Below are 60,636 nucleotides of genomic sequence, written 5' to 3'. Positions count from 1 at the left end.
GAGCACGAGATGTACATGCGAGAGAGGCAGGACCTGGCGAGCGACCAGGCTCAGTCCCGCGAGATGCATGATGCGTGGTGTGCGAGGCCCGAGAACGACGGCACCGACTTTTGCGAGGGATGGAGAGAGTGGAAGGTGGGCCAGGGCCGAGGTGACAGAGATGAGCTTTGATCGCGAGACGTGTGTGTCCGCCGCGCCCGAACCCGCGTCTGTTCGTCTCGCTGTTACTCTAGCCAGCCGCGTTCGCGCCCAGGTGGGGGGGGTCGTCGTTTCGTGCGCGCGGGCCGCGGCCCGGTTTGTCTCGCGGTACACAGCCAAAAATACCTCACGCCTCACATTCACTCCATTCGGTCAGCGACGACGCGCACGAGCGAATCGTCTGCACTAGTGCCGGCTCAGGGCAGTCCGTGGCCGCCGCGGCGGCGGCCGCCGCCAACCGTTCCCGAAGCACATCGCACGTGCTTTCGGACCCTTGCCGCTCGCCGGGGCGGCAAGCAAGGAGGATCACGTTCTGCTCGTGCCCCGCGACTCGCAACACGTAGACGCGGCCGACTGCGGCGCGCAGCTTGGCTGCGAAGCGCGCGCACTCGGCTCGCGCTCTGTCCGATCCGTTCCACAAGTTGGCGAGAGCGAAGCCGCCGGGCCGTAGGACGCGGGAGAGGCCCTCGAGGAACGGCTCGCGCTGCAGGTGGGCCGGGACGTCGCCGCGCCCATCGTAAGCGTCGAGCAACGCAAGGTCAAAGGCAGCACGCCCCCAAGCGTCCGCCTCTGCGGCGTCCGCCTCGCAGACGCAGAGAGGGCGAGGACCTGTGCTCGGTACGAGTATGAACACTCACTCCTCAGCATCGACGAGCATCGCGGAGGGGGGGGGGGGGGGGTCGCCGTTGCGGTGGCGAGGCGGCGGGTCGAACCCTGCACCTCCGGCGCGGCGCGAGAGCCGCTCGAAGCGGACGCCGTGTGCACTGGCCGCGGCGGCGAGGACAGCGGCGTCGTACTCGAACGCCGTCACGGCGCAGCCGAGTGCGTGCAGCGCCGCGGCACAGCTGCCCGCGCCGAGGCCGACGACGAGGGCGTGAGGCGGCGGCGGCGGCGAGGCGCCGAAGCGAGCGGTGAGCGCGGCGGCGGCGGCCACCTGGCCAGGGTGGCGGAGGGAGTTGGCAGTCGCGTGGGCGGTGGCGGGGGAGAGGCAAGGAGGAGAGGGAGAAGGCGCGCCATGGTGCGCTGGTAGTCGAAGCCGACGGCGAGAGGGACGAGGGCGGGAGGGCTCTCCCCCCGCCCCTCCTCCGTCCCCTCTTGCCGCTCGTGGAACGTCATGCCCTGCTCGACACGCCCCACCCAAAGGACGCGCCACGGCCCGTGCTCGACGACGCGGACCTGCGCCCGGCCGAGGGGGAGGGGGGGGGAGGGGAAGAGGGGGAGGGGAGGGGCGGGTCCTCAAGACGCGACGCGGACATGCTCTGCGGCGGCGGCACGCCCCGCGCGCACCGTGGCTTTCGGCTCGGCTGCGCTCGGCGCCTCAAAGACGACTCGGGGGGGCGCCCGCCGCAACTGTCCGCGTACACGCCGCGAGGCGGTGAGGGCTTGGAGAAGGGCCGGAGGCACGCTGAGGCGGTGGAGAGGGGTGGATGGGCGCCCCTTGCCATTAAACCCGCCCCACGGAAGGGGAGAGGCGGACTTTGGTAAAGGGGCGGTGTGCTCTGCCCCTCCGAACTATGGGGGCCAGCCGGCGAGTCGAGGCTGCCCGCAATGGGCGGAGGGAGCTTGGGCGGCGCGACTCGGGCCCCTCCCCTCTCCCCCTCTCCCCCTCTGCAGACGCCTGCGCATAGTACCCGTCCTCGGCGCGGAGGTTCAGCTGGGCGGCGTACCACGGCGGCAGGCGAGCCTGCGACGCGGAGAGGCGGGCGGAGAGGTGGGCGGAGCGGTGGGCGGAGCGGTGGGCGGAGCGGTGAGGTGGGCGGAGAGGCGGGGCGGGCAGGGCAGTGCAGGCGCGGAGGGGGCAGCGCACGCCTCTGGCAGCTCCGGCAGGTGGCGGTACGAGACGAGCAGCTCGTCTGCTCACGGCGGGGTGGGCGGGGTGGGCGGAGGCGGCGGCGGGAGGGCGCGGGTGCCGGCGACGACCTCACCGCCCACCGCCACGCAGCGTCCCGGCAGCACCCGCACGCACGCCACCGCCCCCGCGACCGGGTGTGAGTACGGCTCGAGGGCGCAGTTTGCCCTCCAGCCAGCGTGGTTGGCGAGCCAGCCGAGGCCCGAGCGCGGGACGGCGCCCGGAGAGGCGGGCGAGGAGGCGGCGCCCCCCTCCCCAACCCACTCCGGGTGCAGCCACCCCTCCCCGTCCTCGAGCCAGACGGCCCAGTCCGCAGCCTCCTCTCCCGCAGGCTCGCAGCCGCACCCCTCGCGCCGCACGCCGGCGAGGAAGGCGGCAACTTCACCCCCGCGCAGGCACGCCCTCGCGAAGAGGCCCAGGCCGCCGCCCACCACGCCCGACGGCCCGCCCTCCACGCGCGACGCTTCGAAGGCATCGGTCGCCGCGACTTGAACCTCGCTCCCGCCGCTCCCGCCGCCGCCGCCGCCGCCGCCGCCGCCGCCGCCGCCGCCGCCGCCGCTCCCACCGCCGCCGGCGGCGGCGCCGGCGGCGCGCGGGTACGGCCTGGGCAGCAGGCGCATGCACACGTCGGCTCCGGGCGGCGGCGGCGCGCCACCCGTCCGAGCGGTGGCCGCCGCGGCGAGCAGCGACGGGAGGGCGGGGTGCACGGCTGCGGCTGGGAGCTCGCCGAGGTCCGGAGGCGGCTGAGGCGGAGGCGAGGCGGCACCTCGCCCGCGTCCTGGCTCGAGGTGCGCCCAGGAGAGCCGGCGCGGCTCGCCCTCGGCCCACTCGCCCACCAGCGCCCCGCCCGAGCGGCACGGGTACAGGTGCGCGCACCGCCGGCCTTGCAGCCGCTCGCCGCGCCAGCAGCCGACGAGGGCGCCGCCGTCGCTGCCAATCTGCACGCCAAAGCCGGCACGCTCGCCGTCGACGCACGAGCCGACAAAGCGCACCTTGGAGGCGTGAACACCGACCGCCTCAGTCGTGCTTCACCGCGGATCCTGGCACCGCCGCGGCGCGGCACACAGTCCCATCAGCGTGTCGCTCGGTGACGGAACCCTGGAGCAGCCCGCCGCTCCACGTGCCGTGCACGGTGCCGCCGCCCGGCTCGGAGAAGACGCCGCGCCCACACGGCTCGTCGTCGCGCCAGCGCACGCGCAGGGAGCTCTCGCAGCCCTCGGCCGCCCCGTCCTCCTCGTCCGAGCTCGCCTCGTCCACGAAGAGCGTGCCCAGCCCGCTCCGCTCGCCGCGCACCATCCGCCCCTCGAAGCGAGCCCGCTTCGAGAGGCGGAGCGTGCCGCGGCCGTGTGGACGGCCTCTGGCGTCGCGGCAGCCGGTCCAGTCGCCCATCCGCGTGGCCTTGCCGTTTCGAGAAGAAAGTCGTTCGAAATGTTCTTGTCTTACCGGCTCGTGCAGCTGTGGAACAGGCCACGCCCATAGGGCGCCGAGCGCGCCAGAAACGACCCCGTATTTCTCGATACTGAGCCCTCCTCTCGACCCGCTCTTGATGTCCATCCGGTCCGCGCCGTCCAGCTGGGCGACGCCGTCGCGTACGAGCCGGCCTCGACGCGCTCGCGGCTGCCGCGGCGGCCTCGGAGGCGCGCTCGGCGAGCGGCCGCGCTCGGCGGTGCTCCTGCTGCTGCCGTGCCGCCGAGCGGCGTCGAGGCTCCAGAGAGGCGATGCCAGTGACCGGCCGCGTCGGAGGCCTCGCTCCGGTCAAGTTCCTCGCGCTCTCTCCACCTCTCTCGCCGCAGTTGCGTAGGCGACAAAATGAGCTCGCTCGCGAAAATCACAAACAGTTGGAGTGGGAAGGGGTGCTGGGCCCGAGCCTGCTTGACACTGCGGACACGGTCCGTCTGCGTCATTCCCCCCAGGCTGATTCGCCGTCTCGTACTTCCTCGCGCTTTTTCTCACCCTTGCCCAGAAGCTTCCCACGCCAAAATGCGGCGCGATGCAGTCCTGCTCGTGGAGGTTTGTGCGTTGCCGAACAGAATCCAGTGCGGTGCAGTGTGGCAGCTTGCGAGGAGCGGTGACGGGTCGTTTGCCCGTGGAGCCAGTTTGCCAAACCGGGAGGGGCAGAGCGCGGGGCCGCTCGCACTGTCACACCTCGCACGTCCCGCCCTGGACACATCACTCGTGGATAGTGCGCAGCCGCCGCCGTGTGCGCCAATTCGTCGAGAGTGCGCAATGACCGGACGCTCGGGAAAGGTTTATGTAAGTACATTTGAAAATGGCCGAGTTCGTCTCAGTTATCGCCTCTCAGTTATATCGTGAGTCTTTGTCTCTGACGTCCGACGACATGTCACATGAAAGTCATGAACATGACAGGCGGCCGGTCTCGGGGTCTGAGACTCGCTGCTGACCGCCGACATTCCGCTCTCTGAGTCGTGAGTGTGCGCCCTGGAGGCCGGCCTCCCGAGTCGCCGGCGCCCAGTACGTCAAGCTCCCAGCTCATAGACTCAGAGAGGGACGTGGTGGGCGCAGAAGCGGGCGAGTGATGTCCGTTGCGAAAGCCCGAGGGCGGCTCGGCAGCCCCGGGTCGGCTGGCGAATAGCCTGCCGTGCCGTCAAAGAGCAGAACGCGTAAGCAGCGGCCGAGATGCGCTGTCCTCGGCCAGCGCGGGTCCTTCGTCGCGGCGTCGCGGTCTCCTGGTCGAGGAGACCGGCGCAAAGGGCGTGGCTCACTCGCGCGGCAGATTAGCGCGAGCTTCGGCCGAGCACAATGCGATTCGCCCCACCACCCATCCGAACGAGATTGAGTTCGGTCCGCGGGCACGTCGAGGGCGAATCACGCCACGCGGCGGTGGCGGCTCGGGCAACATACACACGTCCTCGAAATAGTAGCGCGCCGGAAGACCGAGGCAAAACTCCGCGCGCCCGAGACGACCTGCGCGGCGGGGACGGCTCTCTCGACTCCGCGTGCACGAGTGGGGGCCTCGGAAGCGGCGAGATGCGGCGCCGAGAGAGGAGACATGTGCCGCTCTCGCGCCTGAGCGCCAAGCGCAGGCGTCGCGAGCCGGTGGCGGAGCCGCCGAGCGTCGCGAACGGTCCACCGCTCGCGCACGCGTGCAGCCGGTCCAGGGCGGCTAGGCAGAAAGAAGAATGGCGCGAATTGAGGCCGTACGCGCCCAGCGCGAGCCTTGTTCCAGAGCGGCTGGCTGTCGCACGAGCCGGTGCCAGCCACGCCGAGTTTGTGTTTTCCCGGAAACTTTCGCCGGCGGTGAGTCGACGGTGCGGCTTGAGCTGGTGTGCCGCCGCGCGAGCGACGCTTCCCGGTTCCCAAGAACAGGTACTACGCTGATCTTAGCCAGAGCTCCAACAAAACCAATGGTTGCGCTGCTCGTCGCCACGCTCGGTGTCGCGCCTGCTGGCGTCGCCCGCCGCGCCCTCGGTGGCAAGCCCAGCGCAGCGGTGTGGAACGAGGAGATCAAGGCTGCGTGGACGCAGGCCTACGCGTCGGCCCAGGGCGTGCCCGCCAACTACGACATCGACGAGATCGAGGGTCGAATCCCCTCGGCGCTTCGCGGCACCGTATTTCGCAACGGCCCCGGCAACTTTGAGCGCGGCGGCCAGCGTTACGAGCACGTGCTGGACGGCGACGGGCTGCTCTGCAGGTGGAGCCTAGATGGCGCCACGGGCCGCGCCCGCTTCGCGTCCCGCTTCGTCCGCACGCCCGAGTACGCAGCCGAGGAGGCGGCGGACACGGTGCTGCACCGCAACACCTTTGGCACACAGCCGGCGAGCGGGCCGCTCGGCGAGCTGGAGAACGCCTTTGACCTGGTCCTCAAGAACCCGGCAAACACAAACGTGCAGAGCTGGGGCGGGAAGCTCCTCGCGCTGTGGGAGGCGGCGCTGCCCTGCCGCATCGACCCGGACACGCTCGAGTACGTCGGGCGCGAGACCTTCGACGGCCTGCCTCGCGACTGCGCCCCATCACGAGCGGGAGCGTGCCCTGAGCCTTCTCGGAGCGTGCCCTCTAGGCCTGCTCCCCTCTAGGCCTGCTCCCTTCTCGGAATCTTCTCGGAGCCTTCTTGGAGCCTTCTTGGAGCGTGCCCTCTAGGCCTGCTCCCCGACGGCGCCCTCACCGTGGCGAGCGGCATCGGGCCGGAGGTGCGTGGACGCGAGCAAGAACCTTCTTGGAGCCTTCTTGGAGCCTTCTTGGGGCCTCCCGTCAGGTGGACGCGAGCCTCGGCCTCGGCGTCGCCTTCACGGCCCATCCGCGCGAAGACAGGAAGCGAGGCCGCGTGGTCGGCTGGTCGTGGGCGGCGCCACTCGTCGGCTCGTCCCTCTCCGTCACCGTCCACGAGTGGGATGCGGCCAGCGGCGCTCTGCTCGCCTCGACGCCCACGGCGCTGCCCTCCGCCATCGCGCCGCACGACTTCGCGCTCACCGACTCGTGGCACGCAGACTCTGCAGCCTCCCGCCAGGAGAGCGAGGGAGGGCGCCTCTCCCTCTCCACGCCGCCCCCGCGGGAGGTAGGTACATCTTCGCGCTCAACGCGATGCAGCTCAACCTCTTCCCGTACGTGCTCGGCCTCACCGGCCCGGTCGGCGCGCTGCGAACCACCGGAGAGGGTGGGCCGCCCCGTGCGCAGCCCTCGCCTCCTCCCAGACGCGTCGTAGCGACGGGGCGTCGATGTGCCGGCAGGCGCAGTCCTCGTGCTCGTCCCTCGGCCGGGCGGCGCTGCGGCGGGGCGCGAGCCGCTCACGGTGCCGGCCGGGGCTAACTCTAACCCAAACCTACTTGCCGTACTTTGCCAACCCTCACCCTCACCCTCACCCTAACCCTCCCTCACCCTCACCCTCACCCTCACCCTCACCCTCACCCTCACCCTCACCCTAAACATGAACCCTCAGGTGCGGACCGAGGACCCGTACTTTGCCATTCACCACGCGGTGGCGTGCGAGGAGCCGCGGGGCGGCGGCGGCGGCAGCGACGGCGAGACGATCCGCCTCTACACGGCGGCCTGGCCGGTGGTTGGCGCGGGCCCTTTCCTCGGTGACTGGGGCGGCGACGTGCCTCTGTACGACGACGGCAAGATCAACCCGACGCTGCTGCTCGAGACGACGCTGCGCCTGCGCGAGGGCGGCGCTTCGCTCGAGCGCAGCTACGTCGCTGGCGGCGCTGGCAGTCCGCCACCACGCCGACTCTCGTTCGACGACGCTCTTCACAGCTGTGCGTGTGAGCAGGCGCGTGCATCGACCACCCGCACGTCGACCCTCGCTTCGAGGGGGACGGGCGCGTGAGGTACATCTTCATGTCGTGGTGCAACGCCGAGGGGGAGAGCGGCTCGCCGCCGGTCGGCTACTGCCGCTTCGACCGCCTCACCGGCAAGACGCAGGTCTGGAGGGCGCCGCCGCGCACGTTCTGCGAGGAGGTCGTCGTCATCCCGAGGCCGGCGGAGGCTGGAAGGGCGTCGGCCGGCGGCGAGGAGGCGGACGTGGCGGACGTGTGGCTTGCGGGCATGATGTATAGCGCCGACGTGGGCCGCTCCTGCCTCGCCATCCTCGACGGCGACGACCTCGAGAGTGGCCCGGTCTGCAGGCTCTGGCTCAGGCAGGCGGTGCCGCACGGGCTCCACGGCTGCTTCGTCGAGGAGCTCTACGGGATGGCAACATGACTCGCAGCCTGTTCGCTGTTCCCTTTCTCTCTCTGTGTAGTTCTCGTCGACAAAGTTGTGTTTAACCACGATGCGAGGATGACGCAAGTCCACACACACCAAACGACTTGGGAGAGATAGCTGCACGGATACTTTTTTCAAAATGGGAAGGAGATTCCCCCACGCCGTGGCCCACGCCGCGCATAGCCACGACCGGAGCTTGTGAGTTGTGATGTTGTGTGCAGCTTCGCCACGCCTGGAGCTGGGTTGCTCCGCTCCCTCCCAAACTGAAAAACATGAAACTTTCGCACGCCGAAATTCATTCGCGGCGGCGCTGCGATTGCACTAGATTCGAGGGACGGACGCATCTCTGCGAGACATCATGGCCATGTCCTCCGCTTGGACCAATTCGACAGCGCCGGGCCCGGACGCGGATGAGTCGTCCATGGCAAACATGTTTGTGCTCGTTGCTGCGATGTCCGGGCTCGTGTACACGGCCGCCGTCGACAAATCGGAGGGGGACGTCCCCGCCTTCCTCACCGGGATAATCTACTGCGCAGAGAGTTTGAGGTGGCGTCGATGTGGCTCAGTGGCAAGGCCGTGCCAGCCACACTTGCGATGAAGCAGGGCCACACCGTGGCCACGCCGATCTGGAATGGTGAGCCTATTATGTTCGGCACCAGCGTCACTCCGCTCACTTGTCCACTCGTACTTGTCCCTGCCCCTCACACGAGGCCACTGCCCCGCCCAGGAATGCGGCTGTACTTTTACGTCGCTGCAATCATCCTGGTCGCGCCCTCTCTCTACCTCATCTCGTATCTTTCTGGGTTCGCGCTCGCGGTCGCTGCCATCACGGGAGCCCTGGCGGTCAAGTCGGGTCTTAGCATCATCAGGGCGGACTTCGAGCTCGCAAAGGCGCGCCCCTCTCGGGAGGTCGACGTGTTTGCGCGGACTCTCAATACGGGCCAAAAGTTCTTTCTGGTGGTGATCATCCCCGCCTGGTTTGCGAGCTCCGCGGGCGGATTGGCGAGCGCGACCACCTGCCCGAATCTGCTGCTGACGATGGCCGCCTGGCTCCTCGTCGCATTCTTCAAAGTGGGCATCTGCATGAGCACGCTCCTCCACCGCTACGCCGCACATGCCGCCTTCAAGGTCGGGCCGGTGACCAACTTGGTCCTCGGAGTCCTCTCTTGCCTCGCCTATCAAGGCGGGCCTCTCTGGTGGGCTTCCAAGCATCGGGCCCATCACAAGTTTTGTGACACAACCAGCCGCGACCCGCACTCGCCAAAACTGGTAGGAATCGCCAACGCGTTTCTCTTTTTTCTCGCTGGTGACAGTCCGGACAGCACCCGCTCCATGCTCGGAGTCGACGAGGAGTTTGTGCCGAGGCACATGGACACCCCCGCGATGCGCGTCATCGACTCGCTCAACTTTGTGTTCCCGCTGATCGAGTTCTACGTGGCCACCCGCCTCTTCGGCCCGCCCGGCCTCTTGGTGGCATGGACCTCTTCGTGGATATGCTGCATCAGCACGCTGTGGTTCAACATCCGAAACCACCCGGACGGAGAGGCCGAGGCCAAGAAGCTCCGCCCAGAGCCAGAGCATCTGAAGTTCCGACGGATGTCAGACCGGAGCAAGGATTGCGACTCGACAGATGAGGCGGTCGACATTGGAGGCGCGCTTCTCTTTGTCTTTCTTGATGTGTGCGGGAGCATCTTCGTACCCCTCATCGGCGAGGGCACTCACGACCACCACCACTCGCATCCGGAGCTCGCGCAGCGGCCCGGCCTCGACTTCCCGCAGTACTTTGTCTATGGCCTGGAGATGCTTGGCCTCGCAAGGAGTGTGCGCACGTTGGACAAGCTAAGCGCCTCTTCCGACTCATTCCGTTCCTCTTCCTCCTCACAGCGATCCTCTAGCTCCGAGCGACCCTCCATGTCCGATACCAAGGCCTCCTCGAAGTCGGACTAAAGACTCTCGTTCAAGAGCACTTCGCCCGCACTGCGAAAGAGATGAATCAACGGCAATTTTGCCTGTACTGCGAAAGCGATTGGGCCTCGCCTGCACTGCGAAAGGAGAGAAAAGTGACATGCCGCCCACGCGTGTAAACAACGTACACTCGTGTCTCGTGCCGCAGAGGTGCCCGTGTGACTAGTCGTGTGAGGAGACAGTGTGCGCCCCCCCCCCCTTTCCCGTCTCAATTGCTCAAACAAAGTGTAAGTCACAGAGTTTGTGAAAAAGTGTATAGTCGTGAATATTTTAGTGCTCAGTGGCCAGTGGCCGCACAATACTGGCATGTGCGCATAATAAACAACGCAAAAGAAGCGATGCAGGGGGGAGTATATCACAATCGACCGCACACACCTCTCTCGTCTCACCAACCCTCCTCCTTCTCTGCTCGGCCGCGCCGGCGACTCGGCCTCTCTACGCCCCTCTGCTCGGCCTCGCCCCTCAGGTCCCGCACCTCCTGCGTGCTCCCGCGTGCGTCGCGAGCGAGGAGCGCCTTCGCAAAGGGAAGCTGGGCGCCGATGGCGAGGGCGGTCACGTTCGCTGCGCGCTGCGTCGCGCCGCTGCCGCGCAGTGCGAAGCCGACCCGCGAGAGGTACGCCTTCGCGTCGGGCGCGAAGTCGAAGAGGACGACGGCGTCGAGCGCGCGGTCGGCGCCACTCGCCTCGGCAAGCCCTCCTCTGCTCAGGTCGAGGCCGCGCGCAGACCGGCCCGTGGCGAGGAGGACGCGCGCCGGCGCCGCGCCGGTCCGCTCCGCAGCGGCAGTCTCCCACCAGTTGGGCGCCGGCTTGCGGAACGCCTTGAGCGCCGCGGCGCGCGCCTTTGGTGTCTGCGAGCCGTGGAAGAGGAGCACGGTCGGGTGCGCCTCCTCTCCCCTCCCCTCGGGTCCCCTCCCCTCGGGCGGGGACCGCAGGGCGCGCTCGAGGCGCTCGCACGAGGCGGCGGTGCTGCACAAGACGAGGGCGTGCCTCGAGCGGGCGAGCGCGCCGCGCAGCTCCGACAGCTTCGCGTCGAAGATGGAGGTGTCGCTCGCCACGGCGGACGAGCAGTCGACCAGCGTCACCGTGACGCCGGCGCGAGTCCGGTGGAGCCCCTTGCTGATCGAGGCGACCTGGACTCGTCACGAACTCACGGTTAGTCATGGGCGATTGGGTGTGAGCCGCCCCCTGCCGGTCGAGGCGACCAGGCTTGCGCCGAGGTCGCTGCGGATCTGCTCCTCGACGCCGTCGGGCAGCGCCGAAGTAAGCATCACCTTTGAGCAGCCGCCCTCGAGCTCGGCGAGGAGGCTGCCCCACAAGGCCAGCGGGAGCTCCTGCAGCAGCTCGTTGCGCGAGTCGTGCCACCGGGCCTGCGTCTCGTGCACCAGCCAGGAGGGAGCGCGCCCCTGGTAGAGGGAGCACGCCTCGTCGACGGCGACCGCGCGCAGCGAACGCACGTCGAAGGAGGGCGCCATAGGCTCGCGCGGGTGCAGGTGCGCGTACACCCGGCCCATCGTGCCGACGAGCAGGTCGAGGCCGCCCGCCAGCCTCTCGCACTGCGTGCGCCACGAGTGGCCTCCCGTCGCGACCGAGGCGCGGATGGAGCGGCGGGCGACCTCGCGAGCGAGGTCGAGGATCTGCTGGGCGAGGTCGTTGGTCGGCACGATGATCAGGGCGCGCACCTCCCCCGGGCCCGTCCTCCCGAACTCCTCCTCCCAATCCCACAGCTTTTGCACCAGCGGGGCGACTAGAGCGAGCGTCTTGCCCGCGCCGTGGTCGTCGGCCAGCAGGACGTTCTCGCCCGCGGCAATCGGAGCAAAGGAGTTTGACTGCGCGACAGAGGGCCGATCGTAGCCAAGCCGCGCCAGGTTGTCGACGAGACGTTCCGACGCGCCGAGCGCGGCCCACTCGCGCATCCGCATGTTGTGCGGGTGGAAGTGCTCGTGGATGTGGCCGGCCGCCGTGGCCGTCCATCGCGCGCGGCGCTGGCGCGGCTCCGGCTGCGACTCGTGCTGGCCCTCGAGCCACGCGTCCAGCTCAGACCAGCCCTCCTTCTCCTGCTCACCCTCGAGCCACGCGTCCAGCTCAGACCAGCTCAGCTCCTGCTCCTGCTCCTCGACTGTATCCCGAGGTGTGAGCGAGCTGTGTACTGAGGAGGGATTCGCGGTGCTCTTTGTCACAGCGCGCAGAGGCGTGGTGTGCGGCCTCCTCAGAGAATGGAGTCCGCCGGCGTGTAGGCAGAGCGCGCCCACCCACACGCTGCCGAAGGCCATTAACTCGGCCCGCTTGCTGAGAATTCTCACGCCGCTATGAAGACACGCATAAAGTTTTCTTTTGAGCGAGCCTTCGATGTAGGAAACGGAAACAAACAAAGCAAGGCGGACATGGCATATCGCTCTCGGTCCCACAGACATCCCGCACACCCGCCGCCCCCGCGCGCGCCCCGCCGCGGCCGGGAGAAAGGGGAGTGACACTTTGGGATTGAAAGCCGAGTATCTCGCACTCCATGTGCTGAGGGAGGGTGTAGAGGATGTAGAGTGTAGAGCGCTGTAGAGCTGTAGAGATGTAGAGCGCTCTGGAGCGCTGTAGAGCTGTAGAGCTCTACATCAGGCGCGTGACGATGCGCCTGCGTTGTATAGAGCGATGTAGAGGCTCTCTACAACGTGAAATCTCTACAACAAACTCTACAGCAACGAGGAGACGCCCCAAAGTCACGCAAGCCGAGGGCCGATAAGGGGGTGCCGAGAGGCCCGCGAAGCCCTCAAAGCACAAAGCTCAAAGGCACAAAGGCCTACCAGATCGGGCACCTCAGCCTACTGCGGTTTCGGCACGGGCGCGAGAGCACTTGGAGCACTTAAAGTGCAGTCGGCAGCCTCACATCCAGGGCCGGGGAGCTAAGAAGCGCACCCAGCGGGCCGGATGATCGGGATCGGGTTACGGGCAAGAGAGCCCTAGCCCTGGGGGGTGCGCGTTCGCAGGGAAAGGGCCATAAAGTAAACACGGTTCTCCGAGGGTTGGTTCCGTGTACCGGGTCTCCCCTTAACTGCAGAACGCCCCCTCTACTCGGAGCTAACGATCACACAACACTGTACTCCACGCACGTACCCAGATACGCCTCATGTGCGCCCGCCCGACTCCGGTCCCCGAGTCCCTTCTTCCTCCCGCCGGGGCGGGCCCTCGGCTCGTCCCGGTCCCTTGCTCGCCTTCCGGGCGTTACCAGACTGCCTCTGCGGTCGTTTCTGATGTCTCTTCCTCGGCTGTGGCCTCGACTCCGCTTCACCCTCGACTGGTACCGCCGCCTCCGAAAGCGTAGACGGCCCGGCGAGAGGCAAGTGTCACAACGGACCCTCGACGCGGTGCGCGAGGCGCAGGGATCGGGGTCGAGCCGTGGAACACGGCCGAGCACGACAAGGCCGTTCACAATCCAGCGCCCGAAGACGGGACGACGAACTCGATGGAGAGCGAGCCGCCGGAGAGCGAGACGTGCGACGACGAGGGGGACGACGAGAGAGACAAGAGCGCCTCGGCGGACGACGAGATGGCATTTATCGACGATGCGTTCTTCGAGCTTCCCGACGTGGCAACGGAGGAAGAGGCGGAGGGCGGGGGGAGCCAGAGTCAGTACAGCCAGCAGAGCCTGGAGGCCGAGAGCGAGGGGAGCCAGAACAGCCAGGGCAGCCGTAACACTGCGAGAAGCGACGAGGACGTCACAACCGCCGCGCGGCACAACAGTTCATGGACCGACTGAGGTTCGAGCTGCTTCTCGGACACCGCGGGGGTCTAACCAGGGACCCCCCCACCGGCCAAGCCGGCGGCGACGACGGCACGGGGAGCGACGACGAAGAGATGCCCGACCGCAAAACAGAGCCAGGACCGAGCGAGCGGCTATCCGAAGAGGGGCCTCCAGAATGACGATAGCCAAACAAATGACGACTTTACAGTGATGGACGTAGAGGAAGAGCAGCCAGAGGAAGAGGCACCCCGGCCGCCGAGGAGAGAGCGGTTCGAGCATGAACGTAGCGATTCGATGAGCCAGGGAGAGGGGACGAGCCAGCAGCATGATGAGGACGAGAGGTCGGTGCCGAAAGCCCAGCGACAGCACCAACGCAAGCGGAGGCAGGAATCGCCCCGGAAGCCACCCGTCAAGTTCAGACGCTAACCGAGAGAATGGTGACATGAAAAGGGGGGACTCCGAACGGCCGAGCATGCCCTCGCATGCCGGACAACTAGGTAGGTCACAGACCTCCCCCCTCCCGACGAACGTGTGTCGTGGATGATAACGTGTTCATTCATAACGCTGCTTGTAACCACGAACGGTGCGAGGACGCAAGTCCACACCAAACTCGGCCATTCCAACGGCCAGGCCGCTCGCTTAAGGCTGATTGGCTAGACGAGCGGCCTACCTCCAATGGGGCAGTCCGGGAACGCGTGGAACCTGCCCGCCTCGGTGGGAGGTGGTTTGGCGCCGACGGACCGGCCTCTCCACCACCCTCGCCCAGGGATCTACAATGCTGTCTTAACCCCTAAACGGCTGTACCGAAACGGGGTGCCCGCGGAAGGGCGATATCACGGCGGCCTAACTGTGCCTCCGTGCGCTCGCCACATACCCCCTGCTGCCCGAGGGTCGTGTTAGCACTTTATTGGGCACATACAGAGGCGGTGGGAAGCCACCACGTTCCCTTTAAATTTTCCGCCACAGAGCTCCGGAGCGCGCTCTGCACGAGCTCCTGGAGGACGCGGTTTCGTCTTTCGATCCCAGACGGTCGTCGCACGTCGGCGCCCCATTGAGGTCCGCCGTCATAGGTGTAGCACGCTACTAGACACACTGCCTCCAAGTTGAGCGGTGGAAAATTGTGACGAAGCCACGCACCGAAGCGCCGTCCCCGTCCCTCTGGCAATCTGCCACCGACAGCAACACACGCCTTTGATCACCGGCTGCTTGCGCTCCGCATACTCTCCAGAAGCTGTTGGTTGTGTGGCTGGTGCTACTTCTATCAGCCTTCCTCATGCACAATGTTACCGTTGAGCTACGAGGCTGCAACCCGTCGTCATTTGAGTTTGCTGCCAGCCACACACAGCGCGTTCCTGATGCACGAATGGGGTTGGACAGGTGTGAACAACACCTCGTGGGGGCGGCACCGCAGGCGTCCATTGAGGGGTCCAGGTGATAGCCCTGGGCGGGCAATCCATACGCCTAGTTGGACTTCAGATCGCCCGATCGCGTCCCGGTGAACTGACGTCGGATTTGTGACGCCGCCGCACCGCGCCGCGGCCGGGGGCCCTCCGGAGGCTGAGGATGGCCGTGGCGGACCGAGACGAGCTCTGGGAGGTAAAGTGTCAGCGTATATATTGTAGAGGCTGACCATGTGCACAATATCTCTCACTCTAGCTAAGCCAGGGGAGGCTATTCTGGGCGTCCACACGGCTTGCACAGGTGACCCTCGCGACAAAGCGAGCGCGTCCAGCAGAGCGACTGAAGAATGGAGGACAGAGTCACAAATCCCGCTTGTTGTGCATGTTTTGAGGTCGGACAGTGCTGCTGTCTTCTCCACGCAGCAGCCGACGCCACCAGGCCTCGGTAGCTGAGCAGCAGGAGCCTCCTCGCTGCTGGCAGAGTTGCGCCTCTGTTTGCCGCCGCTAAGAGATCGTTGTTGCGGGAATCCAGGGAATCTAAAGGAATCTAGAATCTGTGGGTCCGAGATTCGATCTGGGACCTGAGCCGCTCGGGACCAGCTGCACATGACCCGGGGCCACTGCCATGTCGCAGACGACTGCTGGATCGGTCGTCGGGCAGACACGGCCGAGCGGGCCGCAGCAGAACGATCAACGATGCCGCCGTGGCCAAGGCGGCGCGTGCTGCGATCGCCGATGACGAGAACCTCGACGACGCCGGCAAGCAGGCGCGCTGCGGCGCGCCGCCGGCAGAGTCCCGCTCCAGCGGCTCCCGCTCTCTGGGCTCGCCGCGAACCACACGGTGCACCGATGCGCATATCGAGGAGGGCTCGGTCGTCTCACTGCCTGCTCACTGCAGCAGCGGATCGACCACGGGCGCGTCCCGACCGCGGCGCAATATGGGCCCTCGGCGAGGCAGGTGCGGATCCCGGAGAAGTGGCATCTCCGCATCAACGACACCCGCTTCTTCCTCCTCGACGCAAACTCGGATCTGGCCAGGCTGAGGCACACAACGTACAACGTGCTCGACGTCCAGAGTGGCACCTCGATCGCCGACCTCAAGGGAGGGATGGGAGGACGCTTGCGGCGGTCCTATCCCCAGCTCGCAGTGCCAACTCTTATTCACTGTGTGCCGGTGTGTGTGCCAGTCCGCGCCAGTCTGCGCCCTGTTTTTGTGTGAAGAAGTCACGTCAAACAATTAATCGTGGAGACCAAAGGCAACAAAGAATGAAAGGTGCGACCTGATTTCTTCTTTGATGTGTCGCCCCGGGCGCAGGCGCGCGGTGAACCTATGTGGTGAGTGCACCGATATAGTCCTCCTGCGATGCTCCCGCTGACTCTCCTAGCCTTGGCCTACTCGCTGGCGGGCCCTCGTCGGTACGACGGGCGCGGGCGGCGAGGTCTCAGTCGGCAGGCCCTCGTCTTGTGCGCACCTCGGCCTCTGACGCCACGGCAGCTCAATGGCCGCATCGCAAACGCATCGACGGTGGACGGCATTCTGCAGCTGCACGCTGCGCACGGTGACGCGCTCGATGACATCAACCTCTCCACGTGCTGGTCGAGGCTTGGCCGGATCGCCAAGAACGCCGACCGGCGGCGGCTGCTGCAGGACCCCGCGCTCCTCGCGCCGCTGGCCAGGCAGACGGCGGCGGCGCTCGACGACTGGGGTCCCTGGGGCGTCTCTGCGACGGCGCACGCTGCCGCCAAGCTCAGACTCGAGGGCGGACCCTACGAGGCGCTCTGGTCCAAACTCGGCACCGCCGCGGCCGCCAGTGCCCGCGACTTCAACTGCCAGGGCCTTGCCAACACGGCGTGGGCGTTCGCGACGGCGGGGCGGCCGGAGCCGGCGCTCTTTGACCGCCTCGCCGCCGCCTCCGAGCCGAGGCTGTCCGACTTCCCCTCCTTTGCGCTCGGGCAGCTGCTCTGGGCCTTTGCTGCGGCGGGCGCCGAGGCGGCCTCGCTCTTTGACGCGAGTGCGGCGGAGCTGTCTGCCGGGCGGCTGAAGGAGCTCTCCCCGCAGGGCGTCTCGATGGTGGCGTGGGCGTTTGCGACGGCCGGGCGGCCTGCGCCGGCCCTCTTCGAGGCGATCGCCGACGAGGCGGCGCCGCGGCTCGCCGAGTTTGCGCCGCAGGGCCTCGCCAACCTGGCGTGGGCCTTTGCAACTTCGGGAGCGAGAGGGAGCGCGCAGCGGCGCCTGTTTGCCGCTCTCGCCGCCGAGTCGCCGTCGCGCCTCGCGACCTTCAAGACGCGCGAGCTCGCCAACCTCGCTTGGGCGTGCGCAAAGATAGGCCTCGCGCCGCGCGCGCTCTTCGAGGCGCTCGGCGAGGAGGTCGCGCGGCGCGCGTCCGCGTTCAGCGTGCCCGACATGTCGATGACGGCGTGGGCCTTCGCCTCCGCCGGCCACGCGGCGCCCGCGATGTTTGACGCGCTGGCCGAGGCGGCGACGCCCCGCGCGCGCGAGTGCTCGGGTCAGGCCATCGCCAACCTCGCTTGGGCGTACGCGACCGCGCGGCACGCGTCGCCCTCGCTCTACTCTGCCCTCGCGTCCATGGCCGCCTCCCGCGCGCGCGACCTGTCTCCGCAGGCCGTCTCCAACATCGCGTGGTCCTTCGCCACCGCGAGCCACCCCCTGGCAGAGACGCACCTCCTCCTCGACGCGCTCGGCGCCGCGGCGCAGAGGCGGCTGGGCCGCTTCAAGCCGCAGGAACTCGCCAACCTATGCTGGGCGTTTGCGCGTGTGCGGCTGCCGTCGCCGTCCCTCCTGGACGCGCTCGCCGAGGAGGCGGCGCGGCGGCTGGATGCCTTTAGTGGACAGGGCGTCGCCACCCTCGCGTGGTCGTACGCGACGCTGCAGCACGCGCAGCCCGACCTCTTCGACGCGATCGCGGCCGAGGCGGCGCCGCGGCTGCGCCGCTTTTCGCCACAAGCCATCTCGACCATCGCGTGGGCGTTTGCGACGGCCGGGCGGCCTGCGCCGGCCCTCTTCGAGGCGATCGCCGACGAGGCGGCGCCGCGGCTCGCCGAGTTTGCGCCGCAGGGCCTCGCCAACCTCGCGTGGGCCTTTGCGACGGTCGGCGAGCCCTCGCGCTCCACCAGCGGAGGGGAGGCGGAGCTGTTTGGTCTCGAGTTTGGGCGTCGGTGTGATGCCGCCGCGGACCTCTTCCGGCGCGAGGAGCTGACGCAGCTCCACGTGTGGTGCTTGTGGCATTCGCTCGAGTGCGGCCAAACAGAGGGCATGCCGAGCGAGGGCTTGCGCAGGCGGTGCCACGCCGAGTTCACGGCGCAGCAGGGCCGCCCCTCGCGCCTGCAGAGGCACGTCGGCGCCGCGCTCTTCCGCCTCGTCGGCTCTCGCCCGCGCGAGGAGGTGACCATCCCCGAGGGGTACAGCCTCGACTACCTCGTCGAGTGGCGCCGCGCCGCACCGCCGCACACGACCCTGACGGCGCACCACGTCGCAGTGACGCGTCCACGGCACGCACGCTGTAGGCGGGGCGCTCGCGTGGCGGTCGAGGTGGACGGGCCATCGCACTACGCGGCCGCGAGCGCGACGGCGAGTGCGGCGCAGCACCGTGCGCTGCTCTGTGTGCGCGGTGTTTGCGCGCCCCCAGTCTCTCGCCCTCACGCTCCGCCTCCACGAGTAGGCGCGCCCTCGAGCGCGACGCTGCTCAAGCGGCGGCAGCTGCGCAGCTTTGGGTGGAGGCTGGTGTCGATCCCGTACTTTGAGTGGGACCAGCTGCACGCCGCGAAGGGCTCAACGGCGGAGCTGCAGAGGCGGTACCTCGCAGCCGCGCTCGACGAGGCGGTCGCAGAGACAGTTGTGGCCGGTGTTTCTTGATATGTACGAATGTACGCGCGCGTGAAGTCGAGTCGTGTGTGAGATGGGCTATTAGCCTGTGGTAGTACGTTTGATGGCAAGGCATACGTGGTATTGTTCGACGCGACCAACGCTAGTACCTACGCGCACGGCTCTAGTTGAGTCTCTTGTGAAAGAATGTACGGCACTATCTCGCCACAGAGATACGACACACACGACCGAGAGGCGAGAGAAAGCCCGGCGGCCGGCGGTGCGCCGTCGCCGGCGGTGCCGGTGCGCCCCACAGCTGCACAATAAATACATAAAAAGGACACCTCTACCAGGAGATGCAAACATGCATGTACCGACTCAAGTATCTCGTGTCGTCACTCTCCGCCACTCGTGCGTTGCTCTCTATACGGCGTGCGTTGCTCTCTATCGGTCTATCGACATGTGCCACGGCGAGTGCCCTCCCCCATCTCTTCCACTCCTCCTCTCGTCAATTAATCTCTAACTCTCTCTCGAATGTTGACGTGCGGGCCTTGCCTGCGCCGCCCCAGACTGCGCTGGCCTAGGCGAGGCTCAGGCGTGGAATGGTCGGCGGGGCGGGGCGGGGCGTGTCCTGGCTCGGGACGCAGCGGAGGCCGGGCGAGAGCCAGCTCGTGAAGCGACGGATCAAGGAGGGCTCTCCCTCGTTGACAGCTCCCCCTTCGGGCAGCACTTCTGCGCCCTGAGCCACGGCTCCCTCCTCCTCCGCCACCGCCTCCACGCCGCTTGGGATCTTGCTCAGGGGCTGCGGGAGGGGCTCCACGCTCGCCTCATCCTCGGATGCCTCGCTCGTCTCGTCGGTGTAGCAGGCGGAGTGGCGGGCGGAGTGGCGGGCGGAGTGGCGGGCCGAGTGGCGGGCGGAGGAGCGGCGAGACGAGCGCATAGAGGCGCGCTGCCAGGCGGCGTCCGCGTACACCTTTGCGTCGGCGGCGAGCGTGGCGAGCTCGCGGTCCAGCGACGATTTGCGCTTCGCCGCCTCGACCTCCTCCGCCTCAAACACCGATGCCCGCGTCTCCTCTTCCGCCTCCTTGGGAGCCTCGTCTGCCGCAGCCCCCGGCGGCGCCATCGACTCGCTCGAGGAGAAGGCCGGCGGTTGTGGCAGGCGAGGCGCCGCCGTCTCCTCGGTGCCCTTGGGCTCAATGACGTACGCCACCGACGCCACCGCCTCCATAGCGCCCTCCGCCGCGTCCTCCACAACCGCAGCTCCCATCGACTCCACCGCCTCCGCCTCCGCGGGGACCTCTGCATCATCCGCCTCGTCGACAGTCTCCTCCCCCTCCTCCGCCTGTCCCGGCACCGTCTCGGCCTCCTCTGCCACCGTCTCGGCCTCCTCTGCCACCGGCTCGGCCGTCTCTGCCACCGTCTCCGCCTTCTCTGCCACCGTCTCGGCCGTCTCTGCCACTGGCTCGGCCTCCTCTGCCACCGTCTCGACCTCCGCTGCCACCGGCTCGGCCGTCTCTGCCACCGGCTCCGCCTCCGCCTCCGCCGGCTCGGCCGCGTCGTCGTAGGCCACAGGCGCGTCGGCGAATGAAGCGGAGGCCGCCTTCTTGCGCGGCGAGAGGATGGCCGCCACCCTGCCCAGGTATGACGTCTTCTTCTCCGGCACCGCCGGCGCCTCCTCCTCCGTCATCGCCGACTCCGCCGCCGTCTCCTCCTCTTCCTCCGCCGCCGCCGCCTCGCCAGCGCCCTCCGCCGACCACTCCTCCGCCGCCGGCGGGCCCTCGCCGTCGCAGTCGACATCCTCGCCGGCCTTCTCCTCGAGCGAGTCGATGGCGGTGTCGGCCGCGCCCCCCGGCACCTCCTCCATCTCCGCCTTCGCCGTCTCCTCGGTCACCGCCTTCTCGGCCGCCGCATCCGCCGCAACAGTCTCCTCGGCAACCACCTCCTGGCGAGGGGAGACCATCGCCGTCGCCTCCTGCTCGGCTTGAGCGATGATGGCAGCGAGATCCTCATCGCGGGGGGACTCGACCTCGACGGCCTCATCCCAGGTGTTTGGGCCAGCCGACGCCGTCGCCGCCACCTCCCCGGCAGCGCATCGTTCGCGCGGGCAGTCCTGCTCGGTCTCAATCATGTCAGCGGCGGGCGCCTCCTCCTCGACGCTCGTCTCGTTCGACTCCTGTTGCGCCTCGACTTGCTGCGCCACCTCCGCCTCCTCGCCTGCCGCCTTGCGCGGCGAAGCGTAGCCGCCCTCGGCAAGTGCCTCCTCTGGCGCCTCCGCCGCCGCCACGCCGTCGCCGTCGCCGCCTGTCTTGTGCTCGACTGCGGTGTCGACGGCGCCCTCTGGCGACTCAGCGGGCTCTTCCATCGGTGCCACAGGCTCCTCTTCCGCCGCATACTCTTCCTCTGCCACAGGCTCTCTCTCTGCGGCCGGCTCCTCCGCCTCCGCCGCGGTAATCTCCGCCTCCACCTCCTCCTCCACCAGAGGCGCCTCCGCTGCAGGCTCGGCATCGGTGGCGTCGTGGCCGTGAACGTTCTCCGCGGCGATGTCGTCCGTGCGGCGAGGCGTGATGGTCTTGACCCACTCTGAGAAGGCCTCGACGGCCTCCGTCTTGGCGACCTCGTCGCCCGCAGCCTCGTCGGTGGCAGGCGTGGTCTCGTCGACCTTCTTGAGCGAGGGAGCGTCCTTCTCATACGTAGCAGCGACGGTCGGGTTCACGGTGGCGCCGCTGGCACCAGGCTCTCGTGAACAGGCCGCACCCATGAGTGCTCTGGTTGCGCCAGCGCCTCGCACGGTGCTCGCCTTGAAGACGCCTGCGCTCGAAACCCTCAATCATCAATAGGAATCGATTTATGGCTCCTCCTATCCTCCCCCCTGGGATAAACGGCCTTTATCCGCCGCTCTACGTCGTTGAGCCCATCCTGCTCGCGCTGAGCTGGTACGACAGCAGGAACGCGTGCCAGGCAGGCAGGCAGGCAGGTGCGGCGCGGGGGTCGTAGTGAACACACAATTTTAGTGAACACGACGGGTCCACGCAAAAGCAACACAAACAACACAAATCTCTCTCTCGCAAAAGAGTCCCCCTCCCCTCCCTCGCTCGGCGCAGTACGGGCGCTCGAACCTCGGTTTTCAATGTATGTGGCTCTTACGTACATTCCCGGAGGAGGACTGCTGACAGGGTTTGCGATGAGGAGTGACCCGAAGGGTTTCTCGGGGTTAGTGCACCACTAACCGCCTCTGCAAGAGCACTACGCCTCAGCGGGCTCATACTAGCACCCACCTCGCGAGCCGACGTTCTGGCTCAACGAGGCTGCTGCTGGCACTCGGGGCCGACTTTCTGGCCCAGCGAGGCCGCTGCGGGGCACACGGCGGCACGGGTCACTCCTCAACACTAACCCCCGTCGAAGCAGGAAGTATGGGTGTGTGTGTAAAGGCGGCGCGGCACGGCAAGGGTCGGCGGCAAGGCGGCGCGGCGGCAACAGACGGCAGGCAGGGCATCGGACGGCGGGACAAACGGCACGGGGCGTGGCACTGTAGGAGCGGCGGTACGGCGGCACGGCGGTAACGGACGGCAGGGGGGGCGGCGGGCTAAACGGCAAGGGCGGCGCGGCACGGAGGAAGGAGCGGCACGGCAGGGAGGAGCAAGGACGGCGCGGTAACGGCAGGATCACGGATAGGCGTGGCACGGATAGGAGCGAGCGAGAGGCTAGGTGGCGGGAGGGCGAGGCGAGGGTGGCGGCGGGCGGATCACGAGGAGGTAGAAGGTCTGGCGCGAGCGGGCGAGCGGACGGCGAGCGAGCGGCTTGGCGGCGGGAGGGTGAGGCGAGGGTGGCGGCGGGCGGATCACGAGGAGGTAGAAGGTCTGGCGCGGGCGTGCGAGCGAGCGGCGAGCGAGCGGCTAGGCGGCGGGAGGGTGAGGCGAGGGTGGGGGCGGGCGGATCACGAGGAGGTAGAAGGTCTGGCGCGAGCGGGCGAGCGAACGGCAAGCGAGCGGCTAGGCGGCGGGAGGGCGAGGCGAGGGTGGCGGCGGGCGGATCACGAGGAGGTAGAAGATCTGGCGCGAGCGGGCGAGCGAACGGCGAGCGAGCGGCTAGGCGGCGGGAGGGCGAGGCGAGGGTGGCGGCGGGCGGATCACGAGGAGGTAGGAGGTCTGGCACGGGCGTGCGAGCGAGCGGCGAGCGAGCGGCTAGGCGGTGGGAGGGTGGGGCGAGGTCGAGCGCGAGCGGGCGAGCGAGCGGCGAGCGGGCGGCTAGGTGGCGGGAGGGTGAGGCGAGGGTGGCGGCGGGTGGATCACGAGGAAGTAGAAGGTCGAGCGCGAGCGGGCGAGCGAGCGGCGAGAAGGTGGCGGTGGCGAGGGTGGCGGCGGTGGATCACGAGGAAGTAGGAGGTCGAGCGCGAGCGAGCGAGCGGGCGGCGAGATGGATCACGAGGAAGTAGAAAGTCGGGAGCGGGCGAGCGAACGGCGGGCGAGAGCGGCGAGGCGGCGGGAGGGTGAGGCGAGGGTGGTGGCGGTTCGGATCACGAGGAAGTAGAAAGTCGGGCGGGCGAGCAAGCGGCGAGCGAGCAGCGAGGCGGCGGGAGGGTGAGGCGAGGGTGGATCACGAGGAAGGATAGATTCGGGCGATCACGAGGAAGTAGAAAGCCAGGCGCGAGCGGGCGCGCGAGCGAGCAAGCGAGCGGCGAGGCGGCGGGAGGGTGAGGCGAGGGTGGTGGCGGGAGGAGGGGGCGAGGGCGAGGGCGGGCGGGCGATAGGCGAGACGACAGGGCGGCGGCCAAGCTGGCGTGGTGGTCGGCGAGAGGCGGCGAGGGCGGGCAGGCGACAGGCGAGACGACAGGGCGGCAGGCAAGCTGGCGTGGCGGTCGGCGGGGGGCGGCGGGAGGTGAAAGGCGAGGGCGATGGCGGGCGGGCGAGAGGCGACAGAGACGACGGGTTGGCGGACGAGCTGGCGGCGGGTCGGCGGGCGGAGGCGGGAGGCGGTAGGCGAGGGCGAGGGCGGGCAGTATTTTCACTAGTAGAGGCATGTCTTGAAGGTCCGATACGGGAAGCCCGTACGTACATGCATCTACAACGATTATTAAAGCCCTGCTTCGACTCGCAGCGGCCCCATCCATTCAGGGAGCCCGAACCCTCTATCGAAGAGCGTATACGTCGGCGGCTGGTCCTCCCCTCCAAGCCCGCCAGCGTGTCGCGGCCATGACCAAGAAAGACGACGCCGCGAAGGCCGCCGCGAACAAGGCCGACATGGAGCGGCGCATCCGCGCCAAGGTCTCGTGCGACAAGGCGGCGTACTCGATCCAGTGGCGGCTGCTCGAGGGCGCCGTCGACGAGGGCACGCTCAGCGTGGCGGCGCAGATTTTGCAGCCGCACCACTACGACGACGTCGAGACGGAGCGAGCGCTGGACGGGCAGTGCGGCAACCCGCGCTGCGCCGGCAAGCTCCCCAAGCCTGACGGCCGCTCCCGTGGCCGCTACCACTTCTCGGTCGCCGATAAGAGGGTGTACGACAGCGAGGGGCTGCGTCGATTCTGCGGCATCGAGTGCGCGCGCACCTCGCGCGAGTACGCGGCGGGGCTCTCCGTCACCGCGCTCCACCTCCGCGAGGGCGAGGCGGCTGTCCAGCGGCTACTGGACTCGCTCGACGCCCTCGGGGGAGGCGGCGGCGGCGACGGCGGGTGCGGCGGCGGCGGGGACGCCGGCGGCGCCTCCGCGGCGGGCGGGGGCGGCGCGTTGGCTCCGATCCGGATCGTGGAGCGCGACGCTGCGCCACTCGCGCCGTCAATACCTCCCTCCTCGGTTGTGGGTGCGGCGGATGCCGCCGCGAGTGCCGACGCCATCGACGGCCATGTCTCGGCGGCGGCGGGCGCGCGCCGCGGAGAGGGACGGGACCACGAGAGGAGCCATGCTAGGTAGTCGTCACTGTGACAGAGAACGCCCCCCCCCCCCCCCCAGTAGAGGACTAGAGAGGTGGAGGTGGTCCTGTGACGACTACCTGTACACGAGTATACACGAGTATCTGCCAGTCGGCCTGCCGCTCGAGCTCGCCTTTTTGTTGCGCGCGAGTTTCTTCTTCGACGTGGAAAGAAGAAAAGTTCATTCCAGATGCCGCAGCCGGCTGCTCGCCCGCGCGCGTTGTGCAACGAGTTCCATAAACCAGCCGCTACACCCTGCTCTACACCACCAGCGTCAGAATGAAGTCGTGCCTCATCCACCCCACCGTTGCGTACCTGCGCGAGGAGCTGATTGCCGGCCGCACCACCTCGCGGGCGCTCGTCGAGCAGGCGCGCTGCGGGCCTCGTACCCTCTTCGCCCTCGCTCTCGTGCACAGCCCTTGCCTCGCCGCAGGCGCTCGCTCGAATTGCCGACCCGCTCGGCGAGGGGCCGCGCGCCTACATGAAGGTGTACGCCGACCTGGCTCGCGCCGAGGCAGATGCCTCCGACGCACTGCGTGCGGCGGGCGTGGTCCGCTCGCCGGTGGAGGGCCTGCCTGTCTCGGTCAAGGACCTGTTTGACGTCGGCGGCGATGTGACGCTCGCCGGCTCAAAGGCGCTCGCGTCGGAGCCGCCCGCGACGAGAGACGCGCCCGCGGTCGCCCGCCTGCGCGCCGCCGGCGCAGTCATCCTCGGCCGCACGTCGATGGTCGAGTTTGCCTTTGGCGGCATCGGGACGAACCCGCACTTTGGCACGCCCGCCAACCCGCACGACCGCGGCACCGGGCGCATCCCGGGAGGCTCGAGCTCGGGCGCCGCCGTCGCGGTCGCGGACGGGCTCTGCGTGATGGGGCTAGGCTCCGACACGCGCGGCTCCGTCCGCATCCCCGCGGCGCTGTGCGGCGTGACCGGCTTCAAGCCGACGCAGTCGCGTGTGCCGCGAGAGGGCGCCTTCCCTCTCTCGTACACGCTCGACTCGGTCGGCCCGCTCGCCCGCTCCGTCTCCTGCTGCGCCGTCTTCGACGCCATCCTCGCGGCGGACGGCCAGCCGGCGGACGCACGCGCGCCAGAGCCGGCGGCGCTGCCCTCGCTCCGCCTCCTCGCGCCGCGCTGCTTCGCGCTGGACGACCTCGACCCGCCCGTCGCCGCGGCCTTCGAGCGCGCCCTCGCCGCGCTCTCCGCCGCGGGCGCCCGCATCTCCACCGCCGACGCCCCGTGCCTCGACGCGGCGCACGCGCTCTTTGCGGGCGGCGGCTTCGCGGGCGCAGAGGCGGCGCAGATCCACCGGGCGCTGCTCAAGACGAAGCGGGAGCTGTACGACCCGAACGTCGCCAAGCGCATCGAGGCGGGCGAGGGCTTCTTCAGCGGTGCGCCCGCCCGCTGCGCCGAGATGGCTGGAGACGGCGGACCCGCCCCTGACCCCTGCCCCGCCCCCTGCCCCATCCTCAGGCGCCGACTACGTGCAGCTCGGGCTCGACAGGCGGGCGGTGATCGGCGAGGCGGCGGAGCTGCTCTCGCAGTACGACGCGGTGCTGCTGCCCACCACGCCGAGCGTCGCGCCGACCATCGAGGAGGTGTCGGTGTCGGGCGACGAGTACGCGAGGTGGAACCTGCGCATGCTGCGCAACCCCGGACTCATCAACATGATCGACGGCTGCGCGGTGCGCCGTCCCGCGCCGAGCCCGCGACACTCCCCGCACCCCCTCCTCCTCCTGACGGGGAACCCCGGCGCCCCAGGTCTCGCTCCCCTGCCACTCGCCGGGCGAGGAGGCGCCGATTGGGCTGATGGTTGCCGGCGTGGGCGGCTCGGACCGGAGGGTGCTCGCCGTCGCGCGCGCCATCGAGGAGTCGCTCGCGGCGCGGGCCGAGTGAGGCGCGAGGGAAGGGGCGCGAAGGGCGCGCTCTCTGGCTTTTTAAATGAATAGAGCAGGCATTGCGAAGAAAAAAAACGCGCACAGGCACCCCCACGCCGCTAACCGGCCCCGGGCAGACAGCCGCAGCTCCATCGGCCCCGAAAGACTCACCCTGAATCGCTCTACCGCGCGCCCGGGGCCGACCGCCAGCATGCTCAGCAGCGCCCCTCATTCCCCACAGAGGCTGCTTATCCTCGCTGCCCGCGAGGCGGGTCTCTGGCGCGTGCCTGGCGGGCTCAGCCTGCTGCTCCGGCTCGCGCCGACGTGCCGAGCGCTTTCGAGGCTCGGCGAGCGGTTTTGGCGTCGAGCGGTGCTGGGCCATCTCTGCTGGGACGAGCGCACGCGAGTGAGGTTTGGTCGAACATGGCACGAGACCGCGTGCATCCTCGTGTGCGGCTCGCGTCGGCCCGGAGCCGCGGCATGCCGAGCCGTGGTTGACGGCGGCACCCTCGAGAGAGCGGCGCTCGGCCTGCTCGAGAGAGGCCAGCTCTCTCGCCTGTCTGCCGTCTCGTGCCGCGATCTGTCTCCGGCCGACTTTGACGCGCGCTTTGGCGCGGCGCGCAAGCCGGTGCTGCTGCGCGGTGCATGTGCCACCCGCTGGACCTTCGCAGAGCTGCGCACACGCTTTGCAGAGCGCAAGTGGCACATCAACGACTGGGAGCGCGGCGGCTGCGACGTACGACTCTCCCTCGGCTCGTTCGAGGAGTACGTGCGGCGGCTCGCGGACAAGGACGCCGAGCCCCTCTACCTCTTCGACTCGTCGCCGCCGGCCGCGCTGCTCGACTGCCTGAGCCGCCCTTCGGTGCTCGGAGACAACTTTCTCGAGGAGGGCCCGGCGGAGCCGCGCGGGGAGGGCGGGGAGGGTGAGGAGGGCGAGGAGGGCGGGGAGGACGAGGTGGACGAGGTGGACGACATCCTCGGCGAGGCTCGCTGGCTGCTGGTGGGCCCTCCTCGCAGCGGCACGCGGTGGCACTTCGATCCTCATTCCGTTAGCGGCTGGAACTGCTGCCTCGAGGGGCGCAAGCTGTGGTTCTTTTGGCCTCCGACGGCCTCCGACGGCTGGGGGACGGGCTGGGGCGGCGGGCGAGCCGCGCCCGCGGAGCTCCCGCCCGGCCTCGCCGCCTCCCTCGGCGCGCACGCGTGGCTGGACCGGTTCCTGCTGCCTCGCCTCGCCGGGGGGGGAGGGTCGGGGCTGGAGCGGCTGCGGTGGTGCGTGCAGGAACCGGGGCAGGTGGTCTACGTGCCTCACGGCTGGTGGCATCTCGTGGTCAACCTGACAGAGAGCGTGGCGTTCCAAGGCGTGCGGCGCTCTAGCCACTCTCTCGCCCAGCCACCTCCTCGCCCCTCGCCCCAGCCTCGCCTCCACTGCGCAGGGTGGATCGTCAGCCGACACAACGCCCAGGCGTCCGCCGCGGCTTGCGCCGACTATGCCCCTCGCTTCGCGGCGTGGATCCGCGCGAAACTCCGCGCGCAGGCGCAGATGGAGGGCGAGGGCGGGTAGGGAGCTGGCAGTAGACTTACGCGCGGCGGCCAGTGTGCAATCTTTACCGGTATGAGACTGGTATTTGGCGATATTTTGATTAGTTTTGGAGTGGTATGGTATAGTGGTATGCGAAAGTGGTATGCGGGGTTTTCAGCAGTTGTAGCGGCTGTCGGTGTGGTCCCGGGGGCGAAACCATGCAAAAGTGCGGGTATTTACCCGGGTATACCCGGGTTTTTCCAGGTATACCCGCAAAATACCCGGTATTTTGCCGATTTTGCCGATTTTGCCACCAAGAAGGCACTCCGACTCGCTTTGATTTCCGTGAGGCAACTGGTATCCCGTACCACTTTTTGATTAGTGCAGGCCTTGGGTTTGATTAGCCAAAAACTCCCATACCGGTAAAGATTGCACACTGGCGGCGGCAGACGAGACCCTGCGCGAATTACTACTGTGATCAATAGTAGAGAGCGAAAGCGCGGTGTTTTAAAACGACGACGCGTCTGTTGAACCATGTCATATAAACCAGGGCGGTCATCGCTTGTGTGCCGTGAACAACACACATATACGGCTTTATCTCAGTTCTCACGAGACACGACTGATATCTCTGGAGAGAGATTTTAGATCTTCTTGTATCTCTGTGTGTTTTGAGCGCTTATATGCTTTTTCGGTCGGGGCGGGGGGGGGCCGCGCGCGAGAGATGGCAGTTCATGCCATGATGCTTGATTATTTTCACTATTTGAGAGCCATCTTGTACCATTAGACACAAGCACACGACGGGACCGTGGTGCGAGCCCAGCCTCTCCGAGGCTCATTCTGCTTCTCTACATACTCAACACGGCCGTGTCTGTCTCTGACTGGCCAGGGTGCTGCGGCGCACCTCTCACTTGGCGAGGCACTCCTCCGGGCACGCAGCTGGGGCCGACTCGCCAACCAGGACCTGCGCCTCACCGACCCCGACCTCTCCGAGCTGGCGGTGGGCGCAGCCACTGCACTTTGCCCGCTCGCAGAGGCACTCCGAGCACATCGATTCGTCGAGCGCGCCCGGCAGGCATTTGCACCCACAGACGAGGCCCGAGTCGCACTCGTCGGCGAAAGAACACGTAGCGCCCTCCGCCTTGGCCATCGGCCCATCGGGAGACGCCTTCGTCGGGAAGAGCTTGTCGTCGCCGACGTGTGTGGAGCAGATGGCGCGCGAGGCCGAAACCTCCTTGAGCGGATCAAAGCCCTTGCTGTGAGGCCACGAGGAGGGGAGCGGTGGGCAGCTCCGCTTGAGCTGGGGGCGCAGCGTGATCGAGAACTGGAGGATCAGGCGGTCGTGAGGCGCATCGGCCGGGGTCGCGCCAACACTGTGCTTCGCCATTGGGTTCTCCTCACCCGTCGCCTCGTCCACGTTCATCCACGCAAGGAGAGAGCCCGCCTTGGGCGCCACCGAGAGCGGCGCGGCACCCGCGAAAGGGAAGTTGGTGTGGCCCGCCTCTTCCGGCGCGGCGTCCGTGAGATAGAGGACGATGGTCATGTCGGCGGGAGTTCCGTCGGAGTAGTGGTCGACGTGGGCCGCGGAGGGAGAGGAGCCCGGAGAGTAACGGACGGCAGCCAGTGACTCGACGTGCGAGGTATCGACGTGCCAGAGCTTTTCGAGCCGGTCGAGGACCGGGGTTGAGGAGCTGATTTTGAGCTGGGCGCACGCCTTGCCGTTGTTGAGGACGCGCTGGTTCTCGCACGCGCCAAACTGGGTGGCGTCCGCGAGCCCCCTGAGGTAGGAGACCTAAACAAGCGAGTGTGAGTGGCGTTATCGTGGGCAGTGGAGCGGACCAGTGATTGCGGGCGAGTTGCACCTCGGCTTTGTCGAGGAAGTCGTTGACGAGCCAGATGCGTGGCGCTTGGCTGAGCTGTGCAACACCGTTGGAGAGGTGGGGAGAGGCCACAGAAGGTTGAGCACCGAGGGCGGCGAGGAGAAGAGCCATGCTGTTCTGGACTGGTCCTTGGCTCTTGAAGCAGGACGGTCGGGGCGGCCGTTACCCGGCTAAGTCACGCTTGGCTAGCACGCTATTTGGCATGCCGACGACTAAGGCCGAAATCGTCATTGTTCACACCTCTTACCGGTGTGAACACAAAGGATTACCTACCCGAAGGTGGAACTGCCGAAGGTGGAACTGGCAACTGCTGACGGGGTTTGATTTGCGGTGAGGAGCGACTCCACTCTCCAGGCTTCGTGATCATTTAGGAGTAGGTTCGATCTGTTGTGAGAGAGATTTTTAGCAATACCAGAGAGAGAGAGAGAGAGAGAGAGAGAGAGAGAGAGAGAGAGAGAGAGAGAGAGAGAGAGAGAGAGAGAGAGAGAGAGAGAGAGAGAGAGAGAGAGAGAGAGAGAGAGATTTTGTGTTTGTGTGTTCGATCGATACTGATTCGACAAACAAATCTCGAGACTGATTCGTGCTTGAGACACGACGTATTTCAAGAGACACTTGAGCCCACTTTATAAGACTGAATTGCCACAAATAAATGACAAAAACACACGATACAGAGGTCACAGCCACCACAGCGACTCAACTGAATCTTGGCTCTGTTTGCCTTTTTTTCATGTCGTCAATTGTCAATGCTCCAAGCCGCGGCTAATAAGAAAAACAACGAAGCGCGCTCAGGTCACCAACCAGCAACCACACACAGGTGCTCAACGCGGGTAGCCGCCGTTGGGCAACGGGGCGGGCGAGTCGGCCTGCTGTCCCCACCTGTAGTTCCTGTTGTTGTCCCGCCCCACCTTGAAGGGGAGGTCCACCTCGATGACGGGCAGCCGCGCGCCGTGCTCATTCTCGTCTCGCAGCCAGCCGTGCTGCGCGACCGCGTACCTCACCTTTTGGCTCGGGTACTCCGCCGCGGTCGCGCCGGTGCCCGAGCCGTGCCGGCCGTCGCCGGGAGACTGGCCTCTCAGGCAGTCCGCCCGCGTCGCCGACTCGACGCCGCGCCAGACGCACGTGCGCTCCTCGTGCGCCTGCTGCGCGTCGAGGTCGAGCACGCGCCGCCGCTTGCCCGGCGGCGCGCCCTCCGCGCCGCCGCCCCGCACCCACACGCTGCCGCCCGCCTCGGTCGCCGACAGCCTCCCGCCCGGCTGCGCCGCGAGCAGCCCGTCGAGGAGCGCGTCGGCGCCGTCGCCCCAGTCGAGGGCGCCGCCTTTCCCCGACGCCAGCCAGCCTCGCAGCACGCCGCACGCGGACTCGCCCGAGGCCTGCGCGGCCGCCACGCGAGCGTAGCGCGGGTCGGCGGCCTCGTCGGCGATGGCGAAGGGCATCTTGCCGCAGAGCAGCGCGAAGAGGCAGATGCCGGCCGACCACAAATCGACGGGCGGCCCGGCGTAGCCCTCGGTGCCGCAGGAGAGGATCTCGGGGGCGCACCACGGCTTGGTGCCGCACTTGTCGTAGAGCCGCTGCTCGCCTGGGAGGGGAGAAGGAGGGGGGCAGCGGTCTTCGAACAGGAGCTTTATCATCAGTTTATGGGGGCCTCAACGGCGGTGCGTGCGGGACGGGAGGTGCGGGGCGGGAGCGGAGGTGTGCGGGTAGGTGCTGGTGCGTGGTGGAGAGCGTCTGCCTCGTGGCGCGACGAGTGCCGAGTGCCCAAAGTCGGAGAGGAGCAGCTCGCCTGCGGGGAGAGCTCCGGGAAGGCTCGAGGAGGGCGCAGGGAGGGGGGGGGGGGGCAGCTCTCCGGAGCCGGAGAGGGGCAGCTCGCCGGAGGGACCGAGCAGCAGGTTCTCGAGCTTGACGTCGCGGTGGATGACGCCTCTCGCGTGGATGTGCTCCTGCGGAGGGAGAAGGAGGAGGAGGTCTCAGCCCCCGCCGCAGGCTCCACCCGCCCTTCATCGGCCGCAGGGCGCGCCAGCGCCGCGAGCAAGCCGCGCAGCAGGTGCCGGACCGTGTCGGCGGGCATGCCGCTCGGGCAGTCGAGCGCGACCTTGGCGAGGTCTCCGCCCGGCGCGAGCGACATGAGCAGCACCTCCCGCTCGGGCTCGGAGCGGAGGCCGCGCAGCTCGACGACGTGCGCGTGCTCGCCCACCCGCCGCAGCGCCCTCGCCTCGCGCCGCAGCGACTCGACCGCGACGTCGCCAGGCACGGAGCGGCCGCCGATCCACACCCACCTCCCGCGCACAACCACCTTGGCCGCGAGGGGCGCCGCGCTGCCCTGCACGCAGCAGGCGTAGCACGTGGCGAACGCGCCTTGTCCGAGCTTGGAGCCGAGCGCGTACGGCGCGTCCGCCGCCGCCTCCGCACCCGCTGCCGCCTGTGCCGCCTCGGCCGCCTCCACCCCCGTCTCCGCCGCCTTCCCCGCCGCCGTCTCCGCCGCCGTCTCCGCGCCTTTCTGGCGGTCGCGCGAGGCTGCGGAGGGGATGCCCTCCCTCACCGCGAGCGTCGCGAGCTGCCTGCGACGCGGCGCCGGGCTCGGGCGGGTCAGGCTGCCCACTCCTCTCCACCGCGGCGCCGCTCTCTCCTCTCCGCTCGCCGTCGGAAGGTCTTGTTCTTGAGGATGAAGGGCCGCAGCGCAAAGCACCGCGCGACGAGCGGCTCGAGCGGCTCCCGCGTCGTCACCAAAAGAGCCGCGATGGCAAAGCTGGCAGAGCGGTTGGAGCCGGCGAAGCAGTGCACGAGCACGCGGCCGGAGCGGCGCGCGCCGCTCGTCTCGGCCTCGACAAAGGCGAGGACCGCGTCGAGGTGCTGCCACAGGTCGTAGCCGGCGATATCCTCGCAGCCGTCCAGAGCGAGGTAGGCGATGCCGCGAGCTGCGTACATGGCGCGGCAGTCGTGCGCGCCGGCGGGCGCGCAGTTGACCACGGCCGTCACGCCTCTCTCGACCAGCCGGTCCACGGCAAACGCATGCTGCGCCGCGCCACACAGGACGTGCTCGGCAAAGGCCGCAGGCTCGTCGTCCTCGATCCGGTGGCGAGGCGGCGTCACGATGCGCTCGAGCGCAGCCTCGAGCTCGTCGACGGCGGGATCGCTCACGAGAGCGGCCATGGGCTCGCTCCGACAGCTCCCCTGCGCCGACACCTCGCAATTCTTTTTCTTACGGAGAGGAAAGAGGAGAAGGGGAAAAATCCCGCCATCTTGACACGCCCTGGGTGCTCGAGCAAAAGGCGCGCTGCGCTCCTCGCGACTGCCTTTTCCCCATGAACGGCACACGCAGCAGCGAGGGCGGCGATCGTCTCTACCCGCGACTTGTGGGGTGGAGATTCGAGTGGGCACGCTCGCTTCGCGTCGCTCCGGAGGCTCTCGTGAGCGAGGACCTGCTGCGAGCCATTGCAGACGCCGAGGCGGCACCGTCGGCCGACGTCTGGAAGATTGCCGAGACCAATCCCGTCTCCAACGGTCTTCGAGAAGCGGGCGGCTTTGCAGCGCCAGGCGTCACCGAGGCGCAGGCTGCAGATGCGGCGCGCTCGCTCTCGCTGCTGCTCGCACTTTGGAAGGCTGAGCGGACCATCTACGCAGACGCCGAGGCGCTGGTCAAGCTGCGTCCCGACCTCACTCTGAATGAGATTCGCCGCTTCCTGGAGCACAAGCGCGGCTTCGAGCCCGGCGCTCTTCTGCCGTGCGGCGACGCCATCCTCGCCGCAATCCTCGCCACCCCGATCCCCGCGGCTGCTCCAGCTCGGGCAGGCAGCGGGAGGCGGAGCAACACCTCCGTCCAGCTCGGCCAGGAGTGGCCGCGCAGTAGCACCGGTCACGGTACCGGTCCTGGGGGCATTTACCACCGCCCAGGGGTTGCGCGGGTCTCTCCCACGCGAGTTGCGCGAGTGTCTCCCACGCCCATGCCGGCATCTGCACGGCCATCTGCGAGCCCCGCTACTGTACCGGCACCCCGCCGCGCGCAGTCGGCCTCCGCTCGGCCGGCCTCGACGCCGGCAACGGCAGCGCGCAGGCGGCGCATGAGGGATGGGCGCCGGCCGGAGGGGCGAAACAGGGGCACCTCTGCGATGGGCAACGCTCCCGTCCGATCCGAGGAGGAGGCACGTGAGGCGATGGCGGGGCGAGCCCTGCGCGACATCATGGCGTCAGAACGGGCTGCCATCCGAACGATGAGCACGATGCGCACGACCCCCCCGCGGCACAGGTCTTGATCCCACGCGACGCGAGGGGCGGCGCTCGGCAGTCCGCTCGGCGGGCAAGTGGCGAGTGCACCCAAGCGCAGGGGGACGAGCCGGCACGCCAGCGGGGCACAGCACAGAGAGACGTGCATGTTGATATAGTTACCTCCAGACCCATGTGATATTGTCTTGTGTCGAATAGAGACGAGAGGGTCCGATAGTGGTTTCAAAAAACTTCGGGCTTCGGGAAAAACTTCCCTTCACCCTTCCCCCGTGCTCGCGGCTGCGGAAAAGGAAGCGCTCAAGCCTCAACCACGTAGGCCTCTCAGAGTTAGAGCCGTAGCGCTCTACGGCTCTACCGTCTAGCAGCATGCGTGACTTCACAAGCCAGTCAGTAACCCTGTGGCTGCATCTCTCACGATGGCGGTCCTCGTCGCAGTCGCTCCCCGCTTGCTTCCGCCCATTATTGCCGATTTCCCCGCCGCGGGCAAGGCTGTCGCGTCGGAGAAGCCAGCTGCGGCAACGTTGGCCCAGCCCGCGGGCGGAAGCAGGTCGCCGTTCACGAGGACCTCCTCGCCCTGCTGGACGGAGAGCTCTCCCGGCTCCTTGGCCTCAAAGGCCGCGGCGCACACCGCACGGTACCAGCCGTTCCGCAGCAGCTGGCCCGCGTCGGCGGGGCTCGCCCACTCTGGCACCCGCGCGACGGTCGCGAGGTAGGTGTAGTGATCGAGGGCCGCCTCGGCCGCGTGCGCCTTGTCGGCGAGCCAGAGCAGGTCCCTGTCCGCCTCGCCGTCGATCCCCAGCCCCTCGGCGATGCTGGCGGGGGTGGCCATCGCCTTGGGGTGGGTTGGCGGAGAATGAAACGATTGCGAAGGGACGCGCGCAAGTCGGTGTTGGGAAAGAATTCCAGCGGGAGGCGCGTGCGCTGGCACTCACACAGGCAAACCACAAAAGAACGAGAACCCGCAGAGAGAGAGAGAGAGAGAGTTGTCATCAGAGTGAGACGAGAGCGGACGAGACACGTTAACCCCCCATCCGTAGAGTAAGAAAGGCCTGCTCTGGGACGTTCGATCCACTCTGATTTCCCCGGCGAGAGTTGTTCATCGCGGGGTTGCCGCCGCCGCAAGCAAGGGGGAGATCGTTTTAAGAACCAATAAGGAATCATGTTGGAAGAGGAGTGCAGGCCTGCGTATCCGAACGGCTACCGAACCTCGCGGGTGGCGCGCCGAGTAGACCACAGACTGAGCACAGACGCGCCGTGCCGCAGTGCGGTAGATGGTCAGCTCGGGGCGCATGAGCCGGACTTGTGCCTTGTGGGCCGGACCACCCCCAGTCCTTTCTCTGCGTTCTCGCACATGGAGTGAGAGGTATCTCGTCTGTCGCCGTCCCATACTGTCACTCCCCTTTCTCCCGGCCGGGGTAGGGCCACACGGGCGGCGGGTGTGCGGGATGTCTGTGTGCCTTGTCCGCTGAGGAAAAAAAAACAGCAATTGGCCTGTCAGCCGAACGGAAGCCTCGGAAGCCTCCTTGTGACCGGAGGCGTGCGCCACACAGCCGCTGGCAGTCTCCTTCTCTTGGCACGCCGACCTCCTCGCCCGGCCCTAATGTCGCCGTTCCACTCTTCCCCCTCTCCCTCCCCCCGTGCGAAAACCGGCGCCCATCTGTGACCCGCCGCCGAAAATCCCGCCTGTCTCCCGGCAGGAGCTCTTCTATCGCGGCGAAAGCATGGGCTGCACCGTGAAACTGGTGGGGCCTGATATGACGGCCGGCATGGAGCTGACGATGGCGCTGCAGGACACCATTTGTGACTTGAGAAAGGCCGTGTATGACCGTCTGGCGGCGGCCTCCGCCCCAGCAAACGAGAGTGGGGGGGCAAGCCCCGCCCCCGCCGGGGCAGCCACCGCGCCGCAGCAGCAGCCCCCGAAGCTCGAGCAGCTCCGCGTGATCTATCAGGGCCGCTTCGTCTCGGACGACAAGCCCATCAAAGGGGCGCGCCCCTTTCCCTTGGGTTTCCCCGGCGGTGGAAAAGGGCGAGGCGAGGAGGTTCCAAAGTTGGGAAAGGCACGCCCCCCCCCCCCCCCCCCGTGCGCGCGCGCTCTGCCGAGACCCGCCGCTTTCTCCGCGCAGAGCTCAAGGTGGAGGAGGGAGGGACGACCTGTGTGCACATAGTCGTGCGGAGTCTCGAGTCCAAGAAGCCGGGCGCGCTCAACCCCTCCCCCCCCCACCCCCGGCCCGCCTCTCACCGCCCTCCCGCCCCTCCGCGCCTCCAGACCCCAAATCGCCGTGCGACGACAAAAACTCGACGCGATGCCTCGGGATTCAGTGCACGATCAGCTAGCCTCACAGCCCTATCCTGCCTATGCTCGCCAGAGCGTGCGACGCTCTTGCACCTCGTACGACCGGCGCCGCCGGTGCCGACAGCGCAGAGGGGTGCCGCCCCTGATTCCTCTGCTGCCTCCCGCTCCACTGCTTCCCTCGCTCCGTGTCTAGCGCCCACCCGACCTTGCCGTGGGGTGGCATTTACGTGCCCGCCCGCGTCGCGAGGGGGTCCTCTGTCTACAGTGCGGGAGGGGTGAGGGTAGGGTCTCGGCGCACCGTGCGTGCCGTGCGCGCGGTTCTGCCCATGTCGATGGTGGAGAGGGGCATTCTGGAGAGGCGAGAGGGTTTGGAGCGCGCGAGAGTCGAGCGGTCGGGAGCGACGCCGGTCGCCGCAGCCAAACACCGGCTCAGGGGTCTCAGGTGGTGCCGCGTGTCGGGACGTCTCGCAGGGGCTGGGCTTTTTACTTGATGTCGGATTCTGAACAACCCGCGCCTCACCTCAGCTCTGACTTCGATTTTCGCTCCTGTTTTCGCCTCACGTGCGCCTGCAGGGCGGCCAGGTTGCGCGCGGCGCTGCGCGCGATCGGCTCGTCCGCGTCGCCGTCAGCGGCCTCCACGGCGAGCTCCGCGGCGCGCCCCATCGCCGCCACCGCCTCCTCGTCTCGCCCGAGCTTCTCGAGGAGCCCGGCGACCGCATTCGCCGCGAGGGAGGCGTCGAGAGGCTGGGCGGCGGCGAGGCGGCCGCCCGAGCCGGCCGCCTCCTCGTGCATGCGCACCGCCGCCTCGGCGTGCTCCAGCGCCTGCAGTGCAACAGGAGGGGCACCCTCAGGCCTCCTCTAAGAGGAGAGGCGGCCTAGGCCGCAGCGCAGAGGCGCCTCGACCAGCTTCTTCTCCGCTGCCGCGCCGATCTTCGCCCCGCCGGCGCCGCCGCGCCTTCCCCCGGCCGCGCTGCGGGCGAGAGCGGTGGCTAGGCCGACGCGGGCGGCGGCGACCTCGCCGCCCGCGTGCTCCGTCGGAAGCGGAGCCACCAGCTCGAGCAGCGTCCGGTACGCGCGGACAGCCTCCTTGCTGCGGCCGGCCGCGGCGAGGGCGGCGGCGTGCTTCCCTGCGGCACCGCGCAGCCCTGGGTGCATCACGCCGAGGCCCTGCGCGCGCATGCCCTGCACGAGTCGCCCGAGCGCCTCCGCGGCCGCCGCGTGGTTCCCGGCGGCCGCGTGCGCGTCGGCCAGACGCGACAGGGCGCCGCCCACCCGAGGGTCCGAGGCGCCGAGGGCTGCGGTCAGCGCCTCGTGCGCCTCCTCCATCGCGCCCACGGCCTCGGCCTCCTTGCCTTGCGCCGCGTACGCCTCCGCGAGCGCGTCGAAGAGCGCGGATCGGTTCTCGTGCGAGAGCGCTCCGGCAGGGCCGCTGGCGAGCGCCTGGCGGTACTCGGCCACCGCGCGAGCGGCTCGGCCTTCTCGCAACGCAGCCAGTCCGCTGGCGAGCGCTGACTCAGCCACGTCGGTGGCTGTGGTAGCGTGAGTGAGAGGAGAGAGCAGCAGCAGCAGCAGCAACGGTCTGGCGAGCGGGGCAGCAGCCTTTGTACCCAGCTGCTTTGTACCCATCGCGCCTGTTTTGTCTTCGGCTTTTGGGGGGGGGGTCGCCCCCCCTGGGATGGTTTGCGGGGGCCCCCCCCCCCCCCCCACCCCCACACATGCATGCACAGACAAACAGCCCCTTCCCCTCCCCCTCAAGACCTTCCCAAGGGCGAGGACACGCGCAGGCCGCACCTCTAGTGAGGCCTGCATAGTATGTGGGAGACTCATGCCACCGCCCGCCCCTGCCACCCCTGTGTCAGTGTGCTCGTGGTAGTGAGAGACTGCCGGTGAGAAGCCGGAGGAAGGTCGCTAGACTGAGATGAGACCGCCAGTGGAGTTGGGATTCCACCGTGCACCGCGCTGCGAGCCTGTCGTGTCCCTTGTCAGGAGCAGGAGAGCCCAACCTGTCCCCCTGGATCGTCCTTCCAAAATCCTGCTCGTGCAGGTGTGGACCCTGTCCTCCTCCCCTACCCCTCGTTTGGGTTGTATGTTTTCTTTCTTTCCCTCCTCTTTTTTTGAGCTAGCCTTCGATGTTATGAAACAAACGCAAGGCGGACATGCATGGCACATGCACATATCGGGTGTGGTTTTGTCGAAATCTCCCCGGGAGATTACGAAATCTCGATCTGGGGGTCCCCTGACACTCAGTATGAGCTCGTCAGTGTCAGTCGTGATGATGGCCAAATTAAAACCGAATATATCGCTCTCGGGCCCACAGACATCCCGCACACCCGCCGCCCCCGCGCGCGCCCCACCCCGGCCGGGAGAAAGGGGAGTGACAGTTTGGGATTGAAAGCCGAGTATCTCGCACTCCATGTGCGAGAACGCAGGGGTAATGTAAGCCGGAAACTTCCTCTTTCTTTTTGCAAATCTACTTGTAACGAAAACAACCGCCCGCTGTTCGCGCCCCGGGACTGAGGGCCGACGCGAACGCTCCGCATGCCGGCCGGCGACTGGGTGCTCAACTGGACCGAGCCCAAGGATCGTGTCCGGGTCGCGGTGGCCAATGAGCCGACCTTTGCCTACCTGCTCGGGGAGCTGCGGCGACCAATCCCCCGGAAGCCGCCTCCGAGTGGTCGGCCGCCACGGAGGGTGAGAGGGCTCACCACGCTGCCTGACGCGTCCTCTGGCGGGGCCGTCCCGGCGGCACCTTCGCTGGGTGGCTCAGCTGCGGCGGTTCTGCTGGCTGGAGCGCTCTTTGCGGGCAACTTCTCCGGCAGCCTCGCTGGAGGCTCGATGGCGCCGCTCCCACCGTGGGTCGGCCCAGTCGCGCTGCAGGCGGTCGTTGTTGCGTTGGCGGTGGCGCTCCGCTCTGCACTCCCAGCCCTCGGCTTTTCTGGCGCGGCTGCCGTCGCCGTGCTCGTCGCCGCCCTCGCAGCGCTGGCCTCTGGCGCGCGCAGTCGCGAGATTGTGGGCGTGCCGGCAGCGGCTCCGCTCCCGTGGCCGCTCGACTCCACATACAACTGCTCCGGCAGCCAGAGGGTGGCACCTGGTGTATGGCAGCTCTGCTGCTACTTTTGACACTCGTTCGGAGTGGGACAAGAGCGTGTGTGGTGGCGTGGAGAGCTTAGCTCGTGGCCTTGTGCGCCGGGGCCCGGTGGCGTGACGTGAGAGACAGAGAGCTAAGGAGACCGCCCTGGATGATCATGATGCGGAAGGAGATGAGGACCGAAGGGGAGGGGGTGCCCGGCGGAAGATGGCGGACATGATGGTGGAATTGCGGACATGTCGGCGCACGAAACCGAACGAGACCGCGCGCGGGACCGCCCCGGGAGAGTGCCCGAGTGCGCGGTGTTTGCTAAGCGATCGGAGGCCTCGTCGCCGACCCCCCTAGACAGGGAAAGCGCTCGCATGCAGTTCGCGACTGCGGCCCGTCGAGTCGTCGAGTGGCTGCCAGTTCGAATCTCGTTGGGACCGGGGTTCCACTGAGCACTGTGGCTCCGTGAGGCAAAAAATGGGCGGGTGTGTGAGAATGATGAACAAGCACAACGCTCAACGGCCGGCGCTCCTCATATGGTGGGCTGTGCGTGGGTCCCAGCCCCTGTCGTAACACACGGCGGGGAGGTTGAAAACAGTGAATACGAGGTGCGACCTGCGGCATCCCTTTATCTCTTTTCCGTGTGTGCGGGGGTATCTAGTCCGACGAGACTCGCTCGCCCCGCTTTTTACCGTCACGCGGTATGGGTGGACGCTAGACAGATGATGACGACACGCATGAGCGACACACAGACACAAACAGCGAAAAGGGCTCGTGGACAGCACAAAAAAAAGCGCACCAGCTGATAAACTGGCCTCCTGAGACGGCAAGATCCGCCAATAGCTCCTTGCTTGCTCTCGGACCTTTCCTCCCTAATACGATGGAGACGGCGCTGAACAGCGCCGCGACGGCGCACGCACTCGGGCTCGTCCGGCACGGCCGCCTCACCGCGCGCGGCGCGCCCGCGAGCCTCGACACCCTCAACGGCGACTGGGAGCGTTGCCCGCGCTCACCCTACGTGGAGGAGCGCCCGCACTACGTCAAGCGGGGCGCCAACGCAAAGGGCGCCGCCTTCGAAATGCACCTGTTTTACAGCCACGGCCACTGGTACGTGACGCCCTCGGCCACCCACGGCGGCGTCGTGCTGTGCGGCGCCCGCTCCGACTCGCTCTCGCCGACGACGGTGGACGCCAAGCAGTGGCACCAGCCGACGGCGGCGGGCGGAGCAGCGCCGATGCCCGAGTTCGAGTTCACGTGCGACGGGCCCAACACCGAGGAGGAGCCCTTCCTCATGGAGGCGCGCCACCGCCCTGCACCCAAACCAAAAACGACTTACCCGTCCCGCCTCCTTGTTGCCGCGCCTCGCCCCCCCCCCCCTTCCCCCCTCCCCCCCGCGCGAGCGTCGGGCGATTACCCTTCACCCCCTTCCCTGCAGGAGCTCGGGCGTGACTTTTTCCTCCGCGGGACCAAGCGGCTCGGCGCGCGGCACGTCGTCTGGTTCAAGTGCCCCGCGACGGGCGAGACCTACCACTCGGCCGCCAAGCCGGGCGGCTCCGGCGGCCGCGCCAAGCCGGGGAAGCGGTACTGCCACCTCTGCAACAAGTGCTTCTCGGCAAACAACTTTTCGCACCAGCACCTCGCCAACCTGCACCGCCCGGGCAAGATCGACGGCCTGCGGCTGCAGCAAGACGCCGACGGCACCATCCGCCTCGCGTGGGCGGTGCCGCCCGACAACGGGCTCCGCGTCACGCACTACACGCTCACGTGCTCGGCGGACGGCGGCGCGTCGTGGCACGAGTGCATGGTGCGAGCCTCCCCTTCGCCCGCCCTCGGCCCCCACTCCGCTCCAGTCACGTCGCGCGAGCTCTCCTCGCCTCGCCGCCACCTCCTTGAGGAGACCCGCCTGCGCCACTTGACACCGCTCTCCCCTTGACACCGCTCCCTCCCCCCCTGCCCCGCAGGAGTCGGCGGTGCCGAACGCGTCGATCGGGGCGTCGCTCCTGCGCGACGGCATGGGCTACTCCTTCCGCGTCGCCGGCGTCAACCTGGCCGGCACCGGCCCCGAGTCGGACCCAACCCAGCCGGCGGGCAAGGCGGGCGACGGCACCGTCTTCCTCGCCGCCGGAGCGCACACGCGCGACCTCAACTCGGCCGGCTCGGCGTCGCCCGTGGACGAGACCCGCGACGGCGGGTACGAGTCGGGCGGCACCGAGGCGACCACCAGCGTCGTCTCGCCCCCCGTCCGCCAGCGGCTCGGCGAGCTCAAGATGGACTTCGGCGACGCGCTCGGCTCGCCGCTCGCCTCGCCCGCCGGCTCGCTCGGCGGCGGCAACCTGAACGCGTTCGCCCAGCCCTCGCCCCCGGCGGCGGCGGCGGCGGCCCCCGCCGCGCAGCCGCAGCTGTCCTCCTCCAAGCGCAAGCGCGAGCGGCGCGGCGGCGGCTTCTGGTCCCGCCCGCCGCCGCTGCCGGAGGCGTTCGCCGTTGCGGCGCCGGTCGACGCCCCTTCCGGCACCTACATCGCCGGCCTTCCAATCTCGCCCGCAAAGCCCCTGAGCGGCGACGCCGTGCGGCAGTTTGTCGCTGGCACCTTCCCGGTCGGGTCGCCAGTGCACGCGGCCGCCGTCGCCGGCGTCCCCCCCTCGCCCGGCTTCAAGCTCTCCGCCTTCGAGTCGGAGCTCGGCTTCTCGCTCGCAGACATCTCCCAGTGCGGTGCCAACGAGGCAGACGCGCCGGGGGTGCCCATCGCGCACTCGACTCTCGAGCACACGCCGCCCGCGCCGGCCGCGTCCACGCTCGTGCCGTCGCCCGCCGCCGCGCCTGTCGCCGCCGCCGCCGTCCCCACCGCTGCGCCTGCCGCCGCCTTTGGCGCCGCTGCGCCGCGGCCTCGGCCGGCGCCGCTGCAGCCGCCTCCGCGATCGGTGCTGGCGTCGCAGTCGGAGATGTCGTCGCCCATGCGCTCGCCGCCGACCGCCATCGCGTCGCCGCCCGGCGGCGTCCGCGCCGGCCTCTCTTGGGAGCCGTGGGTCATGTCGGACCACTCGCTGATGGACACCGGCGACCTCGAGCGGCTGCTCGCCTCGCCGGCGTCGCCCGCCGGCCGCCCCGTGTACCGCAAGGCTGCGTTCGGCGACGCGCCGGGCGATGAGTGCAACGGCCTCATCTCCCTCGAGGCGGTGCCGTGCGGCGGGCCGCCCTCGGCCCCTCCCTCCGCCCCCTCCTCATACGACAACCTGAGTGCCAGCCCCGCCGCCGTCGAGCCCAGCAAGGGCGCGAACGGAGGGGCCGATGGCGCAGCCTGCGCGGCGGAGCGTGGCCACGAGAGGAGATCCCGCAACCTCTCCTCGCTGCTGCGCAGCGTCTCCCTCGCCGCCGCCAGCGCCGCCGCCAGCACGTTCGGCGCCGAGCCGGTGGCCGAGGCGGCGCGCGGCTCCTCGCACGTCAGCCTCGGCGGCGCCAAGAAGATCAAGCCCGCGCCGGGGTCCGCGCGCTGGCCGTGGGGCCGCCGCTCCTCCTCCGCCTCCGCGTGAGGGTCTCAGCCAGTCGCCCGCTCGACGCCGTTCGCCGGGCGCCACTGGTGGCGCCGGGCTCTGTGGGCGTCGCGGCCTTTCAGCCGTCGCTCGCACTCCCCCCAACTAACCCATACTTGCCGACCTGTCCCATGCGTTCATTAGTGAGCCGGCGGCCCGCCGTAGCTGGCCTGGCTGCTGCAGCCGAGAGCACAAAACTGTCGATGACTCTGTGCTGTGGCCTGTGCATTTGCTGCTGCTCTCTCTCCATGTCCAGATTGAGCGAGAGGGCGAATCCGCACACCGGGTCAAGGGAATCTACACTGTCCATAGGTATTTATTGATGATTAACTTGACCTGTCAGAAGAAACGGGGTTTTCAAAAAGAGCGCGAGACACCGCGAGCTCGAGCTGTGGCCGGCGGAGAGCGCTCACAGGAACGCCACGGGACGCCGGTCCCCAACCACAACAGCTCCTCAAGTAGACCAAATGTCGTGAGGCGCGGGAGAGGCCACACTGGACACTCGCGCGGCGCGCGCCAAAATATGAGGCCGCAGTGGCCTGAGCGTCAGCCTGAGGCAAAGTCAGCCTGGGCACGCAGTGTGTTCGACCGGGCTACGAAAGTGCGAGTGCTGCTGCTGGTGAATGACGCCGCACCAACCTAATTCTTCCCTTCGTTTTTATGCCGCGGCGCGAGGGGTGTCGAGCGCACGGAGCTAAGCGCCATTTCCTTTACAGTTAAAATGATTTATTGAATACATGTGTCGACAATGCGACAAAAACACACCTTCCGAGCAATCGCAGTGCAGCAAAGTGCTCGAGGCAAAGTGGGAAGAGCGCTCTCCCCTGCGAGTTGCGTGGCTCTGCTCACGTGGCCATGACACGAAGCGCCGCCGCATCGCAGTGCAGCAGCTACGCCGACGCCGCCGGCGACCCCTCCCCCTTCGGCCGCTCCTGCTCCGTTGAAGACCGCTTCTTGACCGCGGAGTAGACTCGGTAGGAGGGCACCCAAGTCCCGATGTAGTCAATCAGGAGGAACTTGATGCGCATGGCGCAGGTCTTCAGCTCCACCGAGGGCCTGTCCTCGCGCACCTCAAAGCCGCACCGCGACAGCGTCCTGCCCCAGGTCGCACTGCTTCGCGCCCCGTACGTCCACGGCGCGTTGTACTTGCGCAGCTCGTCGACAAAGGGCTCCACCATCGGGTGATCGAGGAAGCCGCGGTTCACATAGTCGCCCAGCAGAATCGAGCCGGGAGCCATCAGGGAGTGCACACGTCGGAAGATCTCCTCGTTCTCGGCCTTGCTCAGGTACATCACAAGCCCCTCGATCAAAAAGACGCTCGGTAGGCTCGGGTCGAAGCCGTGAGCGAGGAGCTTCTCCCACCACAGCTCCTCGCCAAACTTGACTGCCACAGTGCTGATGTCGGGCCGCTCGTCAAGCTCCGGCAGGCACTTCCGGAACGACGAGATCACGGCCGGCTGATCAACGAGCCAGGTCGCGACGCCGCGCTGCAAGCACTCGAGGCGTAAGCAGCGGCAGTCCACGCCACACGCCAGGGTCACAAACTGCCGAGCCGTCGATCCAGAGGCAAACGCTTTGCGGATCCGCTCGTCAAAGTACGCTGTGCGAATGCGAACACCCTTGGCGAGAGGGTTCTCAAGTGCCGCCTGCTCGACCAGCTCCTGCGGCACAGGCTCGCCGCGCATGCGCTGCATGTGCCAGCGGCCGAACATCGGCAAGGCGTACTTGAGCGTAAGCGACGCGTGCATGTCATCGCCCGATGCGTTCATGAACATGGAATGAAAGAGAGCCCGCGCCATCGCCTCGGCGACCTCTTTGCCTTTGCCGTCGCGGAGGAAGCGCGTGGCATAGTCGTCGTCGAACGCTGGCTTCTCGCGGCTCTTCTCGCGGTCGCGTATGTAGGCTATCCAGAGCGCCGTCGCGCCGACGCCACAGTCGGCGCCCCACTCGCGCTCTTCCTTAGACATGAAAGAAATGACGCGCTGCCCAAGACGACCGAGGGGCCTAGCGCGCTGCCCAAGTGCGAGGAAGGCCAAGGACCGAGCGAGTCACGCCCACCTTTTTTTCATAGGAGAACGAGGACATGGGGGAGCGCGCTGCTAGCACCTAAAGTCCACCCTCATCGCAGCCTGCTGGGGCAAGAGACGAATACGACTACCACTGGCTTCCTCTCTCGCGGAAAGCGGCCAGAGGCAAACCAAAACGCGGCCCGCCCCTCGCCCTCTCCTGTGACGCTGTGAGCGGCAGACCTGGCGGCTCGGAAGCCGTCTCTGCTCAGACCCGGCTCAGAAGCCCCGCTCAGAAGCCCTTGGGCACGAATGAGAGGACGACGTTTTTGTACATTTCTTCCCGCTTGGACCAGCGCTTGTTCGAGGCCACCGTGGAGAGGCGGTAGAGCTTGCCGCGGTTGATGGTCAGCAGCAGGTACCTGCGCGTGCGGGCGGGGCGGGGCGTGGGCGGGAGGAGGCGCCACGGCTCGCTGGCTGGGGGAGGGGCGGAGCAAGCACTCGTGGTAGGCGTCGCCCTTGAGCTCAAAGGTGTAGGCAAGCGAGCCTACTCCCAGCCGTGCCGGTCACACCAGTCGCCCCCTCGACACACCCGCGGCTGCACGCATGCCGCCGCGCCGTCAGCGTCGCGGCTCTTGGAGGAGACGAGCTGCGCGTCGCGGCTCTTCGCAAACTTTGCGCCAACCTACCCGGGGAGAGGCGCGGCGCGTGTCGAGACGAGGGCCGCCGACTCGCCTCCCTCCCTCCCCGCCTCCGCCGCGCCTCGTCGAGCTCTCCAAGCGCAGAGATGGAGGTGGCGGTCGAGACGGGGGAGGTCGAGACCTGGACCGTCTCGAAGGGCTCGATCAGGTCGACCCACTTCATGTCGTACACGCCCGGGTCGGCCTCGAACTGGTTCCACGCCACCGGCTTGTACAGCTTGAACCCCTTCTGCACGTCTGTGAACGGCTCGAGCACACCGCTCATCCGGTTGAAGGTGTCGCCGCCGGCGAGCGCAGGCGCGACGCCGCCCGCGGCGGCGGCGGCGGCAGCGGCGGCGGCCGTCTGAATCAGCTGGCGGCGGGTCTGCGGCGCAGCGGCCGGAGCCACGGCGGGCGCGGCCCTCCCGTTGAGCTGCAGCGCCGGAGTCGCGGCGAGGAGTGCAAGCATCACGAACAGCGACGGCAGCGAGGAGTCTGGGTTTGGGTGGGAGGGTGGGTGGGTGACGTGGCGGATCAATGGCTGGTGCGGGTGTGGGCGCGGCTTGTCGCAGGCTCGACACCTCTCCCGTGAGCAAGCGAGAACAATCGCGCAAAGGGCCGAGGCGAGAAGAAAACGATTTGCGTGTACTCTAAAAACCCGCCCAAAGTTTAGCACTCTGGCCTCTCCCCCCTCTCCACATGTTACAGCTTCTCACACTCATCACTCTCATACCAGCCCCTTGAGCCGCGTCTCGCGGTGTGTGGTGAAGGCGTCGAGCGAGCCCAAGTAGTCGCCCGTGACGGCGCACTTGTACTTTGCGGCGACGCCCGACACCTGCGGAGTGAGCGAGTGGAAGCGAGCGTCACACCTCCCCTCGCCCGGTCATCGCGGGCCGCAAGCCGCTGGTGGCAAACCGGCAAAGCGCTGGTGGCAAGCCGCGGGCAGGGCGAGCGGCGGCGAGCGGCGAGCGGCGGCGGCGGCGGTGGCGGCGGCGGCGCGCGTGGCGTGCGCACCGAGCAGAAGCGGCGCGGCGGGTAGCGGCTCGGCGCGGCTGCGACCGAGAGGTAGGTGGGGGCCCAGGAGGGGTACTTGTGGTATTGCGCCTGCGAGCGAGGCGGGGGTGGGCCTCGGGCCGACGGGCGGCGGGGCGGGCGGGGCGGGCGACGGACGGGCCGGCTGGCGGGCGGCGGTGGCCACTCGGCGGCCGGCGGCGGCGGGTGGCAGCACACCTCGTCGATGACTTCCTGCAGCGACTTGATCTGGCTCTGCGGCGCCGACCTGCGGCGCGGCGCGGCGGGTCGGGATGCGGAGGGCGGCGCGTGCGGCCGCCCGCGCGCGCGTCGCGCGCACCACGCGTCCCGCTTCCTCTTCCCCTTCTTCTTCTTGGAGGCCCGCTTGGAGGCGCCATCCACCTGCCGGCCGGCAGTAGTGGTGACGGGGTCGGCGACCGGCGGCTCGGGCGCAAGACACGGCGCGCGCGCACCGCCATCTCGTCGCCGGAGGACGCATCCGCCCACGGGTCGTACTCGTCGTCGTCCGCTTCCGCGCCGCGCGGGACGTGCCAGTTGTCGGCCTCGAGCGCGTCGAGCCGCTTCTGCACAATCTGCCTGCGCGTCTCCTCGTCGAAGACGCGGACGCGCGAGGAGGCCTTGCGCGCACGCTTGGAGCGGGGCGCGAGCTCCGCCATACTGGAGGCCGACGCTGGAGCCCCTCCTAGCGCGACCCGGAACACAAGAGAGAAAGCGGGTCTTATCCTCTTGCTGCCCGATGCTTTGCTCATGCTTCGGTGTGAATGACGCCCGCTGTGAAAACAGTTGGCGGGGGATTTTTTCGCCAGTCAATAGAGCATGAAAATACCTTTCAGACGGTACCTTTCTGTCCTCCAGAGTCGAAGAACTCGACCGGTGGCTGGCCGCCAAAGTGGCTGGACGGCGCCGCGGCGCACACTGGTGAGCCGCGGAGCACACTGAGGGAGCTGTCCTCGGCGCAGCCGATCGGCTCCCGCGGCCTGGGTGATGGCAGTGGCACTCTCTGAGGCTCCCTGATTTTTTCTGGTATTTGTTGAGCACTCTCTGGTCACCTTCGCCGGGCGAGCCTGGCTCTCGCTGCACAGCGGCGCGACCCGCGGTGAGGCTGCCGATCGTCGAACTGGGCTTAGCTCTCAGTCAAGATATTGTGCATATGGTCGGTCTCTACAATATCTTGACTGAGCACGACCGATGTATCAGCAGCAGGGAGACAGGAAGGCTCGCTGTGTGAGTCGGCCACGCAGAGGGTCGGAACCTGGGCAGCAAGAGGTTATACCGCAGTCCAAGTGCTCCAAGAAATCACGTTGGCGCAGGGGGAGCGAAAGGATAAGACGAATTTCAATCGTGATTCGCGAGGCAACGTTGACTGACTTATGGGTATTGCTCGCCAGGCACATGGCCACCCTCCTTGAGCGCAGCGGCGAGCTGCCGATACACCGACGTGTATCGCGCGCCTTGCGGGGGGGGCGCGGAAAAGAGGAACCTCTTAGCGCCATCGCCACGGTGCTGCATGCAGCGCCGGGCGACGACGGCTTACCGCCTCCCGGTCCCCCTCGGCACACCTCCGCTGCTCAATGTTTGACGGCTCGAACCCGTGAAGCTTCCCCGTGCGCGGGTTACCCCGCACACGGGTCAGCCTGCCAGCCACGTATCCACGCAAGCGTGGTCCGCGTGCATGGCATACAGGCGTCCGCCAGACAGCGCAGAGGCTAGGCGACCGGGGAAGGACTAGCTCAAGGGCAACACAGCGTCACCAGCCGTTGGCGCGCAGAACGAGTCTGCGGCCCCCGGTTGGGACGAGTGCGCGACGCGGACGAACCGCTCAATGTGGCCGGCAGCTCGCGCTGCCGGCGGGGTTGGTTGGGGAGAACCGGCACGGGGATGGCCGGCCTCCCCGGAGGGGTCGCCCCCTGGAGGGGCCCCAAAGGGCCCCCCGGGGGGGCGGGGGCCCCCGCCCCGAGGGGCGGGGGCGGGTCCTTCCGTGTCGCTCCCCTCGTCGGGAGTGTCCGTCGGGATGGTGTTGTCCGCCCACTCGGCAGCGTTTGAGCCTCTGTCACCTTGCCTGCCGCGAGCAGCTAGCTCGTCGACGTAGTCGTTCCATTTGTTGCCGCTGTGACCCGCCACATGCCTCCACGTCACGGTGTGTTTGGCGCGAAGGCGTCGCCAGAGGGAACGAAGGCGCTCCGCTAGCTGTCTGTTCGTTTTGGGGGTCACCCTCCCCATCATGCACGCCGCCGCGTACTCGCTGTCGGTCCGCACTACTCCGCGTGAGCCCGCTCGTTGCGGTGACGAGGACAGGAGAGCCCGGAGGAGCTCGGCTAGGGCGGTTAGTTCCGCCGTGTTGTTGGTATGCCTGCGCGCGCCGAGGTAGGCTGGGTGCGCCGCCGAAGTGACAACTGGCCCGTAGCCCTCGCTCGCCAACGACGCGCCCCTATCGCCGATTGCGTCGCCCCCGATGAGTACTGTATAGGCCCACCCTGCTTTCCCTAGGTCTTCCGACCCGTCTGTGTATGCCACCCAGTCGGGCGGGCGTCGTTGCGCCTGCTCTGCCAGTTGCTGCTGTGGGCGAAGAACGACCCCTGGTGCCTCGACCATTAGTCTCAGCTTGACCCGGCATGCCCCCCCTTCACCCTGAGGCGCTACACAGAGGAGTGCGACTGTGCTCACCGCGCAGCCGTTTGCCGCCACCCCTCGGACAGATTCGAGCGTCTCGGGGAGCTCGCACTCACCTTCGCTGGAAAAGAATCCTGAGGCGAGCCACTCCGTCTCCCACTCCGCAACAGGCCCCTCCCCTGGCGACGGCTGCCAGCCCGGGATTCGGAGGCGAGTTGGCGTCGTTCAGCGAGTGCTGCGCGGCGCGCTCGAAGCAGCAAGCAACTCGCTTCGCCTCGTCGCGTGCCTTCAGCATGGCGACACCAAGCATCCACCAGGCGCGCGGCGACTCGGGGTAGTGCCGGACCACCTTTAGCGCGACCTGACGACGCGCGTCCAGATCGTCCATCCACCGCGGCTTCCGACAGCTCGCATTCTTCGGCGGGTAGTAGGCATCGTGGACGGTGAGCGCCATGCGCGCACCACTCACGGCCCTCGAAGCCGACGCTCTCCATACGCCGCAGGCACTCGCGCACGTCGTCGTCTCCGCTCGCCGCTCGCCATGCTGCAGAGGCCTTCGCCTCCAAACATGCATGCCGCTCCTCGAGCAGCTGGCGCGCGTGTGCGCTGCCCGTCACTGCCGCCGCTCGCTTGAGGCATGCAAGCGAGCGCTTGACGTCTTGGTGCTCCGCGGAAAGGAGCTCATGGCTCAGCATCTGCCAGGCGTGAGTGAGGTCCGGCCATTGCTCCACTGCCTGCTCGGCGACTCGTAGCCGCTCGGCCGGTGATTTCATCCACTCGGGCGTGGGCAGCGCCTCCTCGGCGCGCCCTCCCTTGTCGCTCCACCGCACCCACAGGCGCGCGGCCGCCTGGCTCCACAGGGGAGCGCTGCGCTCGGTCATGCTCTGCGCCCTCGCCGTCGGAGACTCTTGCGACATGCTTTCGCAGCTCCGCGATAGTCCTGCTGCTGAAGCAGCGCCTGCCCACGCAGCAGATCGCCGACGTGCTGATTCTCGGGAAGCGTGTCCTGCGCCAATTCCGCCATGCCCAGGAGCACCTTCTCGCAAGCTGCGAGTGCCGGCTGGGAAGCAGCATGCTCAGCCGTCGAGCAGGTGCGGGCTGCGCTCCAGCTGCAGTTCGATGCAGAGCGGACACTGCTGAAAGTCTTTGCCGCTCGCCGCGTCGTCGCGATACCCGCAGCCCCAGCATATGGCGCCGCGTCGACTTCTCGCCTCAACGTTCATTCACATTCACACCCTCTTTCTTTCACATAAACGCACGACCCCGGGCCCGAAATCGCACAGAGACAGTCACGCAACACGGGGTCCCAGGGAAGGCGAGCAAAAACCTTATCGCGCGCGCTAGCAAGTATTCGCGAGATACTCTCTGAATTCGAAGAAATCTCTCTCTGTCTTCTGATAAATGCAGTATGGAAGATACAAAGAGACGGAGGAGCAACGAGCGCCCTGGCGTGAGCCGAAGACACTCCCCTCCGGGCCGAGCGTTTTTGATCTCTGGGTCAGTGGGCGCCCGCCCGCCGCCTCTGAGGGGGTCGGGCCCCCTAGACTGAAAACAAAAACAAAATGTAGAACCGACAAAAACAGCCTGCGAGAGCGGCGCTGCGCGCCGCCTACTTCGTGCGGCGGGTCGTGAGTGACCGGCCCACGACCACGGCCGATCCAAAAAAATGGAAAAGTAGACAATAGTCGGATGGGCACGAACCCGCGCAGCGCCGGCTTTGAGCCACGCGCCTCGATCTTCAGAGGCGCGTGCGCTGCCCCTTCCGGCAACGACGACGACATCGAGGGGATGTCTATTGTTGCGCGATGGCGTCATCCATTTCGTCAAGCCAGCTTCATCGTCGCCACCCTCGCCGCCGTCTCGCCTACGTCGCCGCCGTCGCTATCAGGCCCATTCATGATGCAGGCCCAGCCCACACCCCTGGCTCCTATGCCGACGTGTCCCGCGTGCTCCCCCGTCCGCCGATGTCTCTGCTGCCGCCCAGCGGAGCTCTGCAGCGGGCCCTCCTCGCCGCTTTCGCTGCCGCTGCATCGCTGTCGGCTCGTCATTTCTGTCTACAGTCATTGGGGGCTGCCATCGCTGTTCTCTCTCTCTCCCTGGGTCAGCTCCAACCTGCCGTGTCGGGACGTCACCCCCTCGGCTCCTCCCCCCCCCCTTCTCCGCTGAACTGCTTGCTGCTGCTGCTCGCTTTGTCCCAGGAGCCAGGTGCTTGTGTCTAATCGTAGTGGGGGCCCTGGCCCCCCTCTGTTTTCTGTTTTCTGTTTTTCAAAACGCCCGCCCGCCCGCCACCCCGAGGTGGCTCGGCCCCCCACTGACCCAGAGATCAAAAAACGTCGGCCCCGTAGACACTGATCACACACGGGTGGGACAGGGTGGGTCACAACAACGAGGCACGAGAGCGTGCACGACAGAGCGACAACGCAGCGCACTGCCGTCCAGTCGGCGAAGGGACGGCTGCTGCGCAAAGTGATCAGTTCTAATGAATGTACCGGGGCCCAACGGATAGATGAATCCGGGGCACCCTCCGCTCGAATCCCTGGCCGGGGGTTCGAGGTGGCCCCCACCCTGGGGCCTCCCATCAAAGGGACTGCGGCAGAAGACGCCCAATCTTGCACAAGTGCAAGAACCATACGTCTTCTGATAAATGCAGTATGGAAGATACAAAGAGACGGAGGAGCAACGAGCGCCCTGGCGTGAGCCGAAGACACTCCCAACTGCGCTCCGTCACCGGTGTCGCGGTCTCCCCCACTGAGGACGATCTGCGGGGGGGAGTCGCGCCGCCGGCATGTATCTGTGCAACTGTGTTTTTGCCTTGTCCCGTTTTGATGGAGCAAAGTCACGGGCCGCCCGCGCTTGAAGGCGGTCCTCGGGGTGCTGCCTCTCGTGGTCGGGAGAGGGATGAAATAAAAAAAAAACGACACCTCTACTGTGAGATGGGTAAAAAGGAACAGGTCCCCGCCCTTGCGATCTTTGTGCAGGGTTCTTTGTGGGGCGTGTACCGTGTAGGGTCGGCGAATAGCCGGGGTCCGTCCTCCCGATCGGGCGGGGGGACTAGCACTAGCCGTCTTCCACATGGCCCCTCGGGTCCCTGCTGCTCCTAATCTCTTCGTACATCCTCCTGCTTGAGAGGGATGAGCATGAGGGTGGGGTGCACGTACTAATTTCCTTTTTTGCTTTTCAATGGCTCTCTGTGAAACACCCTCCGGTAAGTTCGGGGTGCCCCTGCCAGCGCGCGCCCGGGCGACTCGACGGAGCTCAGAGGCCGCGACGCGGACGGAGCACAGGCGACAGGGTTTTCAGGGACACGAGCCGGAGCAAGCTCTCGGCCTCTCGCGTCGGCAGCACAGGCCTGCACGAGGCAGCTCAGCACTGTGTACTGATACAAGTGGCTCGGCGCGCGTCGCTCGGTGAGGCGAGCGGACGGGTGCAGCTGGGATGACAGCGTTCGCGTTCGCAGCCAGCGGGGTGAGACGAGGTCGGGAACACACCCCGGTGCCCCCGCGCCCACGACTAAATCTTCTTGGGCAGCAGCTGGTTCGACATGTCCTCTCCGTGGCCTAGGCAGCTGCAATCGCCCTTGCCCCACGTAAAGACGGCGCCGTCGGCGGCGAGAGCGATGCTGTGCTCGGCTCCAGCCGACACAGCAACGACGCGCCCGCCAGCCAAGGCCTCCACCTTCTTGGGCAGCAGCTGGGTCCGCGTGTCGCCGTGGCCCAACATGCCGAACATTCCCCAGCCCCAGCTCCAGACGGCGCCGTCGGCGGTGATGGCGAGGCAATGCATTGATCCAGCCCAGACAGCGACGACGCGCTGGCCAGCAAAGGCCTCGACCTTCTTCGGCAGCAGCTGCTGGTGCGTGTCGCCGTGGCCCAGCTTGCCAAAACCTCCCGAGCCCCAGCTCCAGACGGCGCCGTCAGCGGTGATGGCGAGGCTGTGAGCGGTCCCAGCCGACACAGCGACGACGTGCCGCCCAGCAAAGGCCTCGACCTTCTTGGGCAGCAGCTGCTGGTGCGTGCCGCCGTGGCCCAGCTGGCCAAAGCCTCCATATCCCCAGCTCCAGACGGAGCCGTCGGCGGCGATGGCCAGGCTGTGGTCGTACCCAGCCGAGACAGCGACGACGCGGTAGCCAGCAAAGGCCTCCATCTTCTTGGGCAGCAGCTGGTCCTGCTGGTGCGTTTCGCCGTGGCCCAACCGGCCAAGGGCTCCATAGCCCCAGCTCCAGACGCTGCCATCAGCGGTGAGGGCGAGGCTGTGGACGCATTCAGCCGACACAGCGACGACGCGCCTGCCAGCAAAGGCCTCGACCTTCTTCGGCAGCAGCTGGTTCTGCTCGTCGCCGTGGCCCAGGTGGCCAAAGCCTCCCTGGCCCCAGCTCCAGACAGAGCCGTCGGCGGCGAGGGCGAGGCTGTGCGAGAGTGCAGCCGACACGCTCACGGCGTGCTCACCTCCCAGCGGGGAGGGGAGGAGGGTCGGCGTGTTGAGCCGCGCCACGCCCTCGCCGTGCCCGAGCAGGGCTGGGTGTCGCTCCTCCGAGCCGCACGACGAGAGCCGCCCCTCGCCGTCGATGAAGAGGCTGTGCCGTCCGCCTGCCGCCGCCCTCGCCGGCGGGTTGGACTCGCACAGCAACGCAGCGAAGCACAGCCACCGCACGGCGCAGCCCTCGCCCTCTGGCTGCGCCGGCAGCTCGAAGCCGCGCTCTTGCGCCCACAAGCGGATGGCCTCCGCCGCGAGCGAGGCGTGGAAGAGCAGCGAGACGGCCGCGACGCGAGCGATGTCGGCGGGGCTGTCGCAGCGAGCGAGGACGCGCTCGAGGAGCTCGGTGGGGAGGTCGAGGAGGCGGGCGGGCGGCGGCGTGCCTGGCGAGGGAGCGGCGGCGGAGGAGGAGGTGGCGAGGCGGCGCGAGCGGCGGCGCGGCGGGGCAGACATCGCGAGAAAAAGAAAAGATAATCGTGTTTGTAGACGCCTCCTCTCCTTAAAATCCCTGTGTGGTGGCGGCGTGCCGTCCTCCCATTCCCTCCCTTGGCTCGTTTTTTTCTTTCTTTCTTTAGTTTATACCGGTGTCTTCCTCAGAGTCGAACCGGCGTGCCGTTCCCACCTCCCACGCGGAATCCCTCAACTAGGCCGGGACACTTCTTTTCCATACACCATAGCTCTCTGAGACATCCTCCGGTAAGTTCGGTGCCCCTGCCAGCGCGCGCCCGGGCGACTCGACGGAGCTCAGAGGCCGCGACGCGGACGGAGCACAGGCGACAGGGTTTTCAGGGTCACGAGCCGGAGCAAGCTCTCAGCCTCTCGCGTCGGCAGCACAGGCCTGCACGAGGCAGCTCAGCACTGTGTACTGATACAAGTGGCTCGGCGCGCGTCGCTCGGTGAGGCGAGCGGACGGGTGCAGTTGGGATGACGGCGTTCGCGTTCGCAGCCAGCGGGGTGAGACGATAACACTCACACGTCATTTGGGGCCTGGAGCCCTGTTCACGCGCGCGCGAGACGTGCAGACAGGGTTGCCAGGTGAGAGCGAGCGAATGGCGCGGTTCTGCGCCGACAGACTAGGAGCGTGCGCCAAGCAGACAACCGCGCAAGCCACGCCAGGGGGTCATTTGGAGCACATTTTTAGTTTGTGCCGCGTGTACCCGAGTTCATTTAAGATACGTCCGAGTTCTTTTCACGTCGTGCGACCCCCGGTGGAGCACTTGGAGCACTTGGAGCACTTGGAGCACTTGGAGTGCAGTCATCAGCCTCACATCCAGGGCCGGGGAGCTCAGAAGCGCACCCAGCGGGCCGGATGATCGGGATCGGGTTGCGGGCAAGAAAGCCCTAGCCCCGGGGGTGCGCGTTCGCATCTTGTGTAAAATTCTTCTCACAAGGCCGGCGCTGAACAAACAACGCATCTGCGCGTCGTCCTCGTGCCGGGGGCGCCAAAAGCGTTTACCATGGAAGCGCCATACGCCGACGCCGCGGTGCAGCCGGGCTTCACGCACGCGTTCGTCCAGTCCTTCTTCGTCATCCTTGCCACCGAGATCGGTGCGGTCCACACCGCGCAGGCCCTCCCGCGCCCGCGTGCCACAGCTGCTGACCGCGCCGCCACCGCGCCAGGCGACAAGACCTTCTTCATCGCCGCCATTATGGCGATGCGTCACTCGCGGCTCACGGTCTGGACGGGCGCCGTCGGCGCGCTCGTCGTGATGACGGTGCTCTCCACGCTGCTCGGCCACATGGCGCCGCTCCTGCTTCCAAAGGCGAGAGCACTCTCGCGCCGCGCCCGCCCGCCCCGCGGACGCCACCGCCCCGCCCCGCACCCCGCCGCCGCGCGCAGGCCTACACGCACTATGCCGCCGTGCTGCTCTTCCTCTTTTTCGGCGTGCGCATGCTGCGCGAGGCGAAGGACGCGGGCGAGGGCGCCTCGGACGAGCTTGAGGAGGTGGAGCTGGAGCTGGCGAAGAAGGACGACGTCGAGTCGGCGGACGCGCTGATGGCCGACGAGGAGGGTGGCGGCAGCAGCAGCGGCGGCGGCGGCGGCGGCGGCGGCGGCGGCGCGGACGCCGAGCCGGCGGCGAGGACGGTGCTGCTGCAGGCCTTCACGTTGACATTCTTGGCGGAGTGGGGGGACCGGTCGCAGATCGCGACGATCGCGCTGGGCGCCGCCGAGGAGCCGGTCGGCGTCACGCTCGGCGCGATCATCGGCCACTCGCTCTGCACTGGTCTCGCCGTCGTCGGTGCGCGGGACGGGCGGAGCGCAACCGCGGAGGGCGTGAGCAGTCTCGTCACCTGCCGTCGCGGCGCCTTTTAGGCGGGAAGATGCTCGCATCGCGGATCTCGGAGCGGATGGTGCTCGGCATCGGCGGCGGCCTCTTTCTCCTCTTCGCCGCCATCTCGCTGCTGCAGGGCCCAGACGCGTAGCCGCCGCATCCCTCCCAGTGCCGCTGCAGGGGGCCCGTCTGCAAGCCGCGCGCGCGTGTGTGTTGTGTGTGTGTGTGTTCGTCGCAGGAGGGGGGAGGGGGGGGGGGCGTCTGCACCCGCGATCCTCCCCAGTGCCGCCGCCGTGCCGCCGGCAGAGTGGCCGCCGCGTGCTCTTCCGCCACCCGCGCGCTCGCGAGGGCCTTTCCTTTGCGCCGCGGGCTGCCTTGTGCGCAGCCGTATTGCGAGAGGGGCGGGGACGGGTAGCAGTCGCGCGACGGTCTCTGGGTCGGTGGGCGGTCCTCCCAGTCGCGTCTCGCCCTTGCGTTTTGCGTCTGCGCGCGTATGCGCGAGTGAGCCTTGGGGGTGATGTGCATCGCCGCATGTGCGATGTGGCCGGTCCCCCCCTGGCTTGCCCCGGCCTCGTTTGTAATTGTATCGTCGTGCCATGGCGGAATTTGGGGATGTTCTGACGCTATCTGCGTCACGATTTGTTACGCGCGTCGTACATTTAAGTCGCAGCAATGCAATTGCAAACAAACACTATTAAAAAAACGCTGTTCAGTTTTCAAAGCACAAAGGCAAAAACGCCAGCCTACAGTACGCCCTCCCCTCACACTGACAGTTCTCCCCTATTCCCGTCTTTTTGCGCACATCTCCCAGCGAGCTAGGTTCTCCGCTTTTTCTCCCCTAGTCATCTGCCCGCGCCGCGCGCCTCTGTGGGCGTCTAGTGCAGCCACTGACAGAACTGTTCCAAAGGAGTGGTCAACGTCTCGCCTGAAGTCGGAGGGTGGGCTCGCGCACTGCTTAGCCCTAGGGGAGGGGTGTGTGTGAGGTGTCGGAATGGTAAGGTTTCAGGCCGCCAAGGTGTGGGGGATTTGGGGGATGAGTCAGGAGCCAGCAGCCTTCCTGCTGGACCTGAGTTCACAGCTCCTCCCCCCGACGGGGTGGTCCCTTGGATTCGGGCCCCGCTCCCTTTTCCTGCGCCTGGTCTGTCCCTGTCAAGTGTGTGTTGCGAGATGCAGAGCTGGTTAGGCTGGAGCGCGGGCGGTGCGGTGGCAGGCGAGGGCAGCGCGGTAGGCGAGAGGCGGCCGCGGGGCTTCGAGTGGCGCGAATAGGAGGGTAGGCTGGCTGTGGAGGGGCGCCGCGTGGCCTCGGCAAATGAGTAGTGGTTTATGAGCGGCCAGTTTTGTGCGTATTGCAAATCGAGCCTGCGGCGTGGCCTAGTTGGTGCAGCGTTCGGGTCGGGGACGTTTTGGTCGTTGGTTCGAGCCCAGCTGGTGCAGTTCGTAGTCGCGCAGCGACGCGGGCGTGCGGGTGCGCGGCAGCCTCGGCAACCGAGGCGACAGTGGCGAGCAGGGGCGAGCAGGGGCGAGCAGGGGCGAGCAGGGGCGAGCAGGGGCGAGCAGGGGTCAGAGCAGTGCGGCGCGCCGAATTTTTTCGATGGGCTCGGTCAGTGGGCGTGTCAGGGGAGGCGGCCGGCCGGGAGAAACACTCGGCAGTAAAACTCCCGCGCCGGCCCAAACATTAAAGAAAACATCGTGCATGCATGCACCGGGCGGGGACACATGTCCCTAAATCCCATCTCGTCTCAGAGTTTGCCCGTTTTATTTATTTAATATATGCACATGCACACACATTTATTTACTCTGTGGGGTGTGGCAGCACACGTGAACACACATATCATATATCGGCACACACACATGCTGTCCCTCCGCACATCGCACATGTGTTTAGATGTGTCCGCCGTGTGCGAGATCACTCCGTCGGGCCGAGCTGACCAGCCTGACGAGCGGCTGCAGTGCATCTGCATAGTTTAGAGACTGCTAAGCAGGCTCTGTAGCGGCTCTACCTTGAGGCTGTCGGTGACCTCAGGCTGCGTGATGGCTTCAGGCGGTCCCCAAATGCGGAGGATGCGTCCCTCCCCGTCGCGCTCGTCGCTTTCGTCGTCGTCACCAATCCACCGGGACATCAGACCCATGAGATGGCGGCCGTCGTGGCTTCTAGCGACGGCCTGCATCCACCGGCCGCCTATCTGATCACCGTCTTCCGAATGCTCAGAGATGGTCTGCATGAGCCGCCCGTCGAGGGAAAAGGCGACAAATGCCGCACCGTTGTCCATGGAGAAGGCCGCATCTATGTCGTTCGTGACCAGCCTCTCGTGTATGACGATAAGGTGTATCGCCTCGAACACAACGCCCTTTCCAAACGTCTGCAGCAGCTCACCGCCCAGCGAGAAGGCGTAGATACAGCCCAGCTGCATGTCGGCGATGTACAAGCGGTCGATACTGACGGCGACTCCCCACGGCCGGGAGCCCTGGGGCGTGCTGAACACGCGCTGCAGCCCGAGCGACGCGTCATACACACTCACCTCGCGCGTGTACGAGTTGACGAGAAAGAGCTGCTGCAGCTCCGTATGGAAGGCGATGGCGCCCAGCCCTCGGTTGGTGTACTGCGGATGGATTGCGTGCGTTGACGTGCAGCGCAGGGGGCGCCCCGTTCGCGTCGCGATCTTTTGGACGCGCGCGTTTCCATGATCGACCACGAAAACCGCGCCAGCGCCGTCGGTGGCCAGGGCCCGAGGGCCCTCAAACTCACCGGGGCCGAGGCCACGGCGGCCGATGTGGCGCTGAAGCACCTGGCCCCGCTGCACCTTCAGGAGAATGAGCCGATTCCCGGTCTGGTCGGAGATGCACAGCTCATTGCCAGGGAGGGCAACGAGGCCTAAATAAGCCTTGTCCGTTGATCCATCGATGGGAAGTCGGAGGGCGTCTTGGAGTCGCAGCGTTCGCAGGCGCGCAATCTCGTCATCGGCGATCCCTCGCCAACTGTGGCACACTTTGCGTGCCGCGGAGATCGCGTCGTTGGACATGCGCGTGAACAGGAGCGCGAGGAGGTCGGGATCAGACAGCACTGCGGTCGCCTCACACGACGCGCGTTGGCGCGCCAGATTCAAGAGGCGAAGCCCAGCTTGCTCAAGGACGGCAGGCTCGAGGTCCAGCGTCTCGATTTGCTCGATCAGTCCAGCCAGCTGCTCCTCGTCAGACATTGAAGGTGCCAAAAAGAGCTACATACACTGAAAAAGAAACCGGCCGGCTTTTTCTTCAACGCCCAGCGTTTTTCTTTAAACCGTGGCCGGCGTCGGGCGAGAGAGCTTGAAACCTCAGCTACGCTCGTTCATCGCGATTGGCCGGCCTACCCGTTGGCCAGGCCTCCGAGGGCACACTCTTACACACATGCGCGCGGTCACTACTGCGAGGCGGCTCGTGGCGTGGCGCTCGTCGCTTGGCGTCGCCTCCTCCGTGCGAGCTGCAGGATCGGGCGCCCTGCTGGGGCCGATGGGCAGCGAGGCAGCTAGGCCCATCCCCACCCCGCTGGCCGACGGAGATGCTGACGACTCCACCTTCGGAGTGCCCGCCCAACACGGGCTCGGCTCGCCGCGTGGCCTCGCGCTCATGACCATCGCGGCGGCCGGCCAGCCCGGCGGTCCATCCGCGCAGCTGCTCGCCGCCTGTGGCTCTGCGGCCGCGCCCGCGCTCGCGCAGGAGTTGTCGGCGCGCGCTTCACGCGAGAGCGCGCCGCTGCCCGAGGAGAGCCTCGGCCAGCTCGTTCTCGCGTGCGAGCCGGGCGGCGCAGCGGTGGTGTGCCGCGCCTTTCGTGCGTCGGAGCGGCTCGGGCTCACGCCGGGCGGGCGGGCGCACTCGAGCACGCTGCTCCGCGTACTCCGCCTGCTCGGTCGCCTCGGCGCGGCGCGGATGGCGGCGGAGCTCTACGTCGAGTGCGTGCTGCGGGCGGACCAAGCGTCGCGCGGCTGCCGCAGGACGCAGGCGAAGCTCCTCACCGCGCTGTGCCTCGGAGGCGTGCAGGCGGGCGAGGGGGGCGCGGCGAGCGCTGTGGCTGCGGCGGCGGCCGAGGCGCGCCAGCCCCTGCAGCGAGCCCGCCCCTGCGGGGTGTTTCGCGGTCATGCTGCAGCCCTCCCGTTCGCTGTCAGGCGGTGCAGGGCGGAGGAGGCGGCGCCGCGCTGCGCCTCGACCCACTCGCCCTGGGTGAGCTGTGGGGAGAGGCGGAGGGGGGAGGACGGGGGCGAGGGGAGGGCGCGGCGTTGGGACTCCACGCAGCACGCGTCTCTCTCTCTCTCTCTCTCTCTCTCTCTCTCTCTCTCTCTCTCTCTCTCTCTCTCTCTCTGATCTCGCGCCCCGCGGCAGGCGCCGTCCTCAACGTCGCCAGCCGTGCCGCCGACGCAGACGGCGCCGCGGCGGCGCTCGAGGCGCACGCCTTCGGGGTGGCCGCCGGCTGCGGCGCTCGCCAGCCGATGCACGAGCTGCTCGACGCGGCGGAGCTTCCCTCGACCAGGCCCGCCTCCCTCCTCCCGCCTCCCGCCTCCCGCCTCCCGCCTCCCGCCTCGCTGCCGGCGACGGTCCTCCGTCTGTCCGCAGGCCGACAGAGCTGTGGCGCAAGCTGAGCGAGAGCCAGCGGCAGCGCGCAGTGACCGACTGCCTCGTC

General features: G+C 67.6%; 22 protein-coding genes across 22 annotated transcripts in view; 11 read left to right on the top strand and 11 right to left on the bottom strand.

Moving 5' to 3' along the window:
• Positions 1 to 325: 325 nt before the first annotated feature.
• EMIHUDRAFT_196288 (hypothetical protein) lies at positions 326 to 856 on the bottom strand (the record flags this gene model as incomplete). Its single annotated transcript, XM_005770550.1, has 3 exons — positions 326 to 379; positions 452 to 781; positions 851 to 856. 3 exons carry the CDS (start codon positions 854 to 856, stop codon positions 326 to 328), a joined length of 390 nt encoding a protein of 129 aa, XP_005770607.1.
• Positions 857 to 2,055: 1,199 nt separating this feature from the next.
• On the bottom strand, positions 2,056 to 3,436 carry EMIHUDRAFT_196287 (hypothetical protein; the record flags this gene model as incomplete). Its single annotated transcript, XM_005770549.1, has 3 exons — positions 2,056 to 2,510; positions 2,814 to 3,039; positions 3,113 to 3,436. 3 exons carry the CDS (start codon positions 3,434 to 3,436, stop codon positions 2,056 to 2,058), a joined length of 1,005 nt encoding a protein of 334 aa, XP_005770606.1.
• A 329-nt stretch (positions 3,437 to 3,765) lies between these two features.
• Positions 3,766 to 4,119, top strand: EMIHUDRAFT_196286 (hypothetical protein; the record flags this gene model as incomplete). The annotated part of the gene is made up of 2 exons (XM_005770548.1): positions 3,766 to 3,936; positions 4,078 to 4,119. 2 exons carry the CDS (start codon positions 3,766 to 3,768, stop codon positions 4,117 to 4,119), a joined length of 213 nt encoding a protein of 70 aa, XP_005770605.1.
• Positions 4,120 to 5,293: 1,174 nt separating this feature from the next.
• On the top strand, positions 5,294 to 7,790 carry EMIHUDRAFT_447970 (hypothetical protein). The gene is made up of 7 exons (XM_005770547.1): positions 5,294 to 5,995; positions 6,146 to 6,195; positions 6,261 to 6,481; positions 6,565 to 6,631; positions 6,708 to 6,749; positions 7,125 to 7,215; positions 7,275 to 7,790. Exons 1-7 carry the CDS (start codon positions 5,413 to 5,415, stop codon positions 7,703 to 7,705), a joined length of 1,485 nt encoding a protein of 494 aa, XP_005770604.1. The 5' UTR covers positions 5,294 to 5,412; the 3' UTR covers positions 7,706 to 7,790.
• Positions 7,791 to 8,072: 282 nt separating this feature from the next.
• Positions 8,073 to 9,655, top strand: EMIHUDRAFT_196284 (putative fatty acid desaturase; the record flags this gene model as incomplete). Its single annotated transcript, XM_005770546.1, has 3 exons — positions 8,073 to 8,207; positions 8,282 to 8,342; positions 8,436 to 9,655. The coding sequence occupies 3 exons, from the start codon at positions 8,073 to 8,075 to the stop codon at positions 9,653 to 9,655; spliced, it is 1,416 nt and encodes a 471-aa protein (XP_005770603.1).
• A 321-nt stretch (positions 9,656 to 9,976) lies between these two features.
• On the bottom strand, positions 9,977 to 11,942 carry EMIHUDRAFT_461359 (hypothetical protein; the record flags this gene model as incomplete). The annotated part of the gene is made up of 2 exons (XM_005770545.1): positions 9,977 to 10,802; positions 10,875 to 11,942. The coding sequence occupies 2 exons, from the start codon at positions 11,940 to 11,942 to the stop codon at positions 10,059 to 10,061; spliced, it is 1,812 nt and encodes a 603-aa protein (XP_005770602.1). The 3' UTR covers positions 9,977 to 10,058.
• Positions 11,943 to 12,911: 969 nt separating this feature from the next.
• EMIHUDRAFT_196282 (hypothetical protein) lies at positions 12,912 to 13,417 on the top strand (the record flags this gene model as incomplete). Its single annotated transcript, XM_005770544.1, has 2 exons — positions 12,912 to 12,978; positions 13,041 to 13,417. 2 exons carry the CDS (start codon positions 12,912 to 12,914, stop codon positions 13,415 to 13,417), a joined length of 444 nt encoding a protein of 147 aa, XP_005770601.1.
• Positions 13,418 to 16,119: 2,702 nt separating this feature from the next.
• EMIHUDRAFT_461358 (hypothetical protein) lies at positions 16,120 to 18,774 on the top strand. The gene is made up of 4 exons (XM_005770543.1): positions 16,120 to 16,584; positions 18,100 to 18,246; positions 18,328 to 18,410; positions 18,483 to 18,774. The coding sequence occupies exons 1-4, from the start codon at positions 16,166 to 16,168 to the stop codon at positions 18,674 to 18,676; spliced, it is 843 nt and encodes a 280-aa protein (XP_005770600.1). The 5' UTR covers positions 16,120 to 16,165; the 3' UTR covers positions 18,677 to 18,774.
• Positions 18,775 to 19,205: 431 nt separating this feature from the next.
• On the bottom strand, positions 19,206 to 21,383 carry EMIHUDRAFT_95962 (hypothetical protein; the record flags this gene model as incomplete). Its single annotated transcript, XM_005770542.1, has 1 exon — positions 19,206 to 21,383. One exon carries the CDS (start codon positions 21,381 to 21,383, stop codon positions 19,206 to 19,208), a length of 2,178 nt encoding a protein of 725 aa, XP_005770599.1.
• Positions 21,384 to 23,814: 2,431 nt separating this feature from the next.
• EMIHUDRAFT_196278 (amidase) lies at positions 23,815 to 27,962 on the top strand (the record flags this gene model as incomplete). The annotated part of the gene is made up of 8 exons (XM_005770541.1): positions 23,815 to 24,234; positions 24,964 to 25,143; positions 25,264 to 25,915; positions 25,998 to 26,209; positions 26,286 to 26,416; positions 26,645 to 27,263; positions 27,681 to 27,761; positions 27,864 to 27,962. The coding sequence occupies 8 exons, from the start codon at positions 23,815 to 23,817 to the stop codon at positions 27,960 to 27,962; spliced, it is 2,394 nt and encodes a 797-aa protein (XP_005770598.1).
• Positions 27,963 to 29,191: 1,229 nt separating this feature from the next.
• Positions 29,192 to 29,935, bottom strand: EMIHUDRAFT_432309 (hypothetical protein; the record flags this gene model as incomplete). Its single annotated transcript, XM_005770540.1, has 2 exons — positions 29,780 to 29,935; positions 29,192 to 29,709 (listed from the first exon to the last, which is right to left on the bottom strand). Coding segments are annotated over exons 1-2 (645 nt in total), but the record flags the coding sequence as incomplete, so codon positions are not given.
• Positions 29,936 to 30,615: 680 nt separating this feature from the next.
• Positions 30,616 to 32,944, bottom strand: EMIHUDRAFT_196275 (hypothetical protein; the record flags this gene model as incomplete). The annotated part of the gene is made up of 4 exons (XM_005770539.1): positions 30,616 to 30,933; positions 31,012 to 31,365; positions 31,785 to 32,149; positions 32,404 to 32,944. 4 exons carry the CDS (start codon positions 32,942 to 32,944, stop codon positions 30,616 to 30,618), a joined length of 1,578 nt encoding a protein of 525 aa, XP_005770596.1.
• Positions 32,945 to 33,086: 142 nt separating this feature from the next.
• EMIHUDRAFT_432308 (hypothetical protein) lies at positions 33,087 to 34,259 on the top strand. Its single transcript, XM_005770538.1, has one exon. It carries the CDS (start codon positions 33,097 to 33,099, stop codon positions 34,042 to 34,044), a length of 948 nt encoding a protein of 315 aa, XP_005770595.1. The 5' UTR covers positions 33,087 to 33,096; the 3' UTR covers positions 34,045 to 34,259.
• Positions 34,260 to 34,391: 132 nt separating this feature from the next.
• On the bottom strand, positions 34,392 to 34,844 carry EMIHUDRAFT_196273 (hypothetical protein; the record flags this gene model as incomplete). The annotated part of the gene is made up of 1 exon (XM_005770537.1): positions 34,392 to 34,844. One exon carries the CDS (start codon positions 34,842 to 34,844, stop codon positions 34,392 to 34,394), a length of 453 nt encoding a protein of 150 aa, XP_005770594.1.
• A 783-nt stretch (positions 34,845 to 35,627) lies between these two features.
• EMIHUDRAFT_432306 (hypothetical protein) lies at positions 35,628 to 36,832 on the top strand. Its single transcript, XM_005770536.1, has 3 exons — positions 35,628 to 35,998; positions 36,139 to 36,210; positions 36,282 to 36,832. The coding sequence occupies exons 1-3, from the start codon at positions 35,737 to 35,739 to the stop codon at positions 36,347 to 36,349; spliced, it is 402 nt and encodes a 133-aa protein (XP_005770593.1). The 5' UTR covers positions 35,628 to 35,736; the 3' UTR covers positions 36,350 to 36,832.
• Positions 36,833 to 40,230: 3,398 nt separating this feature from the next.
• On the top strand, positions 40,231 to 43,261 carry EMIHUDRAFT_432303 (hypothetical protein). Its single transcript, XM_005770535.1, has 4 exons — positions 40,231 to 40,735; positions 40,820 to 41,188; positions 41,346 to 41,423; positions 41,700 to 43,261. Exons 1-4 carry the CDS (start codon positions 40,265 to 40,267, stop codon positions 42,909 to 42,911), a joined length of 2,130 nt encoding a protein of 709 aa, XP_005770592.1. The 5' UTR covers positions 40,231 to 40,264; the 3' UTR covers positions 42,912 to 43,261.
• A 354-nt stretch (positions 43,262 to 43,615) lies between these two features.
• On the bottom strand, positions 43,616 to 44,938 carry EMIHUDRAFT_432301 (hypothetical protein). The gene has a single exon (XM_005770534.1). The coding sequence runs from the start codon at positions 44,876 to 44,878 to the stop codon at positions 43,802 to 43,804; it is 1,077 nt and encodes a 358-aa protein (XP_005770591.1). The 5' UTR covers positions 44,879 to 44,938; the 3' UTR covers positions 43,616 to 43,801.
• Positions 44,939 to 46,249: 1,311 nt separating this feature from the next.
• Positions 46,250 to 47,317, bottom strand: EMIHUDRAFT_432298 (hypothetical protein). The gene is made up of 5 exons (XM_005770533.1): positions 47,082 to 47,317; positions 46,949 to 47,010; positions 46,828 to 46,876; positions 46,612 to 46,701; positions 46,250 to 46,432 (listed from the first exon to the last, which is right to left on the bottom strand). The coding sequence occupies exons 1-5, from the start codon at positions 47,283 to 47,285 to the stop codon at positions 46,325 to 46,327; spliced, it is 513 nt and encodes a 170-aa protein (XP_005770590.1). The 5' UTR covers positions 47,286 to 47,317; the 3' UTR covers positions 46,250 to 46,324.
• A 2,034-nt stretch (positions 47,318 to 49,351) lies between these two features.
• Positions 49,352 to 50,156, bottom strand: EMIHUDRAFT_196265 (hypothetical protein; the record flags this gene model as incomplete). Its single annotated transcript, XM_005770532.1, has 2 exons — positions 49,352 to 49,600; positions 49,755 to 50,156. 2 exons carry the CDS (start codon positions 50,154 to 50,156, stop codon positions 49,352 to 49,354), a joined length of 651 nt encoding a protein of 216 aa, XP_005770589.1.
• Positions 50,157 to 55,169: 5,013 nt separating this feature from the next.
• On the top strand, positions 55,170 to 56,136 carry EMIHUDRAFT_61467 (hypothetical protein; the record flags this gene model as incomplete). The annotated part of the gene is made up of 4 exons (XM_005770531.1): positions 55,170 to 55,427; positions 55,481 to 55,692; positions 55,795 to 55,952; positions 56,027 to 56,136. 4 exons carry the CDS (start codon positions 55,170 to 55,172, stop codon positions 56,134 to 56,136), a joined length of 738 nt encoding a protein of 245 aa, XP_005770588.1.
• A 1,617-nt stretch (positions 56,137 to 57,753) lies between these two features.
• EMIHUDRAFT_349880 (hypothetical protein) lies at positions 57,754 to 59,197 on the bottom strand. Its single transcript, XM_005770530.1, has one exon. The coding sequence runs from the start codon at positions 59,180 to 59,182 to the stop codon at positions 57,950 to 57,952; it is 1,233 nt and encodes a 410-aa protein (XP_005770587.1). The 5' UTR covers positions 59,183 to 59,197; the 3' UTR covers positions 57,754 to 57,949.
• A 79-nt stretch (positions 59,198 to 59,276) lies between these two features.
• EMIHUDRAFT_447962 (hypothetical protein) overlaps positions 59,277 to 60,636 on the top strand; it is a 2,122-nt gene continuing 762 nt past the window's right edge. Inside the window, exons 1-4 of the mRNA XM_005770529.1 lie at positions 59,277 to 60,047; positions 60,125 to 60,179; positions 60,339 to 60,415; positions 60,487 to 60,633. Coding sequence (XP_005770586.1) covers positions 59,370 to 60,047; positions 60,125 to 60,179; positions 60,339 to 60,415; positions 60,487 to 60,633 — 957 coding nt within the window. The 5' untranslated portion in view covers positions 59,277 to 59,369. The remainder of the gene's footprint in view (positions 60,048 to 60,124; positions 60,180 to 60,338; positions 60,416 to 60,486; positions 60,634 to 60,636) is intronic.

This window comes from Emiliania huxleyi (assembly GCF_000372725.1).
Source record: "Emiliania huxleyi CCMP1516 unplaced genomic scaffold EMIHUscaffold_4, whole genome shotgun sequence".
NCBI lineage: Eukaryota > Haptophyta > Isochrysidales > Noelaerhabdaceae > Emiliania > Emiliania huxleyi.
Note: the sequence above shows the minus strand (reverse complement) of the source record. Positions and strands in the feature narration are given on the sequence as shown.

Bases quoted from the DNA above. Each gene is read 5' to 3' on its own strand.
- EMIHUDRAFT_432308 (XM_005770538.1), top strand. From the start codon at position 33,097: ATGAACGGCACACGCAGCAGCGAGGGCGGCGATCGTCTCTACCCGCGA.
- EMIHUDRAFT_432298 (XM_005770533.1), bottom strand. From the start codon at position 47,285: ATGGCGGAGCTCGCGCCCCGCTCCAAGCGTGCGCGCAAGGCCTCCTCG. The intron at 46,877-46,948 runs GTGCGCGCGACG...GCCGCGCCGCAG, and splicing joins AAGAGGAAGCGGGACGCGTG to GTCGGCGCCGCAGAGCCAGA. The intron at 46,702-46,827 runs GTGTGCTGCCAC...CCTCGCTCGCAG, and splicing joins TGCAGGAAGTCATCGACGAG to GCGCAATACCACAAGTACCC.
- EMIHUDRAFT_432301 (XM_005770534.1), bottom strand. From the start codon at position 44,878: ATGTCTAAGGAAGAGCGCGAGTGGGGCGCCGACTGTGGCGTCGGCGCG.
- EMIHUDRAFT_349880 (XM_005770530.1), bottom strand. From the start codon at position 59,182: ATGTCTGACGAGGAGCAGCTGGCTGGACTGATCGAGCAAATCGAGACG.
- EMIHUDRAFT_461358 (XM_005770543.1), top strand. From the start codon at position 16,166: ATGCTCCCGCTGACTCTCCTAGCCTTGGCCTACTCGCTGGCGGGCCCT. The intron at 18,247-18,327 runs GTGGCGCCGCGC...CGCACGCTGTAG, and splicing joins AGCCTCGACTACCTCGTCGA to GCGGGGCGCTCGCGTGGCGG. The intron at 18,411-18,482 runs GTGCGCTGCTCT...CTCCACGAGTAG, and splicing joins GGCGAGTGCGGCGCAGCACC to GCGCGCCCTCGAGCGCGACG.
- EMIHUDRAFT_432303 (XM_005770535.1), top strand. From the start codon at position 40,265: ATGGAGACGGCGCTGAACAGCGCCGCGACGGCGCACGCACTCGGGCTC. The intron at 41,189-41,345 runs GTGCGAGCCTCC...CCTGCCCCGCAG, and splicing joins CGTCGTGGCACGAGTGCATG to GAGTCGGCGGTGCCGAACGC. The intron at 41,424-41,699 runs GTCAACCTGGCC...TCGCCCGCCGGC, and splicing joins ACTCCTTCCGCGTCGCCGGC to TCGCTCGGCGGCGGCAACCT.
- EMIHUDRAFT_432306 (XM_005770536.1), top strand. From the start codon at position 35,737: ATGGGCTGCACCGTGAAACTGGTGGGGCCTGATATGACGGCCGGCATG. The intron at 35,999-36,138 runs GGGCGCGCCCCT...TTCTCCGCGCAG, and splicing joins GGACGACAAGCCCATCAAAG to AGCTCAAGGTGGAGGAGGGA. The intron at 36,211-36,281 runs GCGCGCTCAACC...CCGCGCCTCCAG, and splicing joins TCTCGAGTCCAAGAAGCCGG to ACCCCAAATCGCCGTGCGAC.
- EMIHUDRAFT_447970 (XM_005770547.1), top strand. From the start codon at position 5,413: ATGGTTGCGCTGCTCGTCGCCACGCTCGGTGTCGCGCCTGCTGGCGTC. The intron at 5,996-6,145 runs GCCTGCCTCGCG...CGTGCCCTCTAG, and splicing joins CGGGCGCGAGACCTTCGACG to GCCTGCTCCCCGACGGCGCC. The intron at 7,216-7,274 runs GTCCGCCACCAC...GCGTGTGAGCAG, and splicing joins CGTCGCTGGCGGCGCTGGCA to GCGCGTGCATCGACCACCCG.